Below are 71,203 nucleotides of genomic sequence, written 5' to 3' on the forward strand. Positions count from 1 at the left end.
CTCCCCGTGTCTTCACCCCTTCTCCCCATTTCTCTCTCCCCTGCGCTCCCGCGGCTGCTCCGCCCCACCCCTGCCGGCCCACCCTCTCATCCTCCCTCCCTGCCTGCCCGCCTGCCTGCCTGCCTGCCTCCTTCCCTCCCGGTGGCGGTGGCGGAGCCACGTGGTGGGGCCGGGCAGCCTTGGCCGCCGAGTGCCGCCCGGGCGGCTGTGCCCCAGCTGGGCAGTGCTGCCGTGCCCCGCGCCGCGCTCGGTGCCCGCGCCTCCCGCTCCTCGCCAGCCAGCCGGCCGCCCCGGGGCAGCAGGCGCGCGGGCGACCGAGCGGGCAGACAAAGGAGGCGCGGCGCGGCGCGGCGGAGGCTGCGCGCGGGCGCACGGATCATGGACTCGGAGCGCCCGCGGCCGGTCCCAGCCCTGAGGACCCGGCGCTCCGGGGCCCGGCCCTAGGCGCCCGGCCCCGCCGCCCCGGGCGCGCAGAGGCAGGAGAGGAGCCCGCGGCTGCCGAACGAGAGGGGCACCGCGGCGCCGCGGACGGAGCCATGGGCAAGTGCAGCGGGCGCTGCACGCTCGTCGCCTTCTGCTGCCTGCAGCTGGTGAGCGTCGCGCGCCCGGGCGGCCCGAGCCGGGTGGGGCGCGGCGAGGCGGGTCCCCCCGTGTGTGTGTGCGCGCGTGTGTGTGTGCCCGGCGCTGGGTGCCCGGTGCCCGGTGGTCCGGAGTGGCCGAGCGGACGGGCGGAGCCGGCTCCTTCCTGCCCGGCTGTCTCTTTGTGTGCGCTTCTGCTTCGGTGTCGCCGTGCCCGGCGCGCCCCTGGCCCCGGGTGCGGTGCGCCCTGCCCTGCGCGCGAGTCCCCGACCCGCCCAGCTCCCGGGGTCCCCGCGCGTCGGGTCCCGCGCGAGGTGAGCTCGTGGCCCTCGATGGGCCGGGGGTGTGTCCGAGCTGGTCTTGGACTCCGGCGCGGCCCCTCCAGGGTGTCTCTGGTCGCCCTGGCCCCGGGGTCCCCCTTCCTCTGGGTTCTGGCTCTGTCTGCCCCGCCCGTGCGAGCGTTTCTCCCAAAGTCTCTTACTCCCGTGGGTCGCTCTCCGGGTCTCTGACCGTCCCCAGGCCGTGTTCCTCTCTGTGTTGGGATCTTAGACGCCAAGAGCCGTGCCCTCGCCTTTGTGCTCCTTCTACCTCCTTTCACCCTCCCGACGGGATGGTGCGGGCCTGGGGACAGAGCAGCCTCCCCGCCCTGCCCTGGAGAGGGTCCCAGCGAGCTCGCTGCAGGGCTAGGGTCACCCTCCCTGCTTTGGTTCTGGCCACTGTGGCCATGGCTTCTGTGCATGAGCCCCTCCAGCTGGCCAGCAGCAGCTCTCCCGAGTTCTCCTATTGGGGTGCGGTTACTTGGACGCTTGGGAGGGGGCCCTGTACCTAACTCAGGTTCTGGTGTGTGGGCGGTCTTGGAGGGGACCTGCTCTGTTCTTTAGTTCTGGCCCTGGTAGATGAATTAAAGAGGGTGGCTCAGGAGGGGCGTCTCCTGCATCCGTTGGTGCTGAATCCCAAAGACTAGGTAGAGCTTTCAAATTATCGGGCCAACAAACAGAAGTGCCTAAGGACCTCCATGGATAGAAGTCAGGACTGAGTGTTAGTTGGGGAGGTCAGCCTTGCTGATGCCTGTCTCCACGGTTGGGGCGCTACTCTGCCACACCCATTGGTCCTTTTCCCTTAGAGATGCCAAGGTAATGTACATTGCAGCTTTGAGTCTGGATGTCTACACCTCATTGATCTTGTTTCTCTGCTCTTGGGGATACTAGCCCCGGGTCTCCAGTCCTCAGACCTGCCCTGCTGGGCATAGGAGGAACAGCTGGGGCCCTGGAGATACCAGCCTTGCTCCAGCTGGGACATTGGGCAGGTGACTTTCCCCTTGATGGGTGTCTTGGTCTGCCGATCTGGAAATTGCTCATCCTTGAGGGCTGCAGAGAGGATTAATTAAGATCAGGTAGAATGGAAACTCCAGAAGGGCAGAGATTATCTATTTTCTTCCCTGCTAAATCCCCAGCAGCTGGAACAGTGCCTGGCACTCCATTAATATTTGTAAAATAGATGAATGAAGCAGTTGTTTGGCAACTCCTAGCTCAGAGCAGAGACACACTTTATCTACTTTGAAGAACAGAAAATGCCAAGAGATGCTGAAACTTTTCCGAGAATGGTTTCCCCCCTCTGTTTATTCTTTTCTTTTTCTTTTTTTTTAAACTAGGGATCTTTACTAGAAAAGTTTTGTTCACAGATTGTCAAAGTGACTAAATCAGTTCTTGATTCGAAGCAGGTGAATCTCCGTTCTCTGCCCAGGCACACACTTAACCGTTGGTTCACGCCTGCTCTATGGATGGTCATTATCATGGTTAACGTTGCAGAGCACTTTTAAGGACTAGGTCCTGCTTTTTCATGTTTGGATTCATTTCATAATCAGAGCGTCGCTATAAAGCAGCTTGTTTGATATGCCCTGATGCCAGCCTTATAATCCAAAAAATTAACCAGCATCCTTTTTGGGGGTGAGGAGTGCAAGGGGATTCACTCAGCAGTACTTAGGACTTTGCTGAAGGATCTCTCCTGGTATTGAACCCAGGTCAGCCTCATGCAAGGCAAGCACCTTAGCTGTCACCGTACCATCTCTGCTGCCTTTGTGATTGTAAATGAGCAGTGATTTTCATCAATGAAGAGTCCCTTGGGTACCTCTCTTCCAGTCTCCCATTCACCTGCCTCCCACTTTTTCCTTCCTTTAACTAAGGGGCTCTGGAGTTAAAGGCAAGGCCAAGTTGGGATTCTGATGTTCTGGATTTATGATGTGGCTTTGGGAAGCTTGGGGACATGCATGAAATAATTTGGAGAAGTGTTTCCAGAATGCATTTGAAATTTAGCCTCTTGGCTCTGATGGTCTCCCTTTTGGCCCACACCTGGTGATTGATACTCAGGGGTTACTCATAACTTTGTGCTCAGGATTGTGGGTCCTCAGCTACTACTCTGAACCCCAAGGGGCTTCCTGGTAGCTTTTGTAATTGAATTGGCTCCCAAATGCTGGAATTTAGCAGCCTGACATTGTCCCAGGGAAAGGGGGGGGGGGCCTTAGTTTCTCACCATATGAAAAGTGATAGGGAAGGAAGAGGCTGCTAAAGATTTCTCTTATGGTTTGTTTTTGAGCCACGCCCAACAGTGCTTTGGGCTTACTCCTGGCTCTGTGTTCCGGGCTCACTCCTGGCAAATTTGGGGGACTATATGTGATGCCAGCGATCAAACCCTGATTGACTATATACAAAGAAAGCACCCTACTCACTGTCCTGTTCCTCTAGCCCTGAGGCTGTTAAGTATTTATTGACTGAGAAACTTAAGAGGAACAGGGTTATTTTTTTCCTTTTTCATATGAAAAATCGTAACAGTAATACAAGTCAGGCCTGCATGACCTTCCATAATTGGAGTAGATGTGTTGCGGTTGAGGAGCTGAGGATGACCTGAAAGGTGGGAGGTGAATACGTGAGGGAACCAAGCTCTGGAGTTCAGCAGGACAGAACTGAGTTGAGTCCTGTCTCTGTTACTGAATAAAGTGATCCTAGTACATTTCTCACTCTTTCTAAATCACCTTCTTATCACCTATAAATTAGAGATCAGTCAAGTTCCCAGTTGTAAGGGTTTAATGCATGTAACAAAGCTGTACCATGTTCTATTGGCCAGGCACTGAGGGAATGAACAGGCAGGAAACCATCAGTTTTTATTATCAATGCTGGATGCTCTGGGATGTTTTCCTACAATTGTGGTCCCAGCCTCCCCTCAGGCTTGCCACTTCCTCATTCATGAACTGCAGCAGGTAACTCCACATTGAGCTGAGAGGCATAAGACCTGGTTCAAACTCAGCTCTACCTCTGACAGGGCTGAGAAGCAAATCGTGGGGCTTTTGTTTGCTTTGTTTTGGTTTTGATTTCTGGGCCACCCCCAGCAGTGCTGAGGGCTTACTTCTAACTGTGCTTGGGAATCGCTTCTGGCAGGGCTCAGGAACCATAATGGAATGCTGGGAATCAAGCCTGGGTTGGCCATGTGCGAGTGCCTTACCCCGTTGTACTATCTCTCCAGGCCCATCTGCCAACCGGGGAGAACCACTGGTCTGTGTCTTCAGTATTCTGCCAAGTTGGCCTTGCTCAGGCCTCAGGGCTGGTGTTGGGCTGGTCCGGAAGCATCTGTGGAGTGCATTGAGCTTCTGTTCTGTAGGAAATCTCGAGCCCCTTGCTTTCTCTCCTTCTACATGCTTCAGGGTCTTGATTTGTTAATGCTATTCATTCCCTTTTCTGTCTTCCCCTCTTTCTCTTTCTTTGTTCCTTTGTTCTTTCTTTCTTGTTTTTTGGGCCACACCCAGTGGTGCTTGGGGGCTCCTCCCTGCCTTATGCTGGAGTGGGGGGTGGACTGTGTTTATTCCAGGGATCAAACCTTAGCCTTCCAGCACACAAAGCATGTGCTCAGCCTGTTGAGCTAGACTAATTTTTATTTTCCCTTTTTTTTTTCCTCTCCTGTCCAAACCCTATTCTTCACTCCCGGTCTCCCTCCTCTTCCTGAAACCTTACAGGCCACTGGCGACTTCCTGTAAAAGCATGAACCGGGAGACGAGCCCCAGGGAGTCGTCATCAATTTCTTCATCATCATCATTATCACTCCCATTTCTGGAGTCCTGCGCTAAGCACTTTATATGCATTACCTCATTTAACCAAATGAGCTTACATATGTAAAGTGCTTGGCAAAGTGCCTGGGACATGTTAAACGATCAATAAACTTCACTCTTTTACTTTTTTATCCTTCTTCTTAGCGTTCCTTCACATAACGGAAGAGGGAAAGTCTGTCATCCCTTTTCGCAGATAAGGAAATTGAGGCTCAGAGAAGTTTTCCCTGAGATCACTAAGCTAGTTAGTAACAACTGGAACACACACACACACACACACACACACACACACACACACACACACACACACACATTCTCTCTTTCTCTTTCTCTCCTTTCTCCCTCCCCCTCTACCCCCCCCCCCCCCTTCCCAGGGACACTTGGCTATTTGAGTCTCCTTCCTGCTCTAACCTTCTGTTTCCTCATCTGGACCCGAAAAGGATCTTTTCTCTAAAATCATGCACAGTGACTGGCCACGTGAACTGGGACACACTCGGCCCTCCATCACTGTCATGCTGGTTCCTATGCCAGTGCTGTGTGACCTGAAACATGTGCCGCCTCTCCTGTAGGCCCCACTTTCTCTTTCTGTCAAAGAAAGAATCATCCCTTCCGCTCCGAGCAAAAAAGGGGTTTACCCAGGTACCTTGCACACAGTAGGTCCTTAAGGAAATGTTGCTTTCATTCTCTTCCTCTCTTCCTTTCTGGCAAGTGCTTTGTTTCTGGAAGGTGGTGGGTGAGGTAGAATATGCGTAGCTTCCTGCTGAGCTGCGAGTAATGGTGTGAAACGTGGTCAGCCTGATGGATGTGGTTATTAGCCATAGTGATGAGGAGGATGGGGGAAAATGGGGCTTGGCAGGTGGGGGTGGGGGGCTGTGTTGTATAGCAGCTGGATCTTTGTACTCAGAGCCTCCTGGAAAGTCTGGCCCAGCTCTTGGTTCTTTGGGTTCTGGGATCAGGCTTCCCAGGAAGGAACATCAATAGAGCTGTTGGCCTTATTTTTTTTTTGGAGGTGGGGGAGGGTGTCACAACTGGTGGTGTTCAGGGGTTACTCCAGGCTTTGTGCTCAGAAATCACTCCTGGCAGGCTCAGGGGATTATATAGGATGTCAGGGATCGAACCCAGGTCAGCCATGTGCAAGGCAAACTTCATACCCTATGTGCTACTGCTCTGGCCCCCAATGCTGGTCTTTTCTGGGCAGGGTGTAGGCTGAATGACAGACCAAAGTAAACCAGTGCTCTCCTGGCTCTTGTGAGGTAGGCAGTTTCAGTGGGTTGAGAAGGGAGGGCTCTGCTCTGTTCCTTTGAGGGTAAGTGATGATTTTGAGAGCAACATCTCAATTGCTCTGAGATCTGGCCCAGAGTATAGAAGCAGTACACTTGAGATAGGACAGTTTTTGGGACTTTTCTTTTGTAATTTTCAGAAACACGTCCAGAGTCTTACCCATTCTGCTTTGTTTTCTGTTTTTGTGCCACAGCTAGTGGTGCCTAGGGCTTACTCCTGGCTCTGTACTCAGGAATCACTCCTAGAGGATTTGAGGGACCATATGGGGTACTGGGGATTGAACCCAGGTCAGCCCTGTCAAGGCAGGCATCCTTTCCTCTATACTATCTCTCCACCAAAGTCTTATTTTAAAAAAAACTTTATATTTATTGATTAATTGATTGATTGATTGGTTTTTGGGCCACACCCAGCAGTGCTCAGGGCCCATTCCTGGCTCTGCACTTAGAAAGCACCCCTGGCAGGCTGTAATGCCTGGAATGAAACTGGATCCCTCCCGGGTCAGCCATATGCAAGGCAAATGCCCTACTGCTGTGCTATCTCTTCTGCCTCTCCATCCAAAGTCTTAACCCACTTTTCTGTTATTGTTTTGGAGCCCACACTGCTATGCTCAGGGATTGTTCTTGACTCTGCTCTCAGGAAATACTCATGGCAATGCTCCAGAGACCATATGAGATGCTGGAGGTCTGCTGTATGCAAAAGCAAATGTCCTACCCGCTGTACTATTGCCCCTACCCGCTGTACTTTTGCTCAGGCCCCTAGAGACTTACACACTTTGTCTGCTCTGCTCTAAAGCAATCAGAAAAGCAGCCCCCTACCCTGAGGCCGTCATAGGGAATTGTGCAGCTTTGAATTGTGCCCCTCAGAGAAAAGTACTCCCTGTGGCCTATGTTATTTGCCTTGAGGCCTGGATAAGCCACTTCCACTGCCATCTTTTATTTTTCTTTATATGGAAAATGTATGGGTCAGCAGGAAATAAAAACAGTAATAATATAGGGCATGATAGTATAGCAGGTAAGGCATTTGTCTTGCATGTGTCCAACCTGGGTTTGATCTCAGTCATTCCATATTGTCCCCTGAGCAACATCAGGAGTAATTAGTGAATGGAGAACCAGGAGTAACCCCTGAGCAATGCTGACTGGATGTGATCCAAAAACAAACAAAAGTAATAATAACAATAACAACAATCATAACTTCCAGGAGCTATAATGATATCACAGTGGTAGAGTGTTTGCCTTGCATGAGGCCAACCTGGGATGGACCCAGATTCAATGCCTGGCATCCCATATGGTCCCATAAGCCTGCCAGGAGTGAACTCTGAGCTCAGAGCCAGGAGTAGCCCCTGAGCATTGCCGGGTGGGGCCCCAAAGCCAAAATCAAACATAAAACAAAAACAATAGTGAAGTTCCTTCTCTTTGTTGTCTTTGAGTCAGGCACCAATCTCAGCATTTGTGATGTCTTGTCCTCTGTTACTCTTGGGCTTATCCATGACCACAAAACCTTTCATTATCTTTTTTGATATTTTACAGGGTTTCAAACCTGATCTCAGACCCACACATTGTAGCTTGCATGCCTTGTTGGTACCCTGGTAGGATTGTAGAGTTTCTAGTTGAGAAAGCAAGTGGAGAAATTTAAATGTTGCCTCACCCATAAGTTGTTGTTACTAGATGTCAGTTCTTCTGATTTGCTTATTCAAATGTTCCCATTTCTTCCTGCTCCAAGGCCTTTGTTGGGTTGAAGGAAATTCTGATGCATAAAATAAATTAGCTTTTAGGGGCTGGAGGAATAGCACAGTGAATGGGGCATTTGCCTTGTATGTGACCTACCAGGTTCTATCCCCAGCATCCCATATGGACCCTTACGCTTGCCAGGAGTAATTTCTGAGCACAGAGCCACAAGTAACCCCTGAATGCCACCACTGGGTGTGGCCCCAAAACCCAAACATTTCTTCCCCCCTCCGAAAAAAGGGAAAAGTAATTAACTTGCAGACCTTTCAGCCCTGGAAACAACTCTGTGAGATTTACTTATCCCCATTTACTGATGGGCATTATCAGAAGAATGGAAAGATCTGATACCAAGGAAGCAGAGATACTATCAGGGTTCAATGCAAAGATCAAGGGAATAGCACAGCAGTAGGGCATTTGCCTTGCATGCAGTCAATCTGAGACAGACCAGGTTCGATTCCTAGCATCCCATATGTCCCCCAAGTCTGCCAGGAACGACTTCTGAGCATAGAGCCAGAAATGACCCCTCTTGGGCCTGGAGAGATAGCACAGTGGCATTTCCCTTGCAAGCAGCCGATCCAGGACCAAAGGTGGTTGGTTTGAATCCCGGTGTCTCATATGGTCCCCCGTGCCTGCCAGGAGCTATTTCTGAACAAACAGCCAGGAGTAACCCCTGAGCACCGCTGGGTGTGGCCCAAACAAACAGACAAAAAACCAGAAATGACCCCTCAGTGCTACTGGGAGTGATCCAAAAACCAAAAACAAACAAACAAACAAACAAACAAAAAAACCCCCAAAAACCAAAAAAACAAACAAAAAACCCACCAAACAGAAAACAAAAAAAACAGGGGAAAGGATTTGAAAGCAGTGGAAAAACTGAACCAAACAATGGGTAGGGTTGGGTTGCCTTGTATGCAGCTAACTGAAGTTCAGTCCCCAGTACCCATATGTTCCCTACAGACCCCACCTGGAGTAAGCCCTGAGCATAGTTGTATGTGGCTGAAAAAAACAATAAATAGGGACTGGAGCGGTAGCGCAGTGGTAGGGCACTTGCCTTGCAGGTGGCTGACCCAGGACAGACCTCCATTCAATCCCTGGCATCCTATATAGTCCCCCAAGCCAGGAGCGATTTCTGAGTGCATAGCTAGGAGTAACCCCTGAGCGTCACTGGGTGTGTCCAAAAAATCCTAAATAAATAAATGAATACATAAGTAAATAAATATAAAAGTTGTACTTGGGTCTTGAGAGTTAAGTATAGCTAGTAAGGTTTCATCCCCAGCATCTCATAAGGTCCCTCGAGTACCATCAGGGGTAACTCCTGATCTAACTTTGATTTGAGGGAAGTCCAGTCCCAATAGCCTTGGTTCCTCTCCTTGAACAGGAGAGAAGGAGCTGGTGATTCTGAGACTGAGGGAGAGCCCCTGACAGTGACACACACCATCTGTCAGGGCCACCAGGGTCTTCAAAGAGCTGTTCTGTGGTTTAATGGGCTTCCCTGGCCTCCTGACCCCTGCCTTAGAGTCACATCAGAGAGATGGAGAGAAAGTGCCAGAAGCTGAGGAGACGGTCTGAGTTTGATTCCCAAGCACTGTTGGGAGTGTTCCAAAAAGCAAGAAAAAAATAACAAACAAAGCAGAATTTAGAGACATACAGACTATGAACATGGGCTTTGGGGTCAAGCTGAGCTCTGAGTTTCATCTCAGTGTCTTTGTTGTTGGGTGACCTCGGGCAGGACACTTAACCCCTCTGTGCTTCTACTTGCTCTTCTCTAAACTGGTGTCAAAAATCTTTTTTAGAGGGGCTGGAGCAGTGGTGCAGTGCGGTAAGGCGTCTGCCTTGCCAGTGCTAGCCTAGGACCAACCGCTGTTCAATCCTTCAGCGTCCCATATGGTCCCCCGAGCCAGAAGTGATTTTTGAGATCATAGCCATGAGTAACCCAAGTGTCACTGGGTGTGGCCCAAAAAAACAAAAAAGAAAAACCTTCCTCAGAGGAGCTGGAGCGGTGGTGCAAGCAGTAGGGCATTTTCCTTGCCTGTGCTAACCTAGGACAGACCACGGTTCGATTCCCTGGCATCCCATACAGTCCCCCAAGCCAGGAGCAATTTCTGAGCACATAGGCAGGAGTAACCCCTGAGCATCACCGGGTGTGGCTCAAAAAAGCAAAAACAAAAACCAAAACAAAAAAAATACTTCCTCAGAGAGGTGTTAGGAGATTCCTTTTGTACTCAGGAAAAATTCATGTTTCACAATGCCCCAAGGGGGGTGGGGACGCAGAGCGATAGTACTGCAAATAGGGGACTTGCCTTGCACATGGCGGACCCAGGTTCAATCGTCAGCACCTCACGAGGTCCCCCAAATACCTCCAGGAGTGATTCCTGAGTGCAGAGCCAGGAGTAACCCCTAAACATCCCCGGGTGTAATCCAAAACAAAAAAGCAAAACAAAAGTATTGCCCTAGAAATGAGCCAGGCAACATCTGCAACTCTTGACACCTGGCAATGGGAAGTGAGACTTGGCACCACCCATTCTGTGGAAGGTCCAAAAGCCAGGAACAAAGAGGTTCTGTGGTCTGTGGCTTTGGCCCTCTGCTCCAAGCCATCTGGGGAGTGACAGTAATGCCCTCCTCTTAGGCTATATCAGCCTGAGCTCAGGAAGCAGAGCTTTGAACATATAACCCAGTGTAGCTCTCAGCATGGCTGTCCTTAAAAAAGTGGAGTGGGCACAGAGGCCTGAGTGGTAGCACAGCGATAGGCTTTTGCCTTGCACATGGTTGACCTGGGACGGACCCAGGTTCGATCCCTGACATCCTATATGGTCCATCAAGCCTGTTTTGTTTTGTTTTGTTTTGGGCCACACCCGTTTGATGCTCAGGGGTTACTCCTGGCTAAGCGCTCAGAAATCACCCCTGGCTTGGGGTACCATATGGGAAGCTGGGGGATCGAACCGAGGTCCTTCCTTGGCTAGCGCTTGCAAGGCAGACCTTACCTCTAGCGCCACCTCTCCGGCCCCAGGATCAATTTCTGAGTGCAGAGCCAGGAGCAACCCCTGAGGGCTGCTGGATGTGGCCCAAAAAAAAAAAAAAAAAAAAAAAAAAGATGGGGGTGGGCACAAAAGATCTCCCCTCAGCTTGGAGCCAGTGGGTGAGTTTGATTTCTTCCCAGGTTGCCATCAAAGTTGCTGATGCCCAGCTGTGAGCAGGCTCTGGGGAGGGAGGCTCCCACCTCCAGGAAACTGCCCAAGGAAGGGACATTAGCATCAGGTTGTTGACGATTTGCAAGACTTCCACTTCCCTCTGCTTTTGGGGTTATCGGTGTCATTGTTTTAGGGTCCCTATTGCAGGGCTCAGAGCTGCACCTGCCATCCTCAGAAAGCCATACAGTGCCTTGGATCAAACTCAGGGCTGCTGTGTGCAAGGCATGTGTTTAGTCCTTTGAGCCATCTCCTATATGAATGTCTGTACTGTCTTCATCCCAAATGTACACATGGAATATTTGGCCATAAAATTAAGTCTCAGGTCACAAAGAATTAGAGCAAGAGAATCTGATCTATCACTCATTTAATATTAAAATTTAAATATTTGCATTCAGGGAACCAGAGTGATAGATAAGAGAGTGGTTAAGGTTTTTTTGCCAATATGCTCTACTGAGCATGCCAGGAGTAGTGATTCCTGAGTGCAGAGCTAGGAGTAACCCACTAAGCACTGCTGGGTGTGGCCCAAGAACAACAACGATTTTTTTTGTTTGTTTGTTTTTTGGGTCACACCCAGGGGTGCTCAGGGGTTAATCCTGGCTCTGTGCTCAGAAATCGCTCCTGGTAGGCTCAGGGACCTTATGGGATGCTCGGATTCAAACCACTGTCGGGCTGCATGCAAGGTAAATGCCCTACCGCTGTGCTACCTCTCTCCCCCTCCCCCAATTTTTTTTTTTTTTTTGCATTACCTCTCAGAAGCTGGAGCAATAGTATTGCAGGTAGGGCACTTACCCTGCACACACATGACTGGCATGGGTTTAATCCCTGGCATCCTATATGGATGGTGTCTTTCTTTGTGTGTGTGTGTGTGTGTGTTTGGGTCACACCTAGTGACACTCAGGGGTTACTCCTGGTTCTGTGCTCAGAAATTCCTCCTGGCAGGCTTGGGGGATGATATGGAATGCCAGGAATCAAACCTGGATCAGCTGAATGCAAGACAAATACCCTTTCTTCTGTGCTATCTCTCTGGCCCCCTACAGAGTCTCTTGAGTACCACCAGGATTCTGATCACCGAGTCTGGAGTAACCCCTGAACATTGCTGGGTGTGACCCAAAACCCAACAAACAAAAACCAGAAGTGCTCTAAAAGGCTGACACAATTCTAGGTACTGAATCACCTTAGTCTAAAACATGCTCCTGACTACCAGCATTCTGTAAGCACACACTGCACAATTTGAGCTAGCTCTGCCCCTCTCTGGGTCACATTTTCTCCTGTCTGAAGCATAGTTGGGGTAGAAAGGGTTGCATTTTGACTGTCCGTAGAACCTCCGTAGTGGCTGGTTGATAGCTGGCGTGTTGAGCCATCTTTCTCTGTGATAAAGAATTTATGTCTAGGGTTATAACTGGGGGCTGGAATGATAGTACAGCCACTAAGGATCCCTGAACTCTGTACTCGCCAGGAGTTAATGCTGAGTTCTGACCCTGGAGTAACACCTAAGTGCTGCTGGGTGTGGTCCCAAGGAAAGGGAAAGGAAAGGAAGAAAAAAAAGAAGGGAGGGAGGGAGGGAGGAAGGAAGGCAGGAAAGGAAGGAAGGAAGGGAGGGAGGGAGAGAGGGAAGAGAGGGAGGGAGGGAGAGAGAGAAGGAGAGAGGGAGGGAGGGAGAGAAGAAGGGAGGGAGGAAGGAAGGAAAGGGAGGGAGGAAGGAAGGGAGGGAGAGAGGGAAGGAGAGAGGAAGGAAGGAAGGAAGGAAGGAAGGAAGGAAGGAAGGAAGGAAGGAAGGAAGGAAGGAAGGAAGGAAGGAAGGAAGGAAGGAAGGAAAAGAAGAAAAGAAAAGAATGAATTTCTGTCTAGACAGGAGGACCCTGTACACATGATGGATCAGATGAAGATCCAGGTCCCCTGGAGCCACCAGATGCTTATTCCCAGTCCTGAGCAAACAATGCCAGGAGCACCAATCAGGATCTCTTATGCATCATAAAAGTTGAGAATGCTTTCGTGCTTTTGCCATGTCCCTTTGCCTTAATCATGCTCCTTAATGTCCCCCACTCCCCAGGAGAGAGCCTGGCTGAGGTCCTGACACAAGCAGTGGAGGAATGGGAGTCTGTTGACTGTACCCCAGGGCCCACTCCAGCTCTTCCTTGCCCTAGAAGGGGAAGCAGTCTTGGAATTTTTAGGGTCAGGAGGATGCTTCAGCTTTTTGGGGGGAGGGGCAGGAGGGGGGGTAGGTACTGCAGCCCCAGCCTGAACCAGAGATGTGGGTTTTCAATTACACAATTAAATGCACAATTAGGTATAATTACCAGTGCTCAGAGCCCGAGACTGCTCATAATAGGCGTGTAATCTACTGCAGCCTCTGTTTATACTACTCAGTGCGCTCCCTAATGATGCCAGAATGCCTTCACACTGCACTGTTGCCATGGAGACGAGCCTGCCGCCACCATGCAGGGCTGACAAATGGTGTTGGGTCCGAGGCCCCTGGAATGTGTCTGAGGCCTGTGCAGCCAGCCCTGGAGTAATGTGGGGGCCCAGCCAGGTAGGCCAGGAAGGCAGACCAGCCATCTTTGCTCTCTGACATCCCACTGATGCAAGCAGCCTGGGAGCTGCTGCCAGGACAGGTGCCCAGGCTTTTTAGCAGAATCCTTGAGAGTCTTGAGCAGGCTGGCCTGGTGTTATGAGTTGGCTGGTTATCCTTGCACGCAGAGCTCTGGCCAGGGGGCCCTTTGTACAGCTGGCTCTATGACCTTAGACAAGGCCTTGTCCCCACTGAGGCTCTGTTTCCCCATCTGTGAAGGAGCTGCAGGGTAGTGTGGGCTTATAGAGAATTATTGATTGTGCACTGGGCAGTGGGGAGTCTTCAAAGGACTAGAACAAGGCTTCCCATGCAGGAGCCCCAGGTTCAATTCCAAGTACTGTGTTGTTCTCTCAGCACCTCTGTGAGTGACCCCTTGAGCACTGTGCCAAGAGTAGCCCCTTACATTGCTGGGTGTGACCCCAAAATACAAAATCAAAATAATGGATATTAAGGACACGCTGCCGCCATCTCCTCTAGTAGTGCATCCCTTCTCTCTGTACCCACGTAGGTGGCAGGCAGGGTTGTGCCCATCCCACAAAGATCAAATCTGAGCAGACCCACCACCAGGGCAAGAGCGGGGTACACCCTGGCGGTCTGACCGAGACTTCTCTTTTTTTTTTTTTTTTTCTTCGGGCCACACCCGTTTGATGCTCTGGGGTTACTCCTGGCTAAGCGCTCAGAAATTGCCCCTGGCTTGGGGGACCATATGGGACGCCGGGGGATCGAACTGCAGTCCTTCCTTGGCTAGCGCTTGCAAGGCAGACACTTTACCTCTAGCGTCACCTCACCAGCCCCCTGACCGAGACTTTTATCACAGGGGCCGGGGGTTCCCAGCATTGCTCAGGGTGATTGGGTTGGCTTCTCCCAGAGCTACTCCTGCTGGCCTGAATAAGTGCTTCGCAGTTGTTATTGCTGATTATCATTTTTTACTTAAATATAGTGATTTTCTAGGAAGATAAACAAAAAATTTATAAAACAGTTAATATAGATTGTCATATAAAGTATCGTTATATCAATGATTATATAAAGTAGTATACATCTACTTCATAATTAAGCAAAATTAACTTTTAGGCACAAGGTTTTAAGAATCATTGAAGAGGGGCTGGAGAGATAGCATGGAGGTAAGGCATTTGCCTTGCATGCAGTAGGTCATTGGTTCAAATCCAGGCATCCCATATGGTGCCCTGAGCCTGCCAGGAGCAATTTCTGACCGTAGAGCCAGGAGTAACCCCTGAGTGCTGCTGGGTGGACACCCCCCCAAAAAAAAATCATTGAAGAGGAGTGGTATGGGATGTACCTGGGACATTGCATTGGTGGAGGGAGGTGGACACTCGTGGTGGGATTAGCCCTGATTCACTGTATGTCTGAAACCCAACTATGAAAGACTTTGTAAGTCACAATGGTTTTACTAAAATTAAAATTAAAAAAATCATTAAAGAATGAGAGTAGGGTCTGAGCAACAATATCACAGTGGGTAAGGTGCTTGCCTTAAACATGATGCACCCAAGTTCTATTCTTGGCATCTTATATGGTCTCCAGAGCCTGCCAAGAGTAACCCTGAGCATCGCCGAATGTGGCCACATAAAAAAATAATGAGAGTAAACCCAAGACAAAAATAATAGGAGTAACAAAAATACACATTTCAGGGAGCCGGAGAGATAGCATGGAGGTAAGGCATTTGCCTTGCATACAGAAGGGCGGTGGTTCAAATCCTGGCATCCCATATGGTCCCCTGAGTCTGCCAGGAGTGATTTCTGAGTATAGAGCCAGGAGTAACTCCTGAGCGCTGCTGGGTGTAACACAAAAAACAAACAAACAAAAAACCCCACACATTTCATAAAGTGTCAATTGGTCTTGACTTCTAGACTATTGGTGCAAGTCAGAGTTTTAGAATTTATACCTTCCTTGCCAGTTGGCTTCCTTGGCTAAGTTGGATTATCCACCTATTTAGTCTTTCAAGGGGCCGGCGAGGTGGCAGGTGGCGCTAGAGGTAAGGTGTCTGCCTTGCAAGCACTAGCCAAGGAAGGACTGAGGTTCGATCCCCCGGTGTCCCATATGGTTCCCCCAAGCCAGGGGCAATTTCTGAGCGTGTAGCCAGGAGTAACCCCTGAGCATCTAATGGGTGTGGCCCGAAAAACAAACAAAAAAACAAAAACAAACAAAATAGATAATGTAATTAAATATATCACAGACACACAAACAGCACATACAGACAACCACACCTGCACACCCTGACTGAATCGGTTTCTCAGATGGGACAAGTGGATTTTGGAACTGCCAATTTCCCACCACTGAAGTTTAGGATCAGCAGCACTGGGGTCACCAGTCATGTTGGGGATCTCCAGCTCTACATGCTACATGCTTGGGAGACTGCTGTGTTGGCAGCCTGAGTCAAGGCCCTGTATTCCAGACATGTGCTCCAGCAACTTGATCTCTTCTAGTCCCTGGACCCTCATTGCTTTTTTGGGGGGCCACACTCATGATGCTCTGGGGTTATTCCTTGTTTAGTTTTTGTACTGCTCCCAGCGGTGCTTAGGACTTATCCTGGCTCTGTTTTCAGGAATCACTCCTATTGGGCTCTGGGATCAAATCTAGTTTGGTTGTGTGTTCAGAGCAAGCATTGTAACTCAGTGTAGTCTCTAGTGCTTGGTGCTTTGGGGTTTCTCCTGGCAGTTTTTATTTTATTTTATTTTATTTTTTATTTTATTTTATTTTATTTTATTTTATTTTAATTTATTTATTTTTGGTTTTTGGGTCACACCCAGCAGCGCTCAGGGGTTACTCATGAGTCTACGCTCAGAAATTGCTCCTGACAGGCTCAGGGGACCATATGGGATACCGGGATTCGAACCAATGACCTTCTGCATGCAAGGCAAATGCCTTACCTCCATGCTATCTCTCCGGCCCCTTATTTTATTTTATTTATTTTTGTTTTCTTTCAGTCACACCCTGTAATGCTCAGGGATTACTCCTGGCTATGTGCTCAAAAATAGCTCCTGGCTTGGGGGAATAGCGGGATGCCAGGGATCAAACTGCGGTGCGTCCTAGGCTAGCATCCACAAGGCAGACACCTTACAGTATGCACCACTGCTCCAGCTCCTCTCCTGGCAATTTTTAATAAATCATGTAATGCTGCGTATAAAACCTCCCACCTCTAAAGCCATCCTTAACCCTCAGTCTGTTGAGCTGTCTCTCTAGCTTCTGGGCCTCCTTCTTATTTATTTTTAATTTAGTCACCATGATTTATAATCCTTTGGGGGGGGGGTTGGGCCACTCCCAGCGGCACTCAGGAGTCTAACTCTGTGCTCAGAAATTGCTCCTGGCAGGCACCAGGGACCATATGGGATGCCCGGGATCAAACCCTAGTCAGTCTGTGTCAGCCCCGGTTGGCCACTTGCAAGGCGAACACTCTATTGCTGTGCTATTGCTAAATCCCATGATTTATAATCAGACAATACTGTCCATGGTAGGGTTTTCTGAAAAAACACTGTATTTCACCAGAGTGTCTCCACCACTGCTTCAGTATATACACACACCACTCCCTACCCCATCACCCCTTATAGCTACCCTCAATAGTTCCATTCTTTTTGTTTTTTGTTTTTGTTTTTTTGGGCCACACTTAGTGACACTCAGGGGTTCCTGGCTCTGTACTCAGAAATTGCTCCTGGCAGGCTCAGGGGACCATATGAGATACTGGGAATTGAACTGGGGTCCATCCTGAGTTGAATGCGTGCAAGGCAAACGCCCTCCCACTTTATTATCATTCCGGCCTCTAACTTTGTTTTTTTTATTGTTAAATCTTGGAACAATGAAAAGGATTCTTGCAACTAGCAAATCTCAAGGAACCCGGAACTGCACAGAGGCAGGATCCTGGAGACTCAGGCCTGTGCTCTAAACTGGAAGGATCTGTGCCTCTTTTCTCTCTCACTCTTTTTTTTTGTTTTGTTTTGTTTTTTGGTTTTGGGTCACACCCAGCTGCACTCAGGGGTTACTTCTGGCTCTGTGCTTAGAAATCGCTCCTGGGGGGCCGGGCGGTGGCGCTGGAGGTAAGGTGCCTGCCTTGCCTGCGCTAGTCTAGGACGGACCGCGGTTCGATCCCCCGGCGTCCCATATGGTCCCCCAAGAAGCCAGGAGCAACTTCTGAGTGCATAGCCAGGAGTAACCCCTGAGCGTCACAGGGTGTGGCCCAAAAACCAAAAAAAAAAAAAAAAAAAAGAAATCGCTCCTGGCAGGATCAGGGGACCATATGGGATGCCGGGATTCAAACCACCGTCCTTCTGGATGCAAGGCAAACGCCTTACCTCCATGCTATCTCTCCGGCCCCTGTGCCTTTTCTCTTAACCCCCCTACTTCAATTCTTGACTCCCTAAAGCAGGAAGCATGGCCAGTTGCTATTTATTTCTTGCATTTCAGCACATCATTGGACATCTGCTCTGGGCCAAGCCCCGGGAAGCAGGTGGGTGAGACAGAGAAAAGCCAGAGGCATAACTGGCTCTCACACCTGGCTCTCACCTGGCTGCCAGTGGGTAAGATCTGATACTTTGGACTCAGCTTGTGCCTTGTTTTTGTTTTGAACCATACCTGCTGGGGCTTAGGAGTTATTCCTGTTGATATTCAGGGGATCTTGCAGTTTGGAGACCAAACCTGGGGTTCTTGTATGCAAACCATGTCCTCTAGACCTTTGAGTTATCTCCATCCCCCAAATCTTGCCTTTGGTTTATTTTTAGGACACACTTGGTGATGCTCAACAGAACCTGAAGGATCATTACGTAACGGAGTGATTTTAGGCCTCCAACATGTGAACATGTGCTCAGTCCTTTGAACCATCTTTCTGGCCCCAGTCTTGCATCTGAATGCTTGGTCTTCTTAGCTTTCTTACTTCATTTGCAGTGAAGATGGCCTTCTGTGCCTTGGAGAGTTTTTGACAATATTAGCAGTAACACCAGCTACTTACCGAATACTAACTATGTGCTAGGTACTCACCCAGACCACTCTCTGTGTGCCCTGGCGAACTGTCCTGTCATCCTGTCACATAGAATGTTGTTGCCATGGAACTGATGAAGCCACTAAGGCTCAGAAAGCTTGGAGCTGGGGAGAGAGCACAGATGATAAGGCACTAGTCTTGCACACAGTGGATGCCCATTTGGTCCTTCCACTGCATAGAGTGAACTCACCAGCACTGCAAAGGCAGTCTCTGAACAGAGTCAGGAGTAAGCACTGAGCACCACTGGATTGGTCCCCAAAAAGCAAAACAAAAAATGTTCAAGAATCTTTTTTATAGCGTTACAGTTCTTTTAGAATTTGTCTAGCAGGCTTTCTGGTCTCTACCAGAAGAACCCCTTAAAAAAAAAAAAGAATTTGGGGCCAGAGAGATAGCATGAAGGAAAGGCATTTGCCTTTCATGCAGAAGGTCGGTGGTTCGAATCCCAGCATCTCATATAGTCCCCTGAGCCTGCCAGGAGCTATTTCTGAGCATAGAGCCAGGAATAACCCCTGAGCACTGCCGGGTGTGACCCAAAAACCAAGAAAAAAAATAAAGTATATATTTATCTTGGCCACACCAAGGATACTCAAGGCTTACTCCAGGCTCTGCACTCAAGAATCACTCCTGCCAGTGCTTGAGTGGACCATATGGGGTCAAACCCAGATTGGCTGTGTGCAAAGCAAGCGCCCTACCTACTTTACCTCTGACCCAAAGTCTCAAAAATCTTGAGAGTCCAGCCCAGGGATCCCAGAGGTAAGTGGCAGAGCAGGCCTCTGAGTGGGAGCCCCCTGCTTCTCACACCAGGTGTCCCGCTCTAAAGACAAGAGGCTGTGTTTCCAGCCTCCCTGAAGCCCTGGACCCCGGGCAGTGCTTTCTAGAGGCCGAGCCTTCTGGCTGAAAGGGCAGTGCCACCTGGCATAGCCCAAGGTTCTATCTAGCTGTTGTTGGCACCTAAAGTCTGGATTTTCTGAGAGGAAATGACCAGGCATCCCCTTTTCTCACATACCATACACCTGAGGAAACAGATTTGCTCAACACAGAGTGAGAGAGAGACAGTTTGTGTGTGTTGGTTCAAAACTGCACACAGCTGCATGGCCCAGCGTTTGTAGGGCAGTCACCAGCACACAGAGATTTGTGGATCAATAAACATCCCTTCCCGCTTCCTCCCTCTTCATTTATTCATGAACTCTGAACTCCTTGGCTCCAGAGGAACTGCCTGGAAGAAAGCAATTAGAGCATAATTAGAACCACTCCTATTATCAGCTCTCAGCGGGAGGGGAAGCAGGGCTGCAAGGGTGTGGGGAGACCTGGGAGTTCCCCAACTCCTGTGGCTGCCCATTGAGCTCACACAGTCGCACACACAGTGTCACATATACCCACTCACACTCACACACACAGACACACACACACACTCTCATACTCCTTGCTGCTCAGACACAGTCACATTCGTGCTGGAGCTGAAATACACTGAGTCACACACACCTATGACACATAGCCAGTCATACACACATGCTCTGATGCTCAAACAGTTACACAGTGTCCGCATACACACAGTCACACACGCAGTCCTGGGCACTGTTGACTCTACATCCCTGGTACCATTTAAACATTTGTTCAAGGGTTCAAACCAGTTAAGGAGGGTTTTGAGCCTCTTCCTGCCAAGCTGCCAGGTGTCCCCACCAGGGCTTGGGACAGGCAATACTGGGAATGGAAGAAACACAACATGCCTCCTGTTTTCTGGAAGCATCCCTATTGAAGTGGGAGTGAATGAAGACTATGGTAACAGGAGGAAATGTTCCTGACTTGAAGGAAGCAGTGACTCCACTGCAGGACTCACAAGCCTACAGCTCTGCTGGTGATTCACAGTGATAATAACAACCTTCAGGGGCTGGAGAGATAGCATGGAGGTAAGGCATTTGCCTTGCATGCAGAAGGACAGTGGTTCGAATCCTGGCATCCCATATGGTCCCCCGAGCCTGCCAGGAGCAATTTCTGAGCATAGAGCCAGGAATAACCTCTTAGTGCTGCCGGTGTGACCCAAAAACAGACAAACAAACAAACAAACAAAAAACAACCTTCAGGAAAGTGAAGCAAGTGTTCCTGACCCCAGAGCCATGGCAGTTTCTAAGTGGCCTCATAGAGCAGCCCCCCCACCCCCCAGTGACTCCATCCCCTCTGAGGTGCAGAAAGAAAACACTGGGAAGAGCTTCCTTACTCAGCAACCCTGGGGTGGAGGCTAAGACATATACAGATGAGGAGATGGAAACTGACTGGGAGTGATAGGTCTGCCCAATATGACAGCTTTGTGCAGCCTCACACCCAGGCCCAGGGCCTCCAGCCCCTCTGCTCTGCACCTTGCCATTTTTGAGAGGGCTTTCTCCTCTCCAGAGCTCCAAACCTGGTCTGTGCTGCTTTGAGCTTCCTGGTCGGGGCTCATACGGTGAACTTTCTGGATTCTCTTTCATTCTCAGTGCCAACTAGAGGGTACCTGGAGAATGTCCCTGACTGGGAGATGGGGCAAAGGAAATGGGGTGTGGCAGCCAAGGGGAGGGTTACCATAGATACAGTAGTCAGCTATAACCAAGGAGATACCCAGCTCACAGGCAGAGGGGATGGTTGCCCCTTCTGGGCCTGACAAGGCTTCTTCCCTTACCTGTGATACCTGAGGGAAAGTTGACATAATAACCAGCATCCCCAACACTGACTTACTGTAAGGGCTACCCCTTTCTTTTTCTTTAAAAACATATTTTTATTATAACACCATGGTTTACTAAATTCATAATATAGTCATTCCAGGCTTTAAATGTTAAGACACCAAACCCACTACCAGTGTGACCTTCCCTCCACCAGTGTCCCCAGTTTCCTACCTATCACGATGCCCGCTTGCAGACAGTGCATACCAGATTTACTCTATATGGTCTGTTAAAACATAAAGACAATGGAATTATTAAAATTTAGATCAGGGACTGAGGTGATAGTGCAGTGGTAAAGCATTTGCCTTGCATGCGGCTGACCCAGGACAGATCTCGGTTCCATCCTTGGCGTCCCATATGGTCCCCCAAGCCAGGAGCAATTTCTGAGTTCATAGCCAGGAGTAACCCCTGAGTGTCACTGGATGTGGCCCAAAAATAAAGACAACGTAGATCAACAAAGGTCAGTTTGAAATGATCATTCTGTCTCTCCATGGTGTTACTAAAGTCACTGTCTAAGGATTTACTGAGCTGTGGTTGGTGCCAGAGCCATAGAACAGCAGGTAGAGCACTGGTTCTTGCATGTAGATGACCTGGGTTTGTTTTCCATTATACCATGTGGTTTCTTAAGTGTGCCAGGAATGACCCCTGAGCAGAGCCAAGAGAAAGTTGAGCTCCACCAGCTGTGGCCCAAAAACAAAGAAACAAAAAGATTTTTAGAGTGTGGAGGTGACTCAGCCTGGAATAATTGTCTCTCATGTTTGAGTTCTGGGATCCCTCCCCAGCAGCCGCCCCCAAAATTTAGTGGTCTAACTAAGAGAGTGCTGGGCTGCCTGGCTGATCCCCCAAGCCTAGCTCTCTCTCCTTCTGGTCCTGAGCTCACAAACCATAATGAGGTCATCAACCCAGCTGCCCTTGTCTCCTCAGTACCTCTGCAAGTCATCCCCCATTATTGCCAAAGGTTCAGCTCTTGATTCCTCCTGGGCCCCACCCCACAGTAATTTTCCTCCAGGCCCCACCAGGCAGGCAGCACTCAGATGCATCTGCCTAGTTCCACCAGACCCTCTCCCCCGGCTGCAAGCTGTGTGAGCCTGGAAAGCAATCTGAGCCCCAGTCTGGAGCTGATCTGGCCCCCAGGCTGCTGCACTCTGAACAGGTGATGCGTGAATGAGCCCTGCCAGCAGATGGAAAGCCGGGGAACAATCCCAGAGCTCGTGAGCTTATTCAGCCTGTCAGCTCGCCTTTGGTGCTACTCTGAGTCTGGCACTGCAAGGGATGCTGGGGACGTGAAGGGCCAAGTTCCCTGTCCATGTGTGCTCAGGTGCTCCCTGGATCACACTGGCGGGACGTGTGTAGTGCCAGGTGGGAACAATAGAGGGGATCTGACTCTGCAACCACAGCACGAACCTTTCTCGTGGCTTTCTCAGACCTTATTGCTTTTCTCATGGCTGTAAAGCAACCTGTGCTTCTGGGTTACTGATGAGCCAAGGACACCCAAGAGACAAATTCAGGAGCCAGAGCCACTGCAGACGTGGGACACAGGCATATTTGTTGGGGGCTGTCTGATGCTATATTCCAAGTTGCGCTCACAGGCGTGGCCCCTGTGGATCTGGGGCCTACCCTCGAGAACCTGTGTCTCCAGGGAGGATTTATTTACCAGGTTACTGGACAGCCTGAGTGACAGGTATGTGAGTGTTCAAGCCCAAGGGGCAGGCAAGAGCCAGCTGCTGGGGAGGAGAGAGGGGCAGTACGTATGTTGCTGAAAGGCATGTCCATGATACCCCTCCTGGGGGAGCTGGGGTGGGCCAACTGCTAAGCTGGCTATTCTCCGATCTCTGAGTAGAAAGTTTCTGCTCTCTTCCTGGCCATCACCCCCTTCTGTCTGGGTGAGAAGATTGAATGTCCTTATTTCAGAATTGGTTGTCTTGGTCTGAGAGGTTACAATTGGAGACACACTGTTTCTGTCTCGTTTCCTCAGGTGCCCAAATCTTCGGGAAGGACCTGAATTTGGGGAGGGGGAGTGGTTCCCGGGTAGGCTCATCTGCCACAAGCAATGCCAACTGCTAGGCCCATCACTGCCCACCATCTGTTGGTCAGCAACCCCAGGATCCCTCAGAGCCTGCCACTATACTCAGACTTCTCTGAACTGTCATTCCCTAGGTTGGCCTCCAGGGACCTGGGTCTCCCATTGAAGTGAGAGTTGGGGGTAGAGGGGCAACCTGGGGCATGGCTCATCGAGGCCAGATTCTTGATTGCTGGTCAGTGCTAGCCCTCCCTGTAGAACATTCTGCTTCTGCTCCCAGGCTGTGTAAGCCCACTCAGTCTGCCTGAGCCTTCATCTGTAAAAATGTGAAGATTTTATTTTTTGTTTGGGGGCCATACCCTGCAGTGTTTAGAACTTATTCCTACCTTTGCACTCAGAGATCACGCCTGGCGGTGCTCAGGGGGACCATATGGGATGCCAGGGATGGAACTCAGTTTGTCCATGTGCAAATCCCCTACTCATTGTACTATTGCTCCATTCTCTAAAATGGGAAGATTCTGACCTGCCTCTTATGGCTCCTGAGTAAAGTCTGAAATGTGCAAAGTGCTCAGCACAATAAAGCACCTAGTCCTGAGCTCACACTGAGGAAGTGGCAGCTGCTGTGACAGATTCAGGAGTCACCCACCTTCAGGCCTCTGATATTGTGTCTGTCAGTAGGCAAAAGATCCTAGGCTGAAGGAGGCCAGAGAGTCTACAGAGAACAGCCCTCTGACTTTGCAGAGTCTGGGGAAGCATGGGGGACCCATTGGGTTCAATCTGATACCTGGCCTTTGGGCTCTTCATGAATTCTTCTAGAAGTGGACTCATAACATTTCTGGGAAGGATCCAGGTTGGCTGTTTGATTCCAGACAAAAATACCCTGAATAAAAATAAGCTCCCCAGGTGGGCGGAAGCTTCAGTTCCGCTCAATTCTGGAAAGCTGTGGGCAGGAGGCTGTACAGGGTTCTGTGGTCTCCGACTGGGGCATAAAAAAGGGTCCCATTCACTCAGCAGGTGGGCTGGAACTCCATTTTGACACGTGGGGACCTCACGAAAGAGCCTCACTTCCCTCTGGATAACCTCAATTTCCTAGCATCTTCAAAAGTCTTTGACTTGTAGACTCAGGGTCAAGGATGTCATCTGTCCAATTACCTTTTGCTGGTTTTGTTTTGGGGCCATGCCCAGGGTGCTCAGGATTTACACTGTGCTCAGGGGTCACTCCTAGTGATGCTTGGGTTCCATGTGTGGTGTTGGGGGTTGAACTTGGGCTGGCCACATGCAAAGCAAGCACCTTGACCCCTAAATTGTCTCTTTGGCCTGCAAATGGCTTCTTTAGAATTCTTTCACTCCAAGTGCACAATCAGGCTGCCTTCTCTACTGGAGTGTTTCTGTGAGGCTAAACAAAGAAGAACATGCCAAACATGGGAGAGAGGCTTGGTGTATAACGAATGCCAGCTGTTCCATCTCTTCCTGTCATTCTGGGGAGTCAGTGAAGTGCTGTGCCTTGCATATGCACATGGCAGAAATTTACTGTGGGCCAAGAGTGAGAAGGTTCTTGCTGACCCAGGTTTGAACCCAGTCACTACAATATTGTCCAAGCATCAAGCATTATAGTAAAAGAAGAAGTCTCAGTTTCCCTGTACCCAGTTCCATCTGTCCCCTATGACCTAACACACACCTCATACCCAAGGGCCTGGCTCAGACTTTAATTGGACCATAGAATTCTGCCCGGACAAGGAGGATAAGACAATGGACAATACCTAAGACAAATGGCCAAACCCAAAGGACTCAGACCAGCCAGATCACTCTGTACAATCCTTGTATTCTTTGTAACAGTTTTATCAGTTTTTAAGGAATGCAGCACACACCAGGTCTATTAACTTAGTCCTATACTCAATTCCTTCCCACTCAGGGATTCCTTTTCCTTCTCCTTTCCAATAAACATTTTTATATTCTAATTTTGAGTTTGAGCGTCATTACTACTCAGCATTTTTATTCCTGTCCTTCCTTGTTTTCTTTTTTAACTTTTGGGCACATGCAGCAGTGCTCAGGGATTTCTCCTGGCTCTGCACTCGGATTACTGGGCTCAGGGGACCATATGGGATGCTGGAAATGAAACCTGGATCAGCCATGTGCAAGGCAAATGTCCTTTCCTCTGTACTATAGCCCTGGCATACTATAGCCTGTGCCTGTTCTTTCTGACTGGGAACCCCATTTTTAGAGATCAGGCCAGCCTTGATCTAGGAGAATTCCAGACTGCACCCTGACTCTATGAGCAGACCTCAGACTATGCACTTTTTTTTCAGTAGGTCTGTGAGAAGGGAGTGTCCAAGCTTTCCTTGGATAGGGATAGGATTGAAATAGCATTAATTTACCATTTTAACCAAGACAATTAGGTATCTTTAGACTGGTCACAGGGTTTTGTAACTCACTGCTTTTCAAAAAAGTTTTGTTTTTTTTTTTGGTTTTTGGGCCACACCCGGTGATGCTCAGGGGTTACTCTTAGCTATGCGCTCAGAAATCGCTCCTGGCTTGGGGAACCATATAGGATGCCAGGGACTAGAACTGTGGTTCGCCCTAGGCTACTTGGGCAAGGCAGATGCCTTACCCCTTGTGCCACCGCTTCGACCCCAAGTTTATTTTTGTTTGTTTTGTTTTTAGGTTAGCTAAAGATAGCATTGAATCTTTGGATCAATTTAGATTTTTCTTTTTTTGGCCCATCCCCAGAGTTTCCCTGGGGCAACTTTTTGGCAATATCCAGGAAACCACGCGGTGCCAGGAATTAAACCTGGTTCTCCTACATACAAAATAAATGCTCTTTCTCCCATGCTCAGTTTTACATTCTTTGTTGTTGTTGTTTTTGGGCCACACTCAGCAGCGCTCAGGTGTCACTCCTAACTCTGCACTCAGAAATCACTCCTGGCATGCTCGGAGGACCATATGGGATGCCAGGGATCGAACCCAGGTTCACTGCATGGAAATCAAATGCCCTACTTACTGTACTATAGCACCTGCTCCTTCCATCTTATATTCTTTTTTTTTTTTTTTTTTTTTTGATTTTTGGGCCACACCCGGTAATGCTCAGGGGTTACTCCTGGCTATGTGCTCAGAGGTTGCTCCTGGCTTGGGGGACCATATGGGACACCGGGGGATCGAACTGCGGTCCGTCCAAGGCTAGCGCAGGCAAGGCAGGCACCTTACCTTTAGCGCCACCGCCCGGCCCCCCATCTTATATTCTTAACAATATTCTCCTACGAACTACAATGTCTCTGATTTATTTGGGTCTTGAACTTCTTCCAACATTTTATGTTTTCAGTGTATGTATGAGTCTTACACCTCACTCCTCCATGGCTAAATTTATCTTAGCTGTTGTATTCTTTTTTTGCTGCTACTCTAAGTGGAATTATCTTAATTTTGGATTATTCATTGCAACCTATTTTTGTTTATTGGCCTTGGGTCTTGCAACCTTGCAGATCTAATTTAGTAGCACTGTGTTTTGTATGCGTGGATTCTTTAGAATTTTCTGTATGCATGATCATATCATCTTACAAATTGAAATAATTATTTTTCATTCTCTTCAGTCCAGACGTCAGTGTTTCTATCTTGCCTACTTGTCTTAGCTTGCATATTTAGTACAATGTCAGTCGAGGGAGGAGAGGTGAGAATACTTTCATCCTATCTCTATTATGCAGATAGCTGTAGGGTTCTCACAGGTACCTTTTACCTGTGGAGAAAGTTCCCATTTTCTTGAGTGCTTCATAGCACAGAAAGGACCCTGCTTGGCTTTTATTTCGCTCGTGCTGTATATCTAAATGTCTGATACTGGGACTAACATGCAGTGGAGATTTACGGGCTAAACAAGCAGGGTACAAATGAGGCCTAATAGTAGTGACAGTGTAGTCCTCTCGGAACTCTTCCCCTTCTCTCCGGCTGGCTGTGTCCCTGTCCTCGGGCCTTTGTGTCTCCCACTCCTCTCAGCCCTGCCCTGCTTTCCACAAATATGGACTCAGGGATAGATGATCCCATTTTTCCTGTGAAAGCAGTGGAGACCTAATTCTCAAGCAGTCATTCTCACTTGCTTCTCAGACTGTAGTCCTATATTTGCTGGGCTTCAGGGAGAGGACAATCTGTTACAGGATGAAGATCTCTGCAGAGCTGGAGAGATAGTGTAAGATGCAGGAGAGAGTGGGGCCTCCTTGCATATGTTCAACCCTGGTTGATTCCCCAACATTGTGACCACCAGGGGTCACTCCTGAGCACAGATCCAGGCATTAGCCCCCTGAGCACCACTAGGGGTCACTCCTGAGCACAGAGTCAGGATTAGTCCTATCTGCAGAATTTCTTTTTCTTTTTTTTTCTTTTTTTGTTTGTTTTTGGTTTTTCAGGCCACACCTGTTTGATACTCAGGGGTTACTCTTGGCTAAGTGCTCAGAAATTGCCCCTCGCTTGGGGGGACCATAAGGGACGCCGGGGGATCGAACCACGGTCCTTCCTTGGCTAGTGCTTGCAAGGCAGACACCTTACCTCTAGCGCCACCTCACCGGCCCCATCTACAGAATTTCTATTCTTTTTTTTTTTTTTTTTTTTTTTTTTTTTGGTTTTTGGGCCACACCCGGCGGTGCTCAGGGGTTACTCCTGGCTGTCTGCTCAGAAATAGCTCCTGGCAGGCACGGGGGACCGTATGGGACACCGGGATTCGAACCAACCACCTTTGGTCCTGTATTGGCTGTTTGCAAGGCAAATGCCGCTGTGCTATCTCTCCGGGCCCAGAATTTCTATTCTTATTTGGGAGATGAATGAAGGAGGAGACTTTTCCCCCAGAACACTCATTGCATAGTCCATTTTTCTGAGTACCAGGACTTGAACCCCTGGGCTTGTACATTGGCTACATATCATCACCATCATCATATTTTGTTGGGGGAGGGGACATACCCAATGATGCTCTGAGCTCAGGGATCACTCCTGGAAACGCTCAGGGGATCATATGTGTTGTTAGGGGTCTAATCTAGGTTGGCTGCAAGCAGGCAGGTGAAAGTTACTGTTTGCTGTACTATCTTTCTAGCCCTGAATTAAAAAATATTTTCTGTTTTTGGTCTAAACCCAGAAGTGTTAAGTAATTACTCCTGGGTCTTGGCTCAGGGATCGCTCCTGGCTTTTCACTCAGGGGACCATATGTGGTACCAGAAATCAAACTGGGGTCAACCACATGCAAGGCAGATGTCTTGACCCCTGTACTCGGTCTTCTGCTCTGCATATTATTTTAAGAGAAAACAGACTTCCCAGGAGTTTCCTCTCCTGCAGCTGCCTCCCTGAGGTCCACTCTGATATTAGGGGGAGTTCAGGCAAGAAGGAAACACTGTCTGGACTTTTCGGGCCTGCTTCTCATGGAGGAAATGAAAGAGAAAACACAGGCTCCGGCACCCTCTATGAGGGAGATCTTGATGATTCCCAGGTATCTCTTATTTCACTAGTGCTACTCCTTTTCCTGGGAGGTCTAAACATAGAGATTGCAGTTCCTGTTTCACAGATGAGGAAATCTGAGAACTTTAGGGGTCAAACAGTTTGCCCAGTTTCCCAACCTCGAAATCCTAAGTCATCAGCATCCTTCAGACCCACACCAGAGTCCAGTAAGGAAAAGCTGGAGCCTACAGCAGGTGTGGGAAGCTAAAGTGTCTTTATTTTTTTAATATTTTTAAGCACTGTGGTTATAAAATTGCTTATAAATTTCATTCATTGAATATACACTACCCTTCACCAGTGCATTTTTCCTGCCGCCAATGTCCCAGCTTCCCTCCTTTCTCTTTCTTTCTCTTTTTATTTTTTCTCTGTCTCTTTATTTTCTTTTTCCTTTTTCCTTTTTTAGTTTTTGGGTCACACCCAGCAACACTCAGGGGTAACTTCTGGCTCTACAATCAGAAATCACTCCTGGCAAGCTTGGGGGATTATATGGGATGCCGGGATTCGAACCACCATCCTTCTGCATGCAAGGCAAACGCTCTACCTATCCTGGCTCCTTTATTTCCTTTTTTACACTGTATAATGAAGGAGAACCATACATATCACTTTATCCCCTTTCAGTACCCAGTTCTTATCCAAAATGATCAGTTCCAACTATCATTGTCATAGTAGACCCTTCTCTACTCTAACCGCGCTCCCCTCTCTTTGTGGCAAGTATCTTACCATGGACTGGTCCTCCTGGCCCTCAGTTCTTGCACTGACCTTGGTTCTTGCATTGTCTTTGGATATTATTACCATACTATCTTTTGTTTTTCTTATATCTCCAAAATGAGTGAGATTATTCTCTGTCTATCCCTCTCCCTCTTACTCATTTCACTCGGTTTAATAATCTCCATATCCATCCATGTATAAGCAAATTTTGTGACTTTATTTTCCCTAACAGCTTCATAGTATTCCATTGTGTTGATGTACCACCTTTTCTTTAGCAACTCATCCATTCTAGGGTACTTAGATTGTTTCCAGATTCTGGCTATTATAAATAGTGCTGTGACAAACATAGGAATGCAGAGGGATTTTCTGCATGAGTTTTTGGATTCCTAGGTGTGGTGTTGCTGGATCATAGAGGAGCTGAATTTCTAGTTTTTTGAGGAATATTCATATTATTTTCCACAAAGGCTGGTCAAGTTGGCATTCCCACAAGCAGTGAATGAGAGTCCCTTTCTCCCCACATTGGCATCTGAAGCTGCAGTGTCTTGTTGCTATTGTGATCATTATTCTTGCTTTTCTTGGTGTTTGGTTGTTGTTGCAACTGTTGTTTGTTGCTGTTACTGTTTTGGAGCCGCTCTCAGTAGTGATACTGGGCGGAAACCACCAGAACTACAATCGTCAGGGGTTTAGGGGTATTTGGTATGATCAAACCTAGGGCTTTCTCCATGCTAGTCATGTGCTCTGTCCTTTCAGCCACATCCCCAGCAATTGTTTTGTACCAAATCAATTTATTTATTTATTTATTTATTGGTTTTGGGTCATACCCAGCAGCTCTCAGGGGTTACTCCTGGCTCTATACTCAAAAGTCATTCCTGGCAGGCTCAGGGGACCATATGGGATGCCAGAATTCGAACCACTGTCCTTCTGCATACAAGGCCAATGCCTTACCTCCACGCTATCCCTCTGGCCCTCTGTTTATTTTTTGACCTCCGAGGCCAACCAGACTGGCGATTTAGTGCAAGAACTGAAATGCAATACTGCCTGGGCCCGGCAGCCATGCCTAGCAGGGTCCAGGGGCCTCCAGGACTGCACCAAGTGATGCTCAGGGACCCTGTGGTGTCAGGAGTTGAATGAGGGTCAGAGACTGGGTAGCTCTAACCACTGTACTTCCATCCCACCTTCGACCCTCACTCCTGTGTGTATCTCCTTCAGCCAAGAGGTGCTCAAAGGCTGACTCAGCCAGGCCAGCCTGGGGGCAGTACCATGTTAGACTCAAGGGAACTTTCTGGTGGAGCCCTAGAGCCCCGCAAATGGTGCTTTCCTGGGGGCCACCCCCTGCTGGCAGAGATTGCAAAAGGGCTGCTGGAAGGACTGTTTTGTCTGCCAGGAAGGATGAAAGACCTTCTCAAAGAATGAAAGAAACCTTCCCAAGAGGAAGCCAAGGACAAGAAAGCTTCTGCAGGGATGAGTTAAATCAGAATCGGCTCCAAAGCTAAAGTTGAAGCTGAGGGCGATGAGGGTGGGGGGCGGGAGGATTGAGAGGAGACGGGCATTTGATGGGGCTCCTATGCCAGGCTTTGCATCCTTCACCGTCAGATCCAGCAGGTAGATTTTATTCCTTTATCATCTTTGTAGATGAGAAAACTCGAGGTCACAGGCTGGTTCATGATGGGCCTGTGAAACTGTCTCAGGGTTGGAGGGCAAGTGGGCAGATCAGGCTGTTGAGGGGGCCACCCGCTATGTGGACCAAGAATGCCAATGGGGAAGCTTGGGTGGGGGTAAGGTAACCTTTGGATCTGTTTGATCTAGCAGGTCTATTTGAGCCCTGCCCTGCCCAGAGCTATTGTGGGATCCAGGATCTGGCAGTTCATCCCCTGAGCCTCGTTTTTCACCCATGGGAAGTGAAGCTCCCAGGAGGAGAGAGAATAAAATGAGGAATCGGCATGTCCAGGCAGACTCAGTGCTTCTTCCCGAAGAGGCCTGGGGTCCCCTGGGCTCATGTACAATCACTCGTGAAGTCAGTAGTCTGTGCCCCTGGCACAGTTTGTGTCCATGAGTCTTGGTGATGCTGAGCCCAGGGCTGCAGCCAGGCAGCTGTGGGACCAGATGGGATGGTTGGGGACGCCACACACTGCCGCAGCTAGGTCTGAAAAATGAACAACTGTGTTCTCTTCTCCTTCAGAACATGTATCCTCAGGGCTAGAGCAATAATACAGTGTGTATGGCACTTGCCTTGCACACTGTCGACCCAAGTTCGATCCCCGGAATCTCATATGGTCCCCAAGCCTGTCAGAAACAATCTCTGAGTGCAGAGCTAGGAATAAACCTTGAGAACCAAAAGAACATGTGGAACTTGAGTCCTCTGAGCTAGCAGGATCCATAAGCAGAGCTTGCATTGTGGACAGCAGTGATCACAGCATCCATGGCTGCCTTCAGCTCAGAGGCCAGTCAGTGCTGTGAACACCCAACCTGTGTTAGGCCTCTCCACACCCCATGAAGGCTGCCCTGTTGTCACTCACCCTGTAGAGACATTGAAAGCACAGAGAGGTTAAGTAATTTGCTGGAAACCGAACAGTAAGTGTTAAAGGAAGGAATGAAATCCATTTGACTCCCCAGGCCACTACACTGTACAGCTTCTCTGGAACAAGCTGAATCTGGAATCTGACCTTGGTAGGAAATCCATGACTTACTTATTAGCTCAGCAATGACAGCATAGGCCCTGCTCTTTAAAACTCATCTGTTGGGGCCGGAGAGATAGCATGGAGGTAAGGCATTTGCCTTTCGTGCAGAAGGTCATTGGTTAGAATCCCAGCATCCCATATGGTCCCCCAAGCCTGCCAGGAGTGATTCCTGAGCGTAGAGCCAGAAGGAACCCCTGAGTACTGCCGGGTGTGACCCAAAAACCAAAAACAAAAAAAACCTCATCTGTTTATTAGCTGGTGCCAGGGCCACATACTTGCCATGCTGATGCTTTACCACCAAGCTACATCCTGGCCAACGCTTTATAATTTAAGTAGCACATTATAGCATATACATTCCTTTCATGGGCATGATCTCGTTTGATCCTTCACTTTCTCTTTGAAGAAGATAGTACATTAGAGCCAGAGTGATAGCACAGCGGTAAGGCATTTGCCTTGCATGCGGCCAACACACGACAGATGGTGGTTCAAATCCCGGCATATGGTCTCCTGAGCCTGCCAGGAGCAATTTCTGAGTGCAGAGCCAGGAGTAACCCTGAGCACAGCCGGTGTGACCCAAAAACAAAAACAAAAGAAGGAGATATTTGCCAGAGAAAAATTAAAACTCAGAGAGGGAAAGCGTGGAGCAGGGAGATGCTTTGCATGCTGGAGGCCCGATTCAATCCCCAGCACCTCTTGGTTCCCTGAGCACTGTGGGGAGTGATCCCCTAAGCCTGGCACCAGGATATGCCTCTGAGTGTCATTCGGTGTCCCTCCCAAAAAAGGGAAAACAAAAACACATGATTTATGCAGTCAATAATTTACATTAATTTAACATTTCCTGTGAGTAAAGATCTTCATGTTGCTTCTCTGGAGCCCCCCACAAACCCAGGAAGAGGTAGAGTAGAGATGATAATGGTGTAGTAATAGTTGGTGCCGGTGCTGATATCCTCGTGGTCTTCCCATTGACAGATAGGAAGGATGAGGGACAGAGGCATCAGGAAGTGGGTTTCCCAAAGGGCTCCGCCCCGTGTTTCCCTCATTCCAGAGGCTTTGCTAATTCCTGCTGTGGCTTTAGTCCTGTGCTGGCAGATGTGCGATCAGATTGTTTTTGTCAATCTTTGCCACTCCCCCCTCCTCCACATAGCTACTCCTGAAATTCTCAGTGCCTCCTTAATTAATTCTCTCTAAGTGCCTGCTCCATTAAGGAGCTTTCTATCACGAGTTTTGGCTTAATTATATGGTGTCGTTCTTTGTATTTAATGGAGGCATCTGATTAATCACCTTTTTATTTATCCAAGTGTCCACTGGTCTGCAGCGTGCCTCTCCCTGGAGATCCTGCCTTCTGCTGGGTTTTCTGCACTTTCCAGGTTTTGCTTTCCAATGCAGCCTGCAGGGCATGGGGGAAAGGCACTGGACTATCCTGGACAGTTTTAGCAGGGGAACTAGCAGAATGAGAGTGGGTGCCTATTTGTGTGGGGTCCTGGCTTCTGTCTTCATCCTCACTGTACAAGGAAGGATTCACCGCCCCTTCTGCCAATCCAACTCAGCTGCCCACCTCCAACTACAGAGCTCCCTGCTCTGCTGTTCTGTCCCTCTGCTCTGGCCTGTTCCTCTGATCTATCCTGCTGCTCCTAGGTTCAGGGGATAGAATTGTGGTCTTCCTCACCTCTGTCCCCTGTCCCCATATCTATCCTGGGCCTCCCAAGCCCTCCACATCTCGCTCAGGTGACCCTCTTAGTCTGACTTGTTCAGGACTTTGGGTTTATCCAGTGCTGCATTGGGTAAACCAGGACAATGGCATGCCCTATCTACCACTTAAAGATTTCTCTTTGTCTGTACTCACATTTCCCTCAATTAGTTTGTTTGTTTGGCTTTGGGGTCACTGGATGGAGGGGCACTACTCTGAGCTTGGTGCTCAAGAGTTTTCCCAGCAGGATCCAGGGGGACTGACTGTGTTGTGCTATGGATGGAATTCAGGTCTCCTGCATACATGTGCTTAGTCAGCCCTTTGAACTCTCTCCTCTGACTGCCCTGATTGATTTCTTTTTTCCTACTCTATTTTTTTTGGGGGGGTCACACTCGGCAGCGCTCAGGGGTTACTCCTGGCTTTATGCTCAGAAATCACTCCTGGCAGGCTCGGGACCAAATGGGATGCCGGGATTTGAATCACCGACCTTCTGCATGAAAGGCAAACACCTTACCTCCATGCTATCTCTCCGGTCCCTTCCTACTCTATTTTCTTATGAAGATATTATACTGTGTGTAAAAACATTTAAAAACAATTCTACAGGCCGAAGCAATAGTACAGTATGTGCCCAACTCAGGTTTGATTCCCAGCATCCCATATCATCCCTCAAGCCTGCCAGGTGTTGCCCAAAACAAAACAAAATCATAAAAAAACAAAAAACAAAAAACCCTCTAGGTTTGGAAAGATGGTGCAGCAGATAAAGCACTTGCTTTACATGAGAGCAACCCTGATTTAAATCCCTTACACCACATTTAGGACTCTGAACACTGCCAAGTTAGGCCCCCGAACAAGCCACACCAAAATTAAAAATCAACAAAAAACTATAACAAACTCTAATCTCAAGTTCTACTCTCTAGAGTGAATGTATGGTCCTTCCCTCCCTCTCTTCCTTCCTTTCCTCCCTCCCTCCTTCCTTCCTTCCTTTCTCCTTCCTTCTTTCCTTCCTTCCTTCCTTCCTTCCTTCCTTCCTTCCTTCCTTCCTTCCTCCCTCCCTCCCTCCCTCCCTCCCTCCCTCCCTCCCTCCCTCCCTTCCTTCCTTCCTTCTCACAGATATCATGGCCCTATATACTAAGCTGTATAGCCTGCCTCCTTCCTCTCTCTCTACACCCCTCCCTGTGTGCTGGCCACTTTTGTTCACAGTGCCCAGGGTCATGGTTTCCATGTGCCTTCTGAGATGCAGCCAGCGTATTTCCACTGTTCATTATCAGTCACCTACAGACCAGATTTAAATATCATCACCTTGACTTCGGAGAATGCTTCAGGGGCTAGGGCACATGCTTTGTCATAAATGAGTGTCATTGTTTTAATAACGTTAATAGCCTACATTATACACTGTCTACTGAGCCTGTGCTCTGAACATCTAGTGTTTCCCTGAATTCTCACAGCAACTTCAGCAAGAGTCGGGGTTGTCACTTACCCACTTTACAGATGGGGAAACTGAAGCTTGGGTGGACGTTGACTCAATCTTACTCCAATATGCCTTTGGCTTTACTCCCCCTGCATAACCCCCTCACAGCCTCTTCCAAGGGGGCATTGGAGTGGGAGAGGCTGGGCCAGAGCAAGGCCTCACACTTTCAGCTCTGCCTCCACAGCTACCAGGCCCAGAGAAGGTGGTTGGAGATGTGAGGCCAAATCTGGGATGCTTCAGGTTCTAACTTAGACCACAGAAATGAAGGTGGGGCCGGGGCTGGTAGGAGGTAGATGGACTAGGAATTGCAGATCCAGAGGCTTCCTGTGGGCTTTGCTGGGGGCCTACAGAGTTCTCTGTCTCCTGGGCAGGAAGCAGCTAGCCCTTGCTAGGTAGGTGGCTGAACAGAGCAAGGAAGGCTGGATGTTGGGAATAAATTGTGATGAGCCTCAGTTTTCTCAATATTGCACTGAGCTGGGCCTCCTTGTTCCCATTCTACAGGGGAGACTGAGTCACAGGAGAAGGGTCTCAAAGCCCTTGCAGGCCTTTCCCAGGCTGCCTCCCATGGTGGGCAGGTGGGACCAGGCCAGATGGCTGGTGAGGAACCCTGAGAAGGAAGAACTGACCTCGGTGTCCCGCTGCTGGCCCCGGGTGGATGCAGTTGTATGCTCATTAGAACAGCGGGAGCAGGAGGACTAAGAGCAGCCCAGAAGGGGCCTGAGGGGGCCCCTTGGTGGGTGAGGGCAACAGTCCCAGGGCCAGGGGCTGGTTGCTGTGGCAACGAGGCCAAGCCCTTGCCCCTGCCTCTGACAGGGCCAGCCCCACCCCGTCTCCCTCACGGCTCCAGGCGTGGTCTCTGGGGGCTAATTAAATGGAGAGTGCTGACCAGCTGCTCCTGCACCCCCAGCCCAGCTGAGGTGGAGAAAAGCCGGGGTGCCAGCAGGAGCTGTGGGGAAGGACAGATGGCACGGCTGGGGGAAGGAGAGCAGCCCTGACAGCCTGAGCACCCTCGGGCGGTGCTGGAAGCGGCGGATTTCCCAGTGCCGAGACAGAAGGTCTGAGGGCTCCTGCTCCGAGACCCCCGGGCAGATGCTGGCTGGCCTGATGCTCTCTGTGCTGTTCCAGGCGCCCCTGACCAAGCTTCTTCCCTCTGTACTTCAGTCTCCTTATCTGCCAGGGTGGGTTGGAGATAGAGAGTTGCAGGAACTAGAGGAGACAGAGGAAGGGAATTAGCTTGCCTCACCTCCTGGAGTACTAGAGGGGCTCAGTAGAAGGTTCTGGAACTCAGAGGCTGTTGAGTGAGAGGTTGGGTTTGGGGGTGGGAAAGAATCAAATGGCCTTTTGCCGCTCTTGCTCCCCCAGTTGGCATGGGTCACCTGCTGCGCATGTGGGCATTGAGAAAGGGAGGTTTGTCGTATGGGTAGAGAAATGAGGTCTCTGAGCCCAAGAATCGAATGAAGGCGTGAGCAGATGGGAGTCCTCTGAAGAGCACAAAGCGGTGATGAATAAAAGGGCCTGTCTGCCCTGCCCACAGGAGGCTGGGCTGCTGACTCACACATGACAGGGGTTGGAGAGCAGGCTCTGCCCTCCATCTCCGCCATGTGGGCACAGATAGGACTTGGCCACTTCCTGTGTGGGTGATAGCTGGTCACCCCTCTCAGCCTCCTCTGCAAGAGAAGAGCCTTGGAGCAAGGGACCAGGCATGGGTGTGCGTGTGGGAGGACATCTAAACTGGTGAACCTGGAGAATGGCTTCAGTTCTGCTGTGACCAGCCTGGGGGAGTCAGGACCAGTTGGGGCTGGCAGAATTGGTTTCTGAGGGCAAAGTCATTAGCTTCTCCATAGAGGTGCCAGGTGCCCAGGGCAGGTCTCCCTGTAGGTCGCATACCACAGCAAGCTAACCTGGATAGTGGTTTAGGGCTCCTGAAGATCCCATTGTACAGATGTACAGTTGGGGGACAGAGCAGACTTGTCTAGGGTCCCAGTGAGGGCAGAGCTGCCATTCTCACAATCAACAGATGCATCTAAGACTTGTTTTGGGGGGCAAGGAGTGAACTCAATAAGCAGGGCATGAGCTTTCCATGTAGGAGACCCTGATGTCCATTCCTGAGCACTGCTGGGAGTGACTCCTGAGCCTTTAGTACCACCAGGTGTGACCCACAAACTGAATGGAAAAAAAAAAGATATTGTTTCTTTTGTTTGTCTTTGAGGCCACACCATGTGATGTTTAGGACTTACTTATGCCTTTGCACTCAGGAATCACTCCTGGCAGTGTTGTGGGACCAAATTTGGGTTTATTTAGTTTTGGTTTGGGGAATCATACCTGGATATCAAACCTAGGTCAGGTACTTTGTTCGCAGCAAGTACCCTATCTGCTGTTCTGTCACTTCAGCTCCAAGATATTGTTTTATAACTTTTTTCAAACTACAACTTTGTAAGACCTGGGGAAATCTGGCCAGGGACAGGACCTCATATCTTGCATATACAAGGATCTGTGTTCTAGCTCTGGCACCCTAAGACCCCTGAGCACTGCCAAGTGTGGTCCATGTGGTGCTCCACACCCCTGGCCCAAGCAGCACTGTACCCCATTTCTGGCTGAGCACTGAACTTCCTGCCCAGTTGGCAGAATATTGTGGGAGTGCCCCAGTCCCCTGTTTGGAAACCCATTGAAATATGTGTTGTAAAAAACTTTTAGAAATTCACAAGTGTACACTTTTTTGTTTTTTTAGTTTTTGGGCCACACCTGGTGACGCTCAGGGGTTACTCCTGGCTATGCTCTCAGAAGTCGCTCCTGGCTTGGGGGACCATATGGGATGCCGGGGGATCAAGCTGCGGTCTGTCCTAGGCTAGCACTGGCAAGGCAGACACCTTACCTCTAGCGCCACCGCACCGGCCCCTATTTTTTGTTTTGAGGGGAGCACACCTAGTGTTGCTCAGGGTGTACTCCTGAATCTGTGCCTAGGGATCACTCCTGGCATGCTTAGGGGACCATATGGGGCACCAGAAAACCAGTGCCTACTGGCTGTGCTATCTCTCTCCAGCCATAGAAGTGTAAATTATTCTTTACTTGAGTTACTTGGTTTTGCTTTGGGAGCCATACCCAGCAGTGCTCAGGGTCTTTTCCTGGCTCCATATTCAGGGACCGCTCCTGGCAATGCTTGGAGGACTAGACTGTATGTGGTTCTGGAGATTAGATCAAGCCAGCTCTGAAATTGGATCAAACTATGGCTAAAGCAGCTACATGCAAGGCAAGTAAATACCTTTCCTTCTTTGTGATTTGGGCTACACCTGATTGGTACTTAAGGGCTACTCCTGCCTCAGTGCTCAGCATTTATTCCCAGCAGGGCTGAGGGGACCACATATGCTCTGCACAGCCTGTGCTCCTAGCCTCTGGGCCACCCCCTACCAGAAACATGTGTGTTTAAAGTAAATGTCTTCCTGTCTCTGCTGCCCTCTCCCAAAAAGGTGTCTCCCTGTTGTGTGTTGTGTGTCTCTCTGCACTCGCTTCTGCATGTGCAATCACACACATTTTTTTATTTAGCTTTTCTTTTTGACACAAATGGAATCATATTGTTCTGCAGCCTGTTTTTTTTTTTTTTTTTTTTTTTTCACTTAACAGTGATGATATCCTTGGCTGTTTTCCAGTGGGATCCAAGCTGGGAAAGAGAGACAGCGTTGTGGGAGCCCTAAAAATGAGGAGGGGATGTGTGTGAATGTGTGACAAATGTGACAGTGATTGTGTCTGAGAGTATGTGTGAGTGTTGTATATGAATATGTGCGTGTGAGAATGTGTACGCAAGTGTGTGTCTGAGAATATGTATACATGTATATGTGTGAGTGTGTTAAAGTGTGTGAGTCTTAGTGGTGTTTGCAATCTGTGACTGAGTATATCTGAGAGTCTATGTTTGAATGTGTGTATACATGTGAGTGTGTTTGTGAGAATGTGTGACCGTGTGAATGTGACAGTGTGTGACATCCCTATAAGTGCCGGCACCATGACACACAGGATTAGGGAATCTGGCTCCTGAGCCCTATCTCCTCCCCCAAAGGCCAACTGTATCTGCCTCCAGACTCGAATTCTTGGGGTCGAGTTCTTGGGGTGCCCACAATTTGTTCCCCAGCACCGCCTACTTTTGCCCCCACAATAGTGGATGTTGGAGAAATTCTCTCCAGTGCTTGAGCCTTGACTGGGCCCATCTTTCCTGCCAGGCTCTCCCTTGTATTCATGTTCCTTCAGTCAGCTCTTGCTCACACCAGGTGTGGGCCCCAGATGGATCCTGGGAAAGGGGCCTCACCCCCAATCTTATCCTTCCCCCTCTCTGCTGTCACTTGCTCCCCTCTAATGAGGGGCTGGACCAGTGGGTCTCCAGGGGTCCTCTGTGACTTCAGCCCACTCCCTCATTTCACGGATGAGGAGCTGAGTCAAGTTAGATTTTTGTCAGCTGCCTCTGAAACCAATTAGGAAAGAGAGGGGGCTTGAGTTTGGGGTTGCCACAATGGTGTATGGTGGGTGGGGCTGGTGAGGTGGCGCTAGTGGTAAGGTGTCTGTCTTGCAAGCGCTAGCCAATGAAGGACCTTGGTTTGATCCCCCGGCATCCCATATGGTCCCCCCAAGCCAGGGGCAATTTCTGAGCGCTTAGCCAGGAGTAACCCCTGAGCACCACCGGGTGTGGCCCAAAAACCAAAAAAAAAAAAAAAATGGTGTATGGTTGTGGGCATATCCGAGCACCAGCCTTGTGCCTGGCACTGGGTAAAGTGCTTTGCCCATTCTATCTGGTTCCTTAGAGTATTTCTGGAAGAGGGGATGCTGGGCTCAGAGAGGGGTGTCATTTGTCTCAGTCACACAGCACATCACTGTGATCTGGGATGGACTACGAGTCAGAGTGACCCCCCCAAAGGGAGCCCTTCCCACTCCAGGTCCCTGTAAACTAAAACCGAAGAACCAACCAGGCTGGAGCAAACTACTTTTTAAAACTTTGGAGACCCCTCCCTCAGCCTTCCCGAGACAGCCGACTTCTGTGTCTATTTCCTGTGGCGACATGGCTGGAATTTTGGCCAGGAAAGTGGTTGACTTGCAGAATTGGCTGGCATGGGCTCGGGTACAAGACACTTCTGATGGGTTCTGTGGCCCCAAGCCCAGCCCCCTCCCCAGGCTCTCCACCAGCCAGCTTCCTGGGGCTGGGGTGGGCCCATCTTGCATTATTCATCCCCCCCCATGTGGGGCTCCTGGGGTTGGCGTCTAGACAGACAAGAGCATCCTACTGAGAACAGAGGCAGCCCTGACTGGGGCTGAAGGTTCCCATGGCAACCGCATCCCCCTCAGCTGGCTGCTACCCGATAAATAAATAATCAGGGTGGGGGTGGGGAGCTAAGGGCAGAGGGAGGGGTGGGGAACCTTGTGGAGGTTTCACTCTCGGAAGGAAAGAGCTGAGTTAGGCTTGAAGTTAGAGGCTTGGTGGGGGCAGAGGGGCTCCAGCACAGCCAATGAAAGCAGAAGAAGAGGTGAGAAAGTGACCCAGTGGGAGAGAACCAGGACTGGGAGTTGGTTTGTGGCACTGAGATGACCAGACCTGAAGATTAGCTTCTAGCTCATGCCACCAGACACCCTCTGGGGCCCCAAACATGTAACTGGGTCAGCTTTGGGTATGTTACAGGTTGGGCTAAAGGGTCTGGAGTGGTACCCTGATGGGGTTGGGTGAGTGAAGATTTGAGGGTTGGAACGTGTGTGTGCTGAGCCAAGCAGAACCGCAGGGGTGGGGTTCTGAGGTGTCTGGTATTCCGGGGGGTATCTGGAATGCCTAGGAAGACTAGAGGATGGATTTAGTGGCCCTGCACTATGCCAGGTGCTGCCCAGGAAGTTTGGTCCTGGATAGGGCACAGACTGCATGCTGGAAGCTTGGGGTTACTCCCCCACATGGTCCCCTGAGCTTGCTGAAAGCGACCCCAAGCACAGAGCAGAAGTAGCTCTCAAGCACCACTACATGTGTCCCCAAAATAGCCACATGGACCAAAATAGAAGAGATACAGCAGTAGGAGGCTCTGCAGTGGAATTTTCTTTTCTTTTGGTTTGGGGTGCACCTCAGGGCTTTCTCCTGGCTGTGCACTCAGGGATCACTTCTGGTGGTGCTTGGACCTCGTGTGGAGCTGGGAATTCAAACTAAGGTCAGCTACGTGCAAGGCAAGTGCCTTCACCTTTGTACTCTCTCCAGCCCCTGGGAGTTGGGTTTAAGTAATGCTGACTCCTTTCTTTCTTTTTTTTTTTTCTTTTGGTTTTTGGGTCACACCCAGCAGCACTCAGGGGTTACTCCTGGCTCTAATCTTAGAAATCACTCCTGGCAGGCTCAGGGGGCCATATGAGAAGCTGGGATTCGAACCACTGTCCTGCATGCAAGGCAAATGCTCCACCTCCATGCTATCTCTCCGGCCTCACTGACTCCTTTCAACCATATGAAAAAAGGGATTACAAATCATACACATCTGGGGTTACCAGGATCAACCTGGATTTCACACATACATGCAAGGCTTATGCTCTGCTGATGAGCCACATTGCACCCTGTGAATCATTCCTCCTTATTGATGAGAAGACTGGGGAGTTTGGTTAAGTGACCATCCAGAGATGGATGGATGGATACCAGTAACTCCAGGTTTCTGATCCAGATTTTGCTTCCAATTAGTTGGTCATCTTGTCCCTCGTGTGACAGTGCCAGGGCCAGAAAAAGCCAGAAAAGAGTTGTATGTGGCACAGAGGGTCGCTGGGGTCAGATAAAATGGAAATAGAAACAACTTGTAGCTCAGGGGGCCACATGGGATGCAGGAGATCAAACCCAGGTAGGCCACATACAAGGCAAGCGCCCTCCCCGCTGTATTATCTGTTCCCTCCTCCTGCTTCTTTAGGGTTCTGTGTGGCCGGGGATTTGGCAGACTCACAAGCAGCAGGGATAACTTCAAACTGTGGGTCTAAGAGACAGTGACATACCCAGAGCTGTATGTCAAGAAAGCACTTTGCAGGGTGATGGGCAGCCCCCATGAGGGTCAGGGGGGCTGCCTCTGTTCCCCTAGGAGCTGCTGCACTGGCCACTTAGGAGGGCAACTCAAGAAGCTGGTCTCTGGCCGGAGAGATAGCACAGTGCTAGGGCGTTTGCCTTGCATGCAGCCGACTTAGGACAGACAGTGATTCGAATCCCGGCATCCCATATGGTCCCCCATGCCTGTCAGGGGCAATTTGTGAGCACAGAGCCAGGAGGACCCCAGGAGCACAGCCAGATGTGACCCAAAAACAAAAACAAAAAAAGATAAAGAAGAAGAAGCTGGTTTCTGGCTTACAGACTGAGCAGGTAAAAATATCCCCAAAGTCATTTTTCCCCCTCAGTGCATGTGCACTTGAAGTCTTTAGAAAGGAGGGGGTCGCTGCCCCCACAGTCCGCCCAGCCTGGTTCTGACTCACTGGAGCCCCGGTGCTTCATGTGCTGATTAATGCTTCACAAACATATTCTGGGGTGTCTGACGGGGCTTCCTCTCCCACTCCTTTCCTTCCTTCACTGCTGTTGTTGCTGTCAGGGTTGCACACGCCCTGGCTGTGCTGCGTGAATGTTTAGTCACTTGTTCAGCTGTGGCACTTGCTACGAAGGGGTGCCCTCCTTTAGTGGGGGTGCTTTTACATGGGCTTCCTAGGGCTCATGTCCGTGCCAGCCTCTCTGGGGGTCACTGTGGGGCTCCTACGCATGTTCTCTGTTGACTGTTTCCTGATCCTAATGCTCACACCTTTCAGGGCTGCTCCTCCGGGGTTGCCCTCTTGTAGCTGGGCTGCTCACACCTAGGCTGCAGTGTGGCTGGAAATTGCTTCCTGCATCCCAGATCAGCTCACTGAGCTGCCAGGTTGGTTTATGGCATATTTGGCAGCACTGGAGATGGAATCTCACCTTTGCAAAGCGAGCATTCTTTTTGCTTGTGGGCAACACACGGCGATGCTCAGGATTTACTCCTGGCTCTGAACTCAGGTGGTGCTCAGGAAACTATTTGGGATGCTGGAAAATGAACTGGGGTTGACTACATGCAAGGCAACCCAGGCATATTTTTTTTAATTTGTTGTTTTGAGGTCACACACATCTATGTTCAGTGTTTATTTTTTTTTTTGTTTGTTTTTGGGCCACACATGGCAGCACTCAGACTCTGTGCTCCTGGCAGGCTCAGGGGACCAGATGGAATGCTGGGATTTAAACCTGGATTCTTCCTGGGTTTGCCACATGCAAGCATGCAAAGCAAACGTCCTACCATTGCTCCGGCCCCTGTGTTCAGTGTTTTTCCTGGCTTTGAACCAGGGAATCACTCTGGTAGGCTCAGGGGACCTTTGGGAAATCAAAGCCCAGTCAACTGCACATAAGGCAAACACTTAACTGGCTGTACCACCTCTCCAGTCCCCACAAAGCAAGCATACTACACTGAGCTAGACCTCTGGCTTTCACCTCTTTTGTTTGTTTTTTTGGTTCAAATATGGTGTGTTGAGGGGATGTGCTCAGCCCTTTGAGCTTTTTTTTTTCCTATGGTTGTTGACTTGCATTCTGTCTTTGTTTGTTCTTTGGGCCATACCTAGTGGTGCTCAGAATTTAGTCCTAGCTCAGTACTCAACAGTCTCTCCCAATGGTGCTTAGGGAACCATATGTAGTGCCAGGGATCAAATCAGGATCAGCCATGTACAAGGCAAGTGTCCTATCCCGCATACTAGCTCTCTGGTCCTTGATTTGTGATTCTAACAAACTCTTCCCTTCGGTGTGGCAATGACCAAGGGCTTGCAGCTTTGTTGTAATGTGACCACAGCTGACTGAGCTGTTCCCACACCTTATCTGTGGCATGTGAACTTTGATTGTGGTGCTTCTGAGACTCATATACTTGGTAGTGACACCAGGGTTGCCAAGTAGCATTGCTACCAGACCTTACCAGGCTGTGGGGTGGTGCTGGGAACTGAGTTCATGCCTTTTGCTTGGAAGGCAGGTGCACTATCATGGAGCCAAATCTCTGGGTTCCCAAAAATAACAATTTTGGAGGTTGGACAGTGCAGTGGGTAAACATCCAGCCAACCTATGTCCCAGCAGTAACCCCTGAGCACCCTCAATGCTTGGCCCACTGAGCTGTCTTTCTAGCCCCCTTTTCATGGGATGTCCCCACAGTAGAGTACAGACTGGGTCCAGTGTGATAGCACAGTGGTAGGGTGTTTGCCTTCCACATGGCCAACTGGGATAGACCCAGGTTTGATTCTTGACATCCCATATGGCCCCCTGAGCCTGCCAGGAGTGCTTTCTGAGTGCAGAGCCAGTAGTAACCCCTGAGTGCAGCAGGGTGTGGCCCCAAAACAAACGAACAAACAAACAAAGTCCCAACTAAAATCAAAAGAGGCAGACACTGGCTGGGACATCTCAGGGGACCATATTGGGGTGCTGGGGATTGAACCCCTGTCAACCCATGTTCAGGGCAATTATTTCCCTGCTGTACTTGCCCCAGCCTGGAAATAAAGCCCCTTTCTCTGCGACCTACAGCTTCTATGTGTCAGGGCTTCCTCCAGATGGAGGTCCTGGGTGGATGACTCAAGCCCAGGGCTCCAGAGCTGTGCTCAGTTTGAAGTTGGGGGTGGAGGGTGTGAGAGTGCAGAGACTGATTAGGCTCCAAAATCCCCAGGGAAGTTCAGAGGCAGGTGGGACCAGCCTCTGGGCAGGGAGCAGGGGGGAAGGTGTCAGGAATCCTGACTCACCCCAAAGTATTCAGGCCTATCCCCAGTCCTGACACTATGGGGACCATAGTGCCTCATTCCCTCTCTTGTGTCGCCTGACCCACCCTAGTGGGAAACTATTCTTGCCACTGCGGGGATTTCTGTGGCCCCCTCAGCCTGCTTTCCCTCCCCAGGTGGCTGCGTTGGAACGGCAGATCTTTGACTTCCTGGGCTACCAGTGGGCGCCGATCCTCGCCAACTTTCTACACATCATGGCCGTCATCCTGGGGATCTTTGGCACTGTGCAGTACCGCTCCCGGTACCTCATTCTGGTATGGTTCCCTCAGCCCCTCCCCACACCAGCCATCCAACACACACACACACACACACACACACACACGCACGCACGCACGCACGCACGCACGCACGCACACACACACACACACATACACACACACACACACACTGCACCCCCTACTTTCTCTTGCTCCTCCCCCAGCCCAGCTGCTGCTGTGATCAATACCCATGCCCTGGTGCTATTTTGCACAGTGGCTACAAGGTTGGTATTTTTCCTAAAGAATTTCCTGGGGAACAAACCTAAATATTAGTAAGATACATCATTTAGTGGGAGCCTGCCTCCCTGTGGCAGCATCCTGCTGAGAACTCCACAATCCAGCCAGCTTTTGCACCTGAGGTTTCCAGAGGAGGCCATGAGGCTCAGAGAAGTTACCTGGCATCTTCAGGTCACACAGCCAGGATTAGAGCAGACGAGGCTGAGCTACTTCACCCCGAGGCCTCTGGGATGGGAGTAGGGAGCATGGGAGGGAGGGTTATGGCTGGGTTAGGTTCTCTGGTTTACTCATGATGTGTCTATGCTGGGTTCATGGGTCAGGGACGAGATTCAAGGTGTAAGCACACTTCTAGCATGTGTGAGGCCCTGGCTCCTCAGAGTCTCCTGAACATCACCAAACATATATCTGGTGGCTCCTGATTACTACCACAACACCCCAGCACTCCCCCTCCCCAAGGAAAATAAAAACAGAAAGCAAAAAAAAAAAAAAAAAAAAAAAAACCAAAAAAAACAACCAGAAAGCAATCTAGAGGGGCTGGAGAGATAGCACATCGATAGAGCATTTGCCTTACATGCTGCTGACCCGGGAGGGACCCAGTTTGATTCCCAGCACGGATATGGTCCCCCAGTCTGCCAGGGGCAATTTCTGAGTGCAGAGCCAGGAGTAACCCCTGAGCACTGCTGGGTGTGGCCCAACAACCAATCAATCAATCAATCAATAAAGGGGCCAGAGAGATAGCACAGCAGCAGGGCATTTGCCTTACATGCAGCCGATCTAGGACAGACGGTGGTTCAAATCCCAGCATCCCATATGGTCCCCCTAGCCTGCCAGGAGTGACTTCTGAGTACAGAGCCAGAAGTAACTCCTGAGTGCCGCTGGGTGTGACCCAAAAACCGAAAAGAAAGAAAGAAAAAGGGAGGGAGTAAGGGAGGGAAGAAAGGAAGGAAGGAAATAAAGAAAAGGAAAGGAAGAAAAAAAGAAACAACCTAGAGCTGCTTTGGGGTCAGACTTTTCTCTGCTCCATCGGCACTGGTCCTACACACCCTCTCTTCTAGTTCTGGACCTGGGAGGTTTCTGCCAAACTTCATTCATCTAGGCTCACCCTTGCTCTTGCTCTTGGCATTTCTGTAGATTTATGGTGTCAGTGTTTGACATTATCCATGTTGTTGCTGGAGGCTGCTTCCACTCATTCTGAGGCTTCTCCCCACCTTTTGCAGGCTCAGCTCTCCCGAAGTGTTCCGAAAGCTTGCTCCCCTGAGTTGAGAGACCCTGGGAAAGCTTTCGGTTAGGTTATGCTGCCTGCAGCGCTATCTGCAGGGTCTGGAATTGCAGGTTTAGGATGGGTTTAGGGAAGGGCGCCACCTGGTGGTTTTTCTGCAGAGTCGCGGTGAGGGTCAGCTACTCCAGGACAGGGAGGAATTGCTCCCTTCCTAGTAATGTGATTTTACAAGACTGCGAACTTTCCCTGGAGAGGTTCTGTTGGAAGGTCTGGATAGATATAGAAACGCTTAAACGACTAGAAAGCATTCAGAATGCAGTATTAGCATTTCTTTCTTTTTTTGGTTTTGGGGCCACACCCGGTAGCGCTCAGGGATTACTCCTGGCTCTATGCACAGAAATCACTCCTGGCAGGCTCGGGGGACCATATGGGATGCTGGGATTCGAACCACAGTTCTTCTGCATGCAAGGCAAACGCCCTAATTCCATGCTATCTCTCCGGCCCCCAGTATTAGCATTTCCCCTGCAAGGCTGTCTGTCCTCTGCCCCAGCCGTCTCCACGGACCAACCACATCTACACTTCCCAGGTCCCCACACTTATCCATCCCCTCTCTTGCTTTTCCCAGTATGCAGCTTGGTTGGTGCTCTGGGTCGGCTGGAATGCATTTATCATCTGCTTCTACCTGGAGGTTGGACAGCTGTCCCAGGTAAGCCTCAGGCCTGGCAGTGCCAGGAACAGAGACTGTTTATTGACACAGGACCCCTTGGAGTGAAGGGTGGGTCTAAGGCATTACCAGTACAAGAGATTTCCCTCCTCCATACCCCTAGTCATCAGAGCTGCTCTCTTCTCACCCATTCAAGCCCTGCACCACTGCTCACAAGTAAATGATGGGGCTTGTGAGATGATTTCAAGGATGAAGGGCATGATTTATATGCAGGAGCCCCAGATTTCAGCCTCAGCACCACCAGGTGTGATCTAAAAACAAAAACAAGTCATTGATGGGGAGGAATTGAAGGACAGTATCTGTAAAAATGGACTCAAGTCCCAGGTAACCAGAAACTCAGAAGAAATCAGAAAAATTTGTTAGTTCAGAGTAAGGGGGAAAAACATCATTTACTGCTCATTACATAAAATTGAAATTCACTCTGGTAAGGTGTTTTAGTTTTGTTCAGTTTCAGGGGTTAAACTCAGGGTTTCACATATGCAAGGCATGAATTCTATCACTGAGCTAATCCCTGGCTCTGGATCTAGTGCTGATTACTGTTTTTCAGAAAGGAAATATGAGCAGGCCTTATTCAGGGAAATGGGAGAGCACATGGAAAAGTATTGCAGGAGGAGGGAGTATTTGACTTAAGAAAAGTAAGCTCAGAGATGCTACTTTTATTTTTTGATTTTTGGGTCACTCCCAGCAGTACTCAGGGGTTACTCCTGGCTCTATGTTCAGAAATCGCTCCTGGCAGGCTCGGGGGACCATATGGGATGCCGGAATTCGAACCAACACACCTTACCTCCATGCTATCTCTTTGGTCCCCTCTACTTTTATTTTTAATTTTGGACTTCCTAAGCAAGGCTCGGGGGCCTGAGAACCACTCAGCTCGCCAGGCTGGCAGTCAATGCAGAGGCCTAAAGATGAGGGACTACTTGGTTCCAGCACTGCTGTGATCATCAGGGCTACCCTGTCAGTGCTTGTTGTTCACCAAGGTCATACACAGCAGAGCTTGAAGTCACTGGTGGTTTCAGGGTTTGAACTCAAGTTTGCTGTCTGCAAGCTAGGTGAGTATCTCCAACCCTGTAGCTTGTATTTTTTGCTACAAAGGAAACAAACTCTCTGAGCCTTGTTGTCTATCCCTGCTAGATTTGTATCTCAGTTCTACCATTTCTCACTGTGTGACCCTAACCCTATGTAAATGGCTTGGCCTTTCTGAGCCTCAACTTCCTCTGATAGAGTGCTTCCTCTTCTAGTGCTTCCCAATTTCCTTTTATTATTGAGGGATAGAAGAGGATGGTATATCTCAGTGCTTGGCATCTGATTAGTAAAAAATATTTTTAATCATACAAATGAATGGATTGATGAACATATACATGCATACCACAGTTAAGAATTTTGATTAAGAATTTCTGGTCCCGGGGCTGGAGAGATAGCATGGAGGTAAGGCATTTGCCTTTCATGCAGTAGGACGGTGGTTCCAATCCCAGCATCCCATATGGTCCCCTGAGTGCTGCTGGGTGTGACCCAAAAAACAAAAACAAAAACAAAAAAAATTTCTGGTCTCAGGGCCAGAATTAGCACAGCAGTAGGGCGTTTGCCTTGCATGTGGCCAACACAGGGCAGACCCCAGTTTGATTCCCGGCATCCCATATGGTCCCCTGAGCCTGACCAGAGCAGAGCCAGGAGTAATCCCTGAGTGTGACCCAAAAACTAAAAACCAAAAGAAAAAAGAATTTCTTGTACTTTTTTTTTTTTTTTGGTTTTTGGGCCACACCCGGTGACGCTCAGGGGGTACTCCTGGCTATGCGCTCAGAGGTCACTCCTGGCTTGGGGGACCATATGGGACGCCGGGGGATCGAACCGCGGTCCGTCCTAGGCTAGCGCAGGCAAGGCAGGCACCTTACCTCCAGCGCCACCACCTGGCCCCGAAAAAAGAATTTCTGGTCTTGGGGTTTGGAGCAGTACTACAGTAGGGAGGGCATTTGCCTTGCATGTGGACAACCCAGGTTCAATCCCTGGCATCCTATAAGGTCCCCTGAGCATGCCAGGAGTGATTTCTGAGTGCAGAGTCAGGAGTAACTCCTGAACACCACTGGATGTAGCTAAAAAACAAAGGAAAGAAAATGAATTTCTGGTCTTGGGGCTGGTACAATAGCACAGTGAGTACGTCATTGCCTTTCATGCAGCCAACCTGAGTTCAATCCCCAGCATCTTATATGGTTCCCCATGCCTGTCAGGAGAAATTCTTGAGCACAGAACAAGGAGTAACCACTGAACACTACCAGGTGTGGCCCAAAAACAAAAAGAAAAATAATTCCTAGTTTCTTAGGCTGGAGTGATAATACAGGTTGGGCACTTGCTTTGCATTTGGCCAATCAATGCTGGAGATTGAACTTGGGTTGATGTATGCAAAGCAAACACCCTACCCACTATGCTATCACTCTAGCCCCAGCCCTTTCTCATTTTGGGAAAACAAGGACTAAAAAGAGGGAAAGTTTGCCCAGCATCACACACAGAAAATGGCAGAGAATCTGAATGGACTGAGGCATGGCCTGCTGCAGGCAGGCGGCTTGGCATCTCAGCCATTCTAGTGGGACGGAGTCCTTCACATAGGAAACGGGTAACACGAGCGGCCGAATATAAAATATGAAATAATGGAGACCACACAAAATGTATTGTATGGGGACCCACATCTACGAGAGAGAGACAAACTTTACTTTTTCAGCTGATCTTTTAAGCACAACTCTGGTATGCAAGGTATTTCTGTGGCAACAAAGGACAGAGAATCTTAAGAGAAGGAAGACAATGATACCAAGCCCTAGAACATACATATCAAAAGAACTAGCTGATACAGGTGAAAAGAAATCCTTAGCTGAAGAGGAGGAAGTTCTAGTTTAGAAAGGAGGTGTTTTGGTTTTGCAAGAAGCTTCTAGTAGCAAGAGAAGAGAAACTGGTTTTGTAAAAAAAAAAAAAAAAAAAAAAAAAAGTACCATCATGAACCTGTTGCTGGGAACTGGCTGGACACAACCTTTGAGTTGCAAATATACTAGCCAGCGGGGAATTTAGCAGCTTTCTTTGGTACTGAAATTTCTTTTGACTGCAGGAAAACTGAGGCTGAATTTCTGTAGTAGCAAGGGAGGCAAAGCCAAATAAATAAAAGGAAAGAGATATATAATGTCACCGCATGTCATGAATATAACAGGAATATAGCCAGTAATCCACGCAGGGGTTATGACTGACTTCTCCAACGGGCCTTCTGGCTGAAATATATTTCTTGGGGGGAAATCAGGCACTGCACCAGGAAAGCCAATAGACACATCTAGTGCGTGCTTTCCTAATAATGGAGACATCCATGCTACGTGCATTGACAATGGCCTGTGCTGAGAGGATTTCACTGGGAAGTTGAATGGCTATGTCCCTTCCTTCCCTGAAATAATGGTGCCCCATTATGCCCCTTTATGAGTCTGGAGCAATAATACAATGAGGTGTTTGCCTTGCACTCGGCCCACCTGCATTCAATCCCCACATTCAATATGGTCCATTGACTATTGGCAGTAGTGGAGCCAGGAGTAAGCCCAGAGCACCCCTGGGTGTGGTCCCAAAACAAAAACAAACCACACCCTTTCACCCACCTCCCTACAAACAAAAGCTTAGCCCTTTTAGTATGACGGAGTAAATTCTACATGGTCCTCAAGCGCCACCTACTGGGCATATGCAGACTTGCAGTCATACTGGTCCAGGGGTGAAGCAGATGGGGGGAACCCCTCCCCCAGCTCAGTATCCCAGGCCCCCCTGCCCCCAGGACCGGGACTTCATCATGACCTTCAACACGTCTCTGCACCGTTCCTGGTGGATGGAGAATGGTCCCGGCTGCCTGGTAACCCCTGTCCTGAACTCCCGCCTGACCTTGGAGGACCACCACGTCATCTCTGTCACGGGCTGCCTCCTCGACTACCCCTACATCGAAGCCCTCAGCAGTGCTCTGCAGATCTTCCTGGCCGTGAGTCCCTGTTCCTCAGCCTCTTTTGCTCACCATAGCTAGAGGGCTGCACCTACCTGTGTTTATTCTTGGCTCTGTCCTATGTCCTGTGTATCCTGTCTACTCCAGCCAGTGAGTGACCAGCTTCATGTACTAAATACCTTACGTTTCCAGTTTACCCACTATATGACCTTGGACAAATACTTGCTATATTTAGTTCCCCCAAAGTAGAGATGCCAGCCTCATAGCACTGTAAGAGAAGAAAACCATGAGTCTTTAAAGATCATCCTGGTCTCCGCTTGTCACACATGGGTCAAATTATGTTCTTTCCTCATAAGCCAATATAGTATTGATTGCCCAAATCCAATTGAAAAACCTGAGACTCAAGAGGTAATGATTGTGGCCAGTGGCTAGCGTGCTTGCCTTACACATGTCCAGCCTAGGTTTGATCCTTGGCACCTCACATAGTCCCCTGAACCCAGCAGAAGTGATCCCCAAATGTACAGACAGGAGTAACCTCTGAGCACTATCAGGTGTGGTCCAAAATCACACAAACAAAAACCTGAAGAGATAATATTTGGGCCAAAAGTTCCCCTCCCGGGATGGGGAACAGATGGCTCTCTGCTTCTCGGGCACCAGCATTTACCTTGTCATTTTTGTGACTTGCCTTATCTCAAGACAGTGGCCCCTCAAGGTAGGGTGAGCAGCACTGGGCAGTGCCAGGAGCGAGCACTGCCCTGACACCCTTCCCTCCCTGACAATCATTCCTTCCCACAGCTCTTTGGCTTTGTGTTCGCCTGCTACGTGAGCAAAGTATTCCTGGAGGAGGAGGACAGCTGTGAGTAGCTTCGGGGGACCCTTCAGCACCAAGGACAAGACTTGGGGGCAGAGTGGGGGGCCATAGGGGCACACAGGGGACCTTCTGTGGGGCTCAGAAAAGGTGACAGGGTGAGTGGGGACATGCATGATTCCCCACTTGTGTGATGCTTTGTATCACCCCTTGTGTGATGCCCACACCCCTTGTGTGATATCTTGCATGATACATACTCCCAGCAGCTCCCAGGGACAGCCCTTCTAGCTGGGTTCCCCTCCCAGATGTTGATCCACCCCCAGATTGCCCCTGTCTCTTGCCTTAATTCAGCCTCATCTCTCCCACAGTTGACTTCATCGGTGGCTTTGACTCCTACGGGTACCAGGCACCCCAAAAGACGTCGCATTTACAGCTGCAGCCTCTGTACACGTGGGTTTTTTGTTTTGATTTTGTTGGGGGGGGGGCAGGCCCAGCAGTGCTCAGGACTTGAGAGCCTCTGCACTCATGGTTCACTCCTGGTGGGCTCAGGGGGCCATATGTGGTGCCAGGGATGGAACCCACAAGGACAGAGACTCACGTCCTTATCCTGCCTTTGCTTCCCACAGGTCCGGCTAACTTCTGCCTGTGTCTACTCACAGACACTTTGCTGGCAGCTGGACTGACCAACGCCGCCCGCTGGGACTTCGTGGGCAGGCGCGCCCTCTAGCGGCCCGTGGACCGATTGCAGCCGGCGCTGGCTGCTGGTGGCTGGCTGGACTTGGACTTGGACTTGGCCCTTTCAGCCCAGACATCTGGGATGGGGCAGGTTGGGATGCGGGAGGGGGATCTCGGGGTTTGTATTTTTTTTAACTCAGCCTTGGCTGGCGCTGGGGCCTTCCTCTGTTCTCCCTGTCACTCTCTCCCCAGCATCCTGTACCTGCCCAGAGAGAAATGGCCCTGCAGACAGGCTCACCCCATCTCTCTCTGCACTCACTCACATCCGGCCCAGAGGAGATTCCAGGAATGGGAGCAGGCTTCTAACGACTTCTCCCTCACTGTGGGACTGTGAGGCCTGGCCCTTGAACCCCTCTCTGGGCCTCAGCTTCCCCACCTCAGATAATTAAAATCACTCCTTAGTCACTGGAAGTCTTCCCATCCTTCTCACTTGACTCTCAGACCCCTGCAAGAGGCCAAGGTGGTAATTCTCCCTTGCAGCTGTGGAAACTGTGGCCCAGAGATGCGAAGGGTCTCACTCAGGCCCCTGCTAGGCGCCAGCTGGTGGCAGGCTTGCACGGTTTACTCACTATGCTTTAGCTCCACCTGTGACTGGTCTCCAAGCCCCTTCCATCTTGGACCCTCTAGGACCCTGTGAGCCACCCTCCTGCCTCATCGCCACCACTTGCCAAGGCCCCTCTTAAAGCAATATCCTTGTTCTCTGGCTGCACAGATGGTAGGAACCTGAGCCCAGAACCCAGCCTGAATCCAGCCTGACCGCAGGGAGCCTTCCTGCTCTCACTCTCTGCCCTTGGCAGGCTTCTCAAGCTCTCTCAAGTAAGAGGCACCATCACCTCTCAGCTCCTGGGTCTGCTGCATCCAGGATCCCACATACCCCCACAGCTCCACCACGGACATGTCCTGCGTCCTGAACCTCAGCCATCGGGAAGCCTGAGGTTCCATAGTAGAAGAGGCAGATCTGCCCCATCCTTAGAGTCCCAGATCACTCACCAGCGTCTCTGACCTCGGCATGTCCAGAAACAACCTCTAAGGAACCTGGAGCTGAAAGGGCAGATCGGTGCTGTAGGTGCTAGTGGGAAGTGGGAACCCAGAACTCTCCCTGAAACTCTTTCCCCCTCCCTCCACAGACATTCCCCCATGGTCGATATGTCAGCTCTCTGCTATGGGACAGAGTGGGCCTGGATCCAGGAGGAGCAGGTGGGGAATGAAGGCCTTGCACACCTGTCTTGTAGGGGGCGGGTATCCACCAGTATCCACCCCAGCATCCCTTGCTCTCCACTTCCTGCTCCTGCTGAGCTACCAGCCCACTTCTGGGGTTCTTCTGGCCACCACAGACCCTGGGATCCCAAGTGGTTGACCCAGTCAGTTCAAGGGGTGCAGCTCCAGAGGGGACAGTTGCCTATGGGTGGCTCCCTCTGAGGAACCTCTCCTGACTCCAGTCCTCTCCTCTACCCCTACCAACTGTCATCTCCCTTCCCAGCTCTCTCCCTTTCTATTCAAAGGGTTTAGCCACTGGTGCTTTGCAGCCTTTTGTTTTTATAAGATGGTCCCTGCTGGGGGCCAAGGGCCACCTTCTCTTCCTAAGACTGTGCAAGGTGGATTCTGTGCCGCTGGTTATTAAAGATGGTGTTTTCTCTATCTTCCTGCCCTGAGTCAGCGTCACAGAGGTTCCTGCGTGAAAGGCAGGTGGGAACTGGGAAGTCATTGTCCTCGTCCAATACTCTCAGGCACTGCTTTGTGCCTCTCCTGGTTGTGTGGCTGGTGCTACTCTCCCCTTCCTCACCCAGAGAATCAGGGAGCACTCAGAATCCGAGGGAGCTGCCGCCTATTGATTTTCCTGATGAAACACACTTGGGTGACTGCTCCAAAGAGCCTTTGTCTTGCTTTTGTTGTTGTTTTGGGGCTATACCCTGTGGTGCTCAGGAATTACTCCTGGCTCCACACTCAGAAATTATTCCTGTTACGCTCAGGGGACCATACAGGATGCTGGGGATTGAACCCCGGGCAAGGCAAATACCATAGCTGCGTTGCTATCTCTCTGGCCACTACATTTTGCTCTTTCCACTCCTCACTAGGAATTCATTCCTGACATGGGAAGAGACAGCAAAGAGTGTTTTAGACACAAGAGCGTGTTGTCTAATTTCCCTCCTCTTCTCATTCTTGTTCCCATGACAGCAGCCATACACTTGGAGAAGTTCTGGCACATTTACTTATGCTTGCCAGGGTTTTGTTGTTTGCACAACGTGGTTACAGTGCACTGAAGATCACAATTTGTTGTGGTGCCAGGAATCAGAAGTGGCAGTGCCACTGGGAGTAGCAGTTGGCACGTCAAGTGGTTCTGGGGACCAAATTCTTGGTCTGTCACCTGCAAGGCAGGCTCTCTACCACTTAGCTATCTATCACACATAAGATGTCACACACATCTGTCACTATCATTGAACTATAGCCATCCTCAGATTTTTTTTTTGATTCCCAACTTTTTCATGCAGTTGACAGCACATTTTACTTCCCTTTCAACGGTTTCTTTCCTTTGAATCTTGAAGATCTTCCTCCAATAATACACCTATCCTTGAGCTATAGAGAAAGCTCACCTGACTGAGCACATACTTTTTATGTACCAGGTCTAAGTTTGCTCCCCAAACCACATATTGTTCCTCCAAACCCTGCTGGAAGCAACTTTTGGGCATAGAACCTTGAGAAGCTCCCAAGAACTTATACTGCTGAGTCTTTCTCTCTCTCTCTCTCTTTCTCTCTTTCTCTCTCTCTCTCTCTCTCTCTCTCTCTCTCTCTCTCTCTCTCTCTCTCTCTCTCTCTCTCTCTCTCTCTCTCTCTCTCTCTCTCCTCTCTCTCCTCTCTCTCTCACCTACCGAATTGGAATTTTTATTAAGGTCCCAAGATAATGGGCTGGAGAGATAGCATAGTAAGTAGTTGGGTGCTTGCGTTGCACAAGCCAATTTGTTTTTTGTTTTTATCTTTCTTGGTCTGTTTTTTGAGCCACACCTGACTGTGCTCAGAACTTACTCCTGGCTCTTTGCTTAAGATCATTCTTTTTTTTTTTTTTTTATTTGTTTTGTTTTTGGGCCACACCCATTTGACGCTCAGGGGTTACTCCTGGCTATGCGCTCAGAAATTGCCCCTGGTTTGGGGGGACCATATGGGATGCCGGGGGATCGGTCCAGTCCTACGCTAGTGCTTGCAAAGCAGACACCTTACCTCTAGCGTCACCTTCCCGGCCCCTTAGGATCATTCTTTTTTTTTTTTTTTTTGGGCCACACCCGGCGGTGCTCAGGGGTTACTCCTGGCTGTCTGCTCAGAAATAGCTCCTGGCAGGCACGGGGGACCATATGGGACACCGGGATTTGAACCAACCACCTTAGGTCCTGGATTGGCTGCTTGCAAGGCAAACACCGCTGTGCTATCTCTCCTGGCCCGTTAGGGTCATTCTTAATGAGGCTTAGAGGACTATTTAGGGGGCTGGGAATTGAACCCAAGTTAGCCATGTGCAAGATAAGTGCCCTTCTCACTATACTATGCCCGTGGCCCCAAACAACCCAGTATGATCCTAGCACACCAGATAGTCCTCTGAGTACCACCTGGTATAATATCACCACCAACAACAAAAAAAAAGATGGCCTGATGAGAGGCCCAGAGGACTTCAGTGACCTTGCAAACATATATGGTGATGAGTTCAAACCCCTGGTGCCTCTCATACACAAAGAACAAACTTGGCAGCAGCTTTACTATTTGAGTCTGGCAGCTCTCCTGTCTGCGATACCAGTGTAGTAAGGTGTGTGTAGGCATCATAAAAAGAGGTACAAGCCCTGGCAGGCACCACAAGTAAAGGATGTGTGATTATCACTGCCAGATTGTGTGAGCATGTGCAAGCCTTGGAGTACCATGGCCAAGTGTACAAGCACCTAAGATATGACATTCACCTCACCTCCAACCATGGAGCACCACAGCCAGATGTATATGGAACCCTCCCCCCCACCATGGCAAAAGCAGGTGGAAAAGGGGAGAAAGGGACAGGACAGAAAATATCCATAAACGAATTGGAGAAATGGGGAGGCTACTCCCAGCAATGCTCAAAGCTTATACCTAGCTCTGTGATCAGAAGTCACTCCTGGGGCTGGAGCGGTGGCGCTAGAGGTAAAGCGTCTGCCTTGCCTGCGCTAGCCTAGGATGGACCTCGGTTTGATCCCCTGGCATCCCATATGGTCCCCCAAGCCAGGAGCGATTTCTGAGTGCATAGCCAGGAGGAACCCCTGAGCATCACCAAGTGTGCCCCCCCCCCACAAAAACATATACTCCTATGTGTATTAGGGATCAAATCCAGGTTGGCTAGGGACAGAGAGGTAGTACAGAGGCACTTACATTGCATGCATCTGACCCTTGTTCAATCCCAAGCACTCCATATGGACCTCTGAACACAATCAGGAATGACCCCTGAGCATAAAACTAGGAGCACTAGTATTGGTCACATACAGGGCAAATACCTTAATTCCTGCAGTATCTGGTTCAACAAATTTAAGATAAAAATCCAAGAGAATCCTGAGGCAACTTAGCATTAAGCACAAGTGGTTCTACATAGGATGGCCAGGTCAATCATGCAGACTCCCTTGTTCTGGGACAAACTCCATACCTGGTTATGGTTTCCAGAGTAAAATAAGTGGTAGGCTCTGCCTCCCAGGGTTCCTGGTGGTAGAAGCCCAGGGATGTAGAGAGAAGGATGAATGTTGATAGAGTCTGTCACTGCTGCAGAGAAAGGCTATTGTTAGTAAGAACCTGGTAGAGAGGTAATCTGAGAACCTCAGCACGAACAAAGGCATGCTGGGAGGAAAATGCATGCTACCTGGAGTCAGAGCCAGAGACAGTTTGGAGAAAATGTCAGTGGAAAATATTTGTTTCCACGTAGCAAAACCATAACAAAGTGCCACAACTTTAGTGTCTTCTTGAGGGTTTGGTCCATACCTGTTGGTCCTCTGGAACTACTCCAAGGTTTTTGTTCCTGAGTCACCCCTTGTGCTCAGGGGACCTTTTGGTGCTGGATATTGAACTTGGGCCTCCTGATTGCAAAGCCTGCACTCAGCCCATTGAGTCATCTCTTCAGCCAGCTTTAGTGTCTTCATGCAGATTTAATTTGGGGGGATATTCAACAATAGTCAATATTATTGATCTTTTTTTTGTGGTTTTTTTTTTTGGGTCACACCCGGCAGTGCTCAGGGGTTATTTCTGGTTCCAGGCTCAGAAATTGCTCCTGGCAGGCACAGGGGACCATATGGGAAGCCGGGATTCGAACCGATGACCTCCTGCATGAAAGGCAAACGCCTTACCTCCATGCTATCTCTCCGGCCCCAATATTATTGATTTTTAATACAATATTCAATAGTTAGAGCTTTCTCCTAGTTCTGTGCTATGGGATCATTCCTGGTTGTGTTCATGAGACCATATGGATTCCTGGAACTGCAGCATGCAATGTACACATCCTATCCTCTATACTATCTCTTCAGCCCAACACAAATTTAAGGTCTGAAGTTCTGTAGCAGTTGAAATGGGTCTCAATGAGTTAAAATCAAGATAACTAGAGGACTGTATTTTTGGAAACTTAAAGGGAAAAATCTATTTCCTTGCCCTTTTCAGTTTGTAGAAATTGCTTTTTTTTTGGGGGGTTGTTTTTTGGGTCACACCCAGTGATGCTCAGGGGTTACTCCTGGCTATGTGCTCAGAAATTGCTCCTGGCTCGGGGGACCATATGGGATGCTGAGGATTGAACCCAGGTCTGTTCTGGGTCACTCGCATGCAAGGAAAATGCCCCACTGCTGTGTTATTGCTCCAGCCCTTAGAAACTGCATTTCTTTTTTCTTTTTTTGGGGGGGGGGGTCACACCCTGCAGCGTTCAAGGGTCACTCCTGGCTCTGTGCTCAGAAATCATTCCTGGCAGGCTCGGGGACCATATGGGATGCCAGGATTCGAACCACCATCCTTCTGCATGCAAGACAAATGCCCTATCTCCATACTATCTCTCTGGCCCTAGCATTTCTTAGCTCACGGTTCCCTTTTCCATCCTCAAAAAGCAGCAGCATCACATCTTTCTGCTCCTTGCAACCTCAGTCAGGAAAGTCCTTCATGTTTCAGAACTTGTGTCATGAAATCATCCCACCCAAACAATCGCAGATGAGCCCTTCTCAGTCTTTCATTCAGTCACATTTGCAAAATACTTTTGGCCATGTGACATTCACAGGCTCCTCTTTGTTGGCCATGACCCACTTTCCCCTGGAATTGCATCCAGCCACCTGTCAAGTCCAGTGCTTCTGGGACTGGCAGAGGATTTTCAGTAGAAGCTCCTAAACTATCCTTTGGTGGGGAGGGGCAGGATTAGAAGGTGGATGAGGAAACAATAAGTAGGATTTGTCCTAGAGACAGTCACTTCACTTTCCTGGGTAAATCTGTGTCCTTAGGACTATGTTTCTGGTCATGAGCTATTTGTGGATAAATTTAGATCCTTTGGTTTGGTTTATGGGCCACATTGGAGATACTCAGGAGCTACTGTTATCTTTGTGCTGAATGTGGGAGGTGAGTTGGTGAGTTGATTCTTTTTGTTTGTTTGGTTGGTTGGTTGGTTTTTGGGCCACACCCAGTGACGCTCTGAGGTTCATCTTGGCTATGAGCTCAGAAATTGCTCCTGGCTCAGGGGATCATATGGGATGCCAAGGATCAAACCCAGCTCCATCCTGGGTCAGCAAGGCAAATACCCTACCACTGTTGGCCCCTGGGTTAATTGATCTTGGCGATGCTCAAAGGAACCATGCAGGGTTAGGGATGAAACCAGGTCTCCTACATGCAAAGCCTATGCTCAGTCCCTCATGCCCTCTTTTTGGCCCTGTGTGTATGAATGAGAGAGGAATCACCCAGCAGAGTAAGGACCAGGTGGACTGCAGGATTCTCAGGCTGTTCTGAGTCTGGATTCATTACCCTGAGTTTTTCTACCTGCTGATGGTGAACCCAGGGCTTCCCACATGCAAGGTAAGTGCCCTCTTGCTGAGTCACATCCCCTGGATCCATGAGCTCTGAACCAGTCACACTGGTCTTCCCACTAGCAGGGAAATTCCCCAGGACATTGAGGGCCATCACTCAAGCGGGGTTTATAGTAACTGCTGAGTCACAAACATACATTTCTCTGAGGGGCTTTTAACAAGGGCAAAAGTCTTACTGAGATTTATAGACTTTTGGGAATTGGAACAGGAACTTGGAGTTTCTAAATCTAAACAGATGAAGAATGAGCAAAGAGCCTGATACCAAGGTCTCACCATTTACCCTTCCTAACTCCAAATGCCCTGAGCCCAGGGTAGAATTTCTCAAGCTTGGAATGCTTAAGGATCTTGTATGATTTAAACTCCTGAGCCTAGTTTGAGACACAATCCCGCATCTCCAGGAATGTTTTCTATAAGAGCTCCAATGACCCAGGTTTAGGAAACCTCGATAAAGGCAAAGAAGCATTTGAGCATTTTGCAAGGCAATGGCCTTGGACCTGGCCTGCACAGAGGTTATTCCTGACTCTGCTCTGGAGACCAGATGTGATGCTGGGAATTACAGCCTCTGCAGCCACACACAAGGCTGTGTGTATTATCACACCTGTATTATCTCTTCTAACTTTTAGAAGCTCTCCAGTGCTATGGAACCTGACCAAAAGGCAACTGCTAGCTCCCTCCTGTCAAAGCTAGACTCGAAGGACATTTCTCCAAAGCTCATCTTCAGTTGTTACTATCATTTTCTTTTTGTATGTGTGTCGTGCTGGGTAAGAAACCCAGAGTCGGGCCCGGAGAGATAGCACAGCGGTGTTTGCCTTGCAAGCAGCCAATCCAGGACCTAATGTGGTTGGTTCGAATCCCGGTATCCCATATGGTCCCCCGTGCCTGCCAGGAGCTATTTCTGAGCAGACAGCCAGGAGTAACCCCTGAGCAAGGCTGCGTGTGGCCCAAAAAACAAACAAACAAACAAAAGATACCCAGAGTCTCCTCGACTACTGAGCCACATCCCTTGCCCTTCCCCTTTTCCTGCATTTCTTTGTGGTTGTGATGCAGGGGAGGGGAGGGCATACCCATGCCTGACTAGGGTGCTCACACATTCTTTTATTTTGTTTTGTTTGGGAGATGGGCCATACCTAGTGATGGTCAGGGGTTACTCCTTGCTCTCCACCCAAGACTCATTCCTAGCAGTGCTTGGGGGACCACATTAGACACCAGGGATAAAACTAAGGTCAGCCACATGCATGGCAAATGTTTACATGTTATACTATTACTCTGACCCCAGTGCTCACACACTCATATTTAGGCCAGGGATAAAACTGGGGTTGTCACATACCAGCCCAGAGCCTTAATCTTTGTACTATCTCTTTGGTCACTGGAACATCTTTCAGTTGTGGTGTTCACTGGGTGCCACACCCCTTCAGTTGTGCAAACCTGGCTGGAGAGCCAGGGATCCAAGGGGGCAGAGATGCCAGGCCTGTACTTTAAGGGCACTGAACCCAGTGATGGAAATCGAGGCTTTACACTTGTAGTGCAAGTGCTCTTAGTATTGAGTTAGGCCTTGGGCCTGGGTCCTCTGGATTCTTCATATCTATGGCTATGAGCACCTTTTGTTTTGTTAATTTTTTTTTTTTTTTGGTTTTTGGGCCACACCCAGGAATGCTCAGGGGTTACTCCTGGCTATGTGCTCAGAAGTTGCTCCTGGCTTGGGGGACCATATGGGACACCGGGGGATCGAACCTCGGTCCGTCCAAGGTTAGCGCAGGCAAGGCAGGCACCTTACCTTTAGCGCCACCGCCCGGCCCTTGTTAATTTTTTTTTAAAAACACCATGGTTACAAGGTTGTTCATACTATAGGTTTTTTTCCCCACAGATAAAGTTGTCCGTGATTGAGTTATAGTCATAAAATGCACAACAACCTTCACCAGTGCACATTTCCTGCCACCAATGTTGTGCATCTTTCTGTTTGTTTATTTTTTGGGTCATACCTGACTGCACTCAAGGGTTACTCCTGGCTCTATGCTCAGAAATCGCTCCTGGCAGGCTCGGGGGACCATATGGGATGCCAGGATTCGAACCACTGCATGTAAGGCAAATGCCCTTCCTCCATGCTATCACTCCTGCCCCTAATGTTGCGCATCTTTTAAAATGAAACATCGAGCCGGAGAGATAGCATGGAGGTAAGGCGTTTGCCTTTCATGCAGAAGGACGGTGGTTTGAATCCCAGCATCCCATATGGTCCCCCGTGCCTGCCAGGGGCGATTTCTGAGCATAAAGCCAGGAGTAACCCCTGAGCGCTGCCGGGTGTGACCCAAAACTTGTGACCATACTTAAAACTCACTACATGGACTGGTTCCACTAAGAAAGCAGATGAGTGCTTATAAATGTTCATCTTGGGGCCGGAGCGATAGCACAGCGGTAGGGACAGACCGGGTTCGATTCCTGGCATCCCATATGGTTCCCCATGCCTGCCAGGAATGATTTCTGAGCACAGAACCAGGAGTAACCCCTGAGCACTGCTGGGTGTAACCCAAAATCATTTAAAAACAAAGAAATATTGGTTTTCCTTTCACACCTCTATGTGCCCTGCTGGGTTCAAGAGCACAGACTTGGGTTGTTGAAGAAAGTGAATCTGTTCTGTTTTCTGGTGGTGAGTGCTTGGCCTGGGACTGGGTAGACACTAGGACATGAAGGAAACCCATTATGAGGTCTTCCATAACAGTTCTGGTTTCATTCCATGGATGTTGGTGCTTGCTGCTTTCATGGCTATGCTCTGGCACTGGGGTACAAAGACAGTTTGAAACCAGTTCTTCTTGTCCCTGGGAAGAGTCCTTACATTAATTAATTAAGGGGGAAATTTGATTCAGACAATATTATATACACACACATATATAGGCATATATATATATATATATATATATATATATATATATATATATATATATAGGCCAGAGAGAACTCAATCAGCTGAGCACATATTTTGCCTATATGAGGCCTGAGTTTGATCATCAGAACAGCATGGTTCCTTGAACAGTACTGAGTGTGGGTCCTCCCCTGACAAAAAGCAAAAAATTCGGGATCCCAGGAAGATTTTAGTAGTAGAGTATCTGCCTTGAAAAGTGAAGCCATGAGTTTGATTGATCCCAAGCACACTCCATGTGTTGAGTGAACATCCACCAGCATGCCACCAAGTGAGCAACCTTTTGTCATTGAAACAGCAACAATAACAAAAAGGGGAGGGAAAATAAAAGTAAGCAAAATAAAATTATATAAAAATGAATAACCCCCAGGGACCAGAGTAATAAAACAGTGGGTAGTAATAAAACAGTGCATGTGGCCAACCAATATTTGATATTGGGCATCTCATATGGTCCCCTATCATTCAGGAGTGATTCCTGAGTGCAGGGCTAAGAATAAGCCCTCAGCAGATGTATACCCTCAAAAAATATAATTCTCCCCAAAAGCACAATAAGTTCCAGAGTGATCTCAAAACATGGTGAAGAATAGGATGAAAGTTCAAGGGAGGCTTTAGGAATGTGTTTGGAAGATATGTGTGGGGAGAACAACATTCCAAGCTAAAATGCAAACAGAAAAATGCAGCTGTTCAAAGGCCAAGGTGGGAGAGATCCTGGCATGTTGCAGAATTTCAGAGTCAAAAACACCTTGGAGAGGGGCTGGAGAGATAGCATGGAGGTAAGGTGTTTGCCTTGCATGCAGAAGGATGGTGGTTCAAACCTCGCATCCCATATGGTCCCCTGAGTCTGCCAGGAGCTACTTCTTAATCCCTGAGTGCTTCCAGGTGTGACCCAAAAAGCAAACAAAACAAAAACACCTTGGAGAGGTTGAAGAGATAGCATGGAGGTAGTGCGTTTGCCTTGCATGCAGAAGGACGTTGTTTCGAATTCCGACATCCCATATGGTCCCCTGAGCCTGCCAGGGCTCAGACTACATTACATGCTTAGCATGAAGACCTGATTTTTTTATTTATTTATTTATTTTTGGGTTTTGGGTCACACTCAGCATTCAGGGGTTACTCCTGGCTATACACTCAGAAATCACTGCTGGCAGGCTCGGGATCACATGGGATGCCTGGATTTGAAACACTGTCCTTCTGCATGCAAGGCAAACACCCTATCTCCATGCTATCTCTCTGGCTCCGAAGGCCTGAATTTAATATCTGGAAACACATTCACCATTTACCATTAATATCTGAGTACTACTGGGAGTGATCTGAAACAATAAGCTAGGAACAACCCCACTAAAAAATAACAAAGGGGGAGCCCAGGGAGATAGCACAGTGGTGTTTGCCTTGCAAACAGCCGATCCAGGACCTAAGGTGGTTGGTTCAAATCTCGGTGTCCCATATGGTCCCCCGTGCCTGCCAGGAGCTATTTCTGAGCAGACAGCCAGGAGTAACCCCTGAGCACCACCGGGTGTGGCCCAAAAACAAATAATAAAAAAAATAAAATATCAAAGGGGCTGAATTGATAGCACAGTGGGTAGGGCATTTGCTTTGCAAATGGCCAACCTGGGTTCAATCCCTAGCATCCCATTTGGTCCTCCAAGCCTACCAGGAGTAATTTCTGAGCACAGAGCCAGGAGTGACCCCTCAACACTGCCAGGTTTGGCCCCAAAACAAAAAACAAAATAAGAAGAATCAGGACCAGAGCAATATAGTACAGTAGCATGTAGGGTGTTTTCCTTGCATGTAGCTGACCTGGATTTGGTTCCTGGCATCCCATGAGTGATTCTTATTTATTTATTTATTTATTTATTTATTTATTTATTTATTTATTTATTTATTTTGGTTTTTGGGCCATACCCGGTGGTGCTCAGGGGTTATTCCTGGCTGTCTGCTCAGAAATAGCTCCTGGCAGGCACGGGGGACCATATGGGACACCGGGATTCGAACCAACCACCTTTGGTCCTGGATCGGCTGCTTGCAAGGCAAACGCCGCTGTGCTATCTCTCCGGGCCCCCATGAGTGATTCTTGAACACAGATCCAGGACTAATCCCTGAGCATAATCAGGTCTAACCCAAAAATAACATTAAGTAAAAAGGTCTTGACATTATATCATGGAAATCCCATTACTGCTTGACTTTGTTAATAGTCAGTATCCAGGCTGGAGTGACATGACAGTACAGAAGGTAGAGTGCTTGCCCTACATGCAGTCACCCCAGGTTCAATCCCCAGCACCACACATGGTGCCCTGAGTTCCACCAGGAGTGACCTCTGAACACAGAGCCAAGAGTAAGCTTTGAGCCTAGCTAGACATGGCCTCAAAACAAAACAAGTGTATGCTCAGAATGTCCCCAACCTGCTAGGGAATGGTGAATGAAATGATCTGATTTGATCCTCTCTGAGCAATTCTATGTTATAGCTACTTTAAATTTTTTTCTAATTTTTATTATAACACCATAATTTACTAAATTGTTTATAATATAGTTGTTAAAGGCATTAAATGTTCAAACATCGGGGCCAAAGAGAGGTAGGGCGTTTCCCTTGCATGCAGAAGGATGGTGGTTTGAATCCTGGCATTCCTTATGGTCCCCCGAACCTGCCAGGAGCAATTTCTGAGTGTAGAGCCAGGAGGAACCCCTGAGCGCTGCTGGGTGTGACCCAAAAGAACAAAAGCAATAAAATGTTCAAACATCAATCCAACCAGTGTCCCAAATCTCCCACTCACTACCAGAGTCTGCCTCCATGCAGGCACAAACAAATTTACTTCATATTGCTTGTTACAATACAAAAGCAAGTGGAATTATCAAAATTTAGATCAAGGAGGGTCAAACCTCAGTGATCACTGAGGTTGGTAGCTTATGAATAACTTTCCCATAAGAATCCTGTGATACTACAGGGATAACACTATAAAATACTGAGGTGTCATGAGGTTGTATGGTTCAGGAGATATAGATCTGAAACAAATTTGGTAGCTTGAAAGTTTGATAAGATTAAGTTTCAGGACTAGGCTGTTTCTGTCAGAGGGTTTAGTGTGGGGCATTGGGCTGCTGTAGGCCATATATAAAGTGGAATCTGTACCTCCCACACCCCAGCTTTCTGAGCATGTCACAGAGGTATCAGCCTGGATGGGCTACCTGGGAAGTATTGATGGCCATATTTTCTTTTGGAGCTTGGTGGAAGAGCGGGGCCATTTTAGTTGTAGCTACTTTTAAAGTACTTACTTAGAACCTTATTTGTCTCATCTGTAAAATGGCATTGTATTTCAGAGGTTGAGCAACAGTCAATGGCCAGTTGAGTTAAGAGGAGGAACACTGACCCTACTTCTGTTTTTTGGGAAGAGGGTAAGTAGCTGCCCAGCAGTGCTCAAGGACGCAGGGGTCTCTCTTACACACCCAGCTTGGCAATCAGAACCAGGATGTTTCAAGGCCCAATTGCTGCCATAATGCTTCAGCCTGTTGTGCTGGGAGCCACCAGGTGGTGCTCCCACCTGCTGGAATGGAGTACCCCTGGTGGTGCTCAGGGGGAATGAGGTACCAGGAATGGAACTCTGCGCTTTGACCATACAAGACATATACTCCTTTGAGCTCTCTCCCCAATCCCTAACTTTACCTCTTAGTGAGATATGAAAAAGAATAACTTGCCATCTTCAATCCACCACACCTTCTAATATTCCCCTGAATTTAATACTATACAAGTAATTTCTACTCTTTTTTTTGGGGGGGGGCACACCCGGCGGTGCTCAGGGGTTACTCCTGGCTATCTGCTCAAATATAGCTCCTGGCAGGCATGGGGGACCATATGAGATGCTGGGATTCGAACCAACCACCTTAGGTTGGCTGCTTGCAAGGCAAACGCCGCTGTGCTATTTCTCCAGCCCTGTAATCTCTACTTTTACAGCACCAAGCCCTGTTCAGCAGGGCACCAGGGATAAAATTAGATTGGTGGGGGCCTTATAGATTGTACAATTAAAGCATTTGTCTGCACTCAGCTGACCCCTGATTCAATCCTTGGTAATATATATTGTCCCTTGAGCACTACTAGGAGTGATATTTGAACACAGAACCAGGAATAAGACCTGAGCACCAACAACTCACCCCCCAAAAATCAAAAACAACAAAACAACTCACTGTCATTGGCAAGGTTTCTGCAGCTGTAACAACTCTGGTACATCCATTGCAAGGTCCCTTCCATCATTCTTCACTGCTTACTTTCCTCTCCCATTCCATAAGCCTGTGCCATCATTGTGAATAAAAATTGCATAGCAGGGGCCCGGAGAGATAGCACAGCGGCGTTTGCCTTGCAAGCAGCTGATCCAGGATCAAAGGTTGTTGGTTCGAATCCCGGTGTCCCATATGATCCCCTGTGCCTGCCAGGAGCTATTTCTGAGCAGACAGCCAGGAGTGACCCCTGAGCACTGCCGGGTGTGGCCCAAAAACAAAACAAAAAAAATTGCATAGCAGGAAGTGATGGGGCCAGAGTGATATAGTATAGCAGATAGGGTGTTTGCCTTGCATGTGGCAGACCCACTGTTGATCCCTCATATCCTATATGGATATGGGACAGTAAACCCTGACAGGAGTAATTTCAGACTACAGAGCCAGGAGTAATCTCTGACCATCACTGGGTGTGGCCCTCAAATAACACAAAAACCATAGCAGGAGGGGGTGACTCAGCTCCTCATTGGAAAAAAAAAAATAACAGGCTAGAGATGACTCAAATTGCTTAGGGCAAATTTTTCATGCAGAAGCCCTGGTTTCTAACCCTGATACCAAATGGTCCTGGAATACCACTGGAAGTGACTGCTGAGCACTGAGCCAAGAATAATGCTGAGTCGCATACAAAGCAAAACAGCAATGGCAAAGACAGGAGGGACCAACATCCAGGTTCTTCTTCAGCTGGCTTTCACTAAGTTTACATGTTCAGGAGTCAAGTGACAAGGGAAGCACAACTGGTTCCCTAGCTAAAAGCCCAGGAACAGGCTTTATTGCAGCCTCTCAGCTATTCTCATCAGATCACTGTGAGCTATGTATGTTCCATGCCCGAGTTAATATGACAGCCAGGAGAATATAATACAAAAAGTGGTCATTAGTGAAGCTCAAGAGCAGTGTGTATAAGCCCTGGGTTCCATCCCCAGCACCAAAAATAAAACAATAACTTCCCAAAATACAGTTTAAGTCATTTCAAGGTTCACTTCTCTGATGCTGAAGATGTAGCTTCCCACCTACCAAATTAAAAGGGAAAGAACTCAGATATAACTGGGGCTGGAGACAGGGTATGTGTCTGGGGGAGAAAGAAATGAGATCATTAGGGTGTAATCTAATTTAAGTAGGGTGTAAACCAATTGGAAAGTTTTTCCTCGGTGCCAGCGAGGTGGCACTAGAGGTAAGGTGTCTGCCTTGCAAGCGCTAGCCAAGGAAGGACTGCGGTTCGATCCCCCATCTTCCCATATGGTCCCCCCAAGCCAGGGGCAATTTCTGAGTGCTCAGCCAGGAGTAACTCCTGAGCATCAAAGGAGTATGGCCCGAAAAACCAAAAAAAAAAAAAAAAAAAAAGGAAAGTCTTTCCTCTTCTCAAATCAGTTGGTCTATTCTTGCCTTCTAGTTATGATCTGTACCCTGTCTGTGCTCAGAGCTTACTCCTGGCTCTGCACTTAGAAATCATAAGTGTCAGGGCTCACAGAACCATATGGGATGCCAGGGACAGAACCTGGATTGACAGCAGGCAAGTCAAGCACTCTACTTTCTGTACTATCTCTCAGACCCAGAAGTACTTTCTCTTTTCCTGGTTTCTGAAACACAGAAATGTTTGCTGAGGGTCTGGAGTGATAGCAGTGGTAGGGTGTTTGCCTTGCATGTAGCCAACCGGGGATGGACCCGAATTTATTCCTGGTTTCCTACATGGTCTCCTAAGTCTGCCAGGAACAATTTCTGAGCACAGAGCCAGGAGTAACTCCTGAGCGCTGCCGGTTGTAGCCAAAAATCTAAAATAAATAATTTTTTTTAAATGAAAAGAAATGTTTGCCTAGTCCTCTCCCTTTATAGAGGGCTTGTAGAGACAGAGAAATAGATAACATCTTGGATTTCGAAGAATTCATCCTTTAGTAGAGAGTGACAGAAGCTATCATTTTTTTCAGGGGCCAAAGAAATAGCACAGCGGTGGGGCATTTGCCTTGTATTTGGACGACTGGGGAGGGATCCAGTTCGATTCCCAGCATCCTATATGGTCCCCCAACCCTGCCAAGGGTGATTTTGGAGTGCAGAGCCAGGAGTATACCTTGAGTGCCACTGAGTGTGGCCCCAAAACCAATCGATCAATTAATCAATAAATAAAAGCAGTAGCACAGTGATAGGGCACTTGCCTTGCATGCAGCTGACCCAAGATAGACCTCTCCCTGGTGACCCAAGCCAGGAGTGATTTTTTTTTTTTTTTTGGTTTTTGGTTTTTGGGTCACATCTGGCAGCGCTCAGGGGTTACCTATGGCTCTATGCTCAGAAATCGCTCCTGGCAGACACAGGGGACCATATGAAATGCTGGGATTCAAACCACCGACCTTCTGCATACAAGGCAAACACCCTACTTCCATGCTATCTCTCCGACCTGTCCAGGAGTGATTTCTGAGCGCATAGCCAAGAGTAACCCCTGAGCGTCACTGAGTGTGGCATAAAAATAAAACAAAACAGGGGCCGGAGAGATAGCATGGAGGTAAAGCGTTTGCCTTTCATGCAGGAGGTCATCGGTTCGAATCCCAGCGTCCCATATGGTCCCCCGTGCCTGCCAGGAGCAATTTCTGAGCCTGGAGCCAGGAATAACCCCTGAGCACTGCCGGGTGTGACCCAAAACCACACAAAAAAAAAAAGTTTAAGAAAAAAAGAAGTTATCATTTTTTCCAAGTGTCTGTTTTGTGCTAGGCACTGTTGTACCCTTCCACCCAACACCTTATTAATTTATACCCAAAATGGGTGCCACTGTCTTTATTAGTCTCTGAACACATACCTTGTCTTTTCTTCAGATCACCTTTTTGTCCTCATCTCATACTAGACATAGTAATTGTAGACTGACCTACCATTGTGGTATATATCAAGTTTTCTTTACCACCCCAGTACCTTTACAGATGCAGTTTCCACTAAAACGTTCTTACCCTATTTTGTCCATGTAATATATTCAGGTATAATATTAAACATGATTTTCCCCTGATATTCCAGACCAGACTAGTATTACCTGTGTAGAGGTTTTTGGAATAGCCTGTCCTTCTTCATAGCACTGCTTATGACTATAATTATACACTCACTTATGATTCTTGTTGATTATTAGTCTCCCCACCAGAGAGGACATTCCATTAGGGCAAGCCTGGGTTCTGTTTTGTTCTCCAAATAGTTTTACCTAACATGTACAAAAGCTCAGCAAATACTTGTTGAATGAATCAGCTTTGTTTTTATTGCCTATCTCTCAAACCATGATAAGAAAGAGCTAATATGATCATATGGGGGCTACAGAGATAGCAGAGCAGTAGGGCATTTGCCTTGCATGCAGCCGATCCAGGATGAATGTTGGTTCGAATCCCAGCCTCCCATATGGTCCCCTGTGCCTGCCAGGAGTGATTGTGTGTGTGTGTGTGTGTGTGTGTGTGTGTGTGTGTGTGTGTGTGTGTGTGTGTGTGTGTGTGTGTGTCTCAGACCCAGCACTGCTCAGGGGTCACTCCTGGCTCTATGCTCAGAAATCACTCCTGGCAGGCTAGGAGGACCATATTGGATGCTGGGATTTGAACCATCATCATTATGCATGCAAGGCAAATCCCCTACCTCCATGCTATCTCTCTAGCCCCCTAGAAGTGATTTCTGAGTGAAGAGCCAGGAATAACACCTGAGCAACTCCACCCCCCAGAAATGCAGCCGATCCAGGACAACAATATACCTGTTAAAGTTGTCATGACCCAGATTGTACCAATCTTCATTTGAAACCAACTGGTACTGGCAATAAATGGAATCATGGTAATAAAAGAAAAAAAGGCTAATTCTTGGATTGTAGCCAGTGAGGAGAATCAGATAGATTTAACTTTGGGATTCAACTTTGGGGGGGCGGGTGTCACACCTTGCAGTGCTCAAGACTTACTCTACACTCAGGAGTTACTTATACTTGTGTTTGGGGGACCACATAGAGTGCCGGCTATTAAACCTGGATCAATCAGCTACAAGGCAAATTCCCTAACTGCTGTACTATCTTTCCAGCCTCAAAACCAAAACCAAAATTTATGTGCTTCTATCTATCTATCTATCTATCTATCTATCTATCTATCTATCTATCTATCTATCTATCTATCTATCATTTTGGGCCACACTTGGCTGCACTCAGTTACTCCTGGCTGTGCACTCAGAAATCACTC

The 71,203-nt window shown here is 48.9% G+C and overlaps 1 protein-coding gene and 1 non-coding gene across 2 annotated transcripts; both read left to right on the forward strand.

The window, feature by feature from the left end:
- Window positions 1-490: 490 nt before the first annotated feature.
- On the forward strand, window positions 491-54,470 carry NKAIN1 (sodium/potassium transporting ATPase interacting 1). Its single transcript, XM_049775050.1, has 7 exons — window positions 491-590; window positions 45,026-45,163; window positions 47,248-47,328; window positions 51,134-51,331; window positions 52,088-52,148; window positions 52,469-52,550; window positions 52,727-54,470. Exons 1-7 carry the CDS (start codon window positions 537-539, stop codon window positions 52,734-52,736), a joined length of 624 nt encoding a protein of 207 aa, XP_049631007.1. The 5' UTR covers window positions 491-536; the 3' UTR covers window positions 52,737-54,470.
- On the forward strand, window positions 18,713-18,775 carry LOC126012438 (U7 small nuclear RNA). The gene has a single exon (XR_007496911.1). It is a non-coding gene; the product is annotated as a U7 small nuclear RNA (small nuclear RNA).
- Window positions 54,471-71,203: the final 16,733 nt, after the last annotated feature.

This window comes from Suncus etruscus, chromosome 6 (assembly GCF_024139225.1).
Source record: "Suncus etruscus isolate mSunEtr1 chromosome 6, mSunEtr1.pri.cur, whole genome shotgun sequence".
Lineage (NCBI taxonomy): Eukaryota > Metazoa > Chordata > Mammalia > Eulipotyphla > Soricidae > Suncus > Suncus etruscus.

Bases quoted from the DNA above. Each gene is read 5' to 3' on its own strand.
- NKAIN1 (XM_049775050.1), top strand. From the start codon at position 537: ATGGGCAAGTGCAGCGGGCGCTGCACGCTCGTCGCCTTCTGCTGCCTG. The intron at 591-45,025 runs GTGAGCGTCGCG...TTCCCTCCCCAG, and splicing joins CCTTCTGCTGCCTGCAGCTG to GTGGCTGCGTTGGAACGGCA. The intron at 45,164-47,247 runs GTATGGTTCCCT...TGCTTTTCCCAG, and splicing joins GCTCCCGGTACCTCATTCTG to TATGCAGCTTGGTTGGTGCT.